We start from the raw sequence: 68,589 nt of genomic DNA on the forward strand, positions 1-68,589 counted from the left end.
CTTTTGATTTTCAGTCACTTTTCTCCAAAACCCACACACTCAAATGGCCAAATGTTCCTGAAAATTATATGCATAAAACTGATTTAGGAGGCACTCAGGAAATCGATCATGCAACAGAATCGTTTAATGTTTAAGGAAGGGCCTTATGATTTGTGGATGTTGAAACAGAGTTCATATTCCACATTTAAAGATTAAAAAGAGGACCTTGTATTTTCATAGTGAGCCCTAACCGCCTCGTACCCCCTTTGCAGTGGTCCCTCCCCGAGAGCTCCATTGCTATTGCAGATGCTTTATGATGGGCAATTTAGCTTCAGCTGCTATCTGAGCCATCTCAGGAATGGACGCGCTTAGAATCAAGTGCAATAAAGCAGGGAGGGAAGTGGGAACTAAAGGGGGGGGTGGGAGAAAAACAAAATGCAGAGGCAACAAGCTCGTCTGGACAGCGCCTGCAAACAAAAGGGGTTTTTTTCGGGGGGGTTGGGTTTGCTGTGGATGCACACAAACACAAACATTGATTCTCCAGGCGCTCGGCTAGACAAGAAAGAGCCAAACCTGTTTGTTATCAAGGGAGCCTCCAAACAAGGCCGAGCCTGTCCAAGCAAATGTCACGTTTTCTGCCCGTTTGTGTGCGTGCATGTCTCAGAGAGGGCCAGTCTGAGTTTGAAATAGTGGGAGTGAGGCCTTTGTGTGGATATTTTAGGCCGGTCCTGCCTGTGCGACACACCTTCAAAGTGTTGTCTGAGGCGATAGGATTTAGGATAGAATTACATTTAGGTTAAGGTTAGGGTAAGGGGATACAGAATGCATTTATGTCAACGAGAAAAGATGGAAGTGCGAGCGTTTGTACGTATGTGTGTGTGTGTCTGTGTAACGTTTAGTCCTCCACACTGGCTCGGCTTTGTTGAGTCTGCTGAGCCCCAGGAAATCTCCAGAGACAGGGAGACAGATTTACACCCTTCCCCCTGAGAAGGCTTTAATGCCTGGGACCCAGCAGAGCTATGGAAGGGTCCAAGAGCAGTGAGTGGAGACCAGGGTGATGAAACAGAGGGAGAGAAGGGAAGGGGAGAGAGGAAGGATGAAATACGGCAGAAACCGGGACCGCGATATCGATGGAATGCAACATTGCTGAAATTTTGCTTGCCGCCCTTTGCCTCTGCTCACACAGCCTATCTCTCTAAATCCTACACACAAACACACACACACACAACACACACACACAAGGGGATGCCATAAATCTGCCAGTGAGCACTGCTGGGATAGAGACACCTAAGACAGGCCTATGCTGTGTTTGGAGAGAATGCAGATGTACCTGCCTCCAGCACATCATCCTCTGTCCCTCTTCCTCTCCTTCACTCTGCTCCTCTCCACCCCTTCTTTTTATCCTCTCGATCTCTCTCCACAGTTCTCTGTCTCATGTTCTTAACCCCTTTCAACCTTAACTCAGTTCATCTCCCCTCCACTCGACTTTCTACACTCCCTTCCCCTTTGGTCTCACTTTAAGAAGCGAATCTCTTCCCACTTAGGATGAACAAAACCCTTCAGCCAAGCCCGAACGCCATTGTCGGGCTGAGACGAGACTGATTCAGGAGACAGACAATAGCTCAACCAGAGGCGTACACAAATCTCTCGTTCTGCATTGCCTATGCATCGCCTTTTGGGGGAATAATGGTAATGAATACACTGTCTATACAACCTGTTTTCTGCAGTTCGTCTGTCTGAGAGCCTGTATACATCATCCGGTGACGGGTCTAACTACCTGCTGAGTGATACCTGATGTCCTGAGATGGGCTACATTCACATGGTCTATCCACCTCTACATGATACGTCTGGGATAAAAGCAAACAGGGGACATCACAAAGAAGCATGAAACGTGTTGAATAGGTTTCATATTTGCTCACAATTTAAAAATGGCAACAGCAGGTGTGTGTATTGAGGGGATCTATAAAAGGTATCTTTGTTAGTCTGACAGCCTAATAACTTGAACAATAGCAAGTGCTTCATACCATCTGTACCATAGCCCCGATGGCCTCCAGACAAAACAGACTTAAAAACACACGCGCACACTCTCACGTTCACCACGACACATTAACACCTATGCCTTGACATTATCACAACCGGGCCTCGCGCCGCCTGGTCGTCTAGCTAAAAACAAGGACTCAAACACAGGCGCGCACACGTAAACATACACTGTCCGAAGAGATGTGGCCTGTGTGACCTGATTTACAGCGGAGTAAACGATTTAAGCCGCACATCTCACTCCAACACCTAAACACCTGACAGGCCTCTCATAAATAAAGCTGACTAGAGACTCCCACATAATTTATACCCTGGCTATCTCCTAAGCTAACATGTAACAGGTCTCCACTCCATATCTCACCACCCGGAGCTCGACATTCACTGGAAAAGATGGACATGCAAAAGTGAGTCCAGAAGAAATGGGCAAGAGAACTTCAAAAGCCGAGGAGAAAGGTTTGGATTTGGGGATGCGGTATGGAGACTGAAGCTCTCTTGATCTCTACTAATATATGTGTGTGTGTGTGTGTGTAGGTGTGTGTGTGTGTGTGACCCTGGCCTAGGGCGTAGCCTAAACTAGCCTAGCCACCCCAGCTCAGATCAAGGCCCACAGTCAGGAGTTCCACTTCTGCGTCTCTCATAAATCGTCCTGCCTTTGTCTGATCTCTCTTTCACTGGCTGAAACTTATCCTCTTCCATTAAGGGTGATGGATCAGTAGCTCTCAAGGCGTTCGAGACTCTGAGGTTACAGGTCCTTGTGTAGATTGTGCTCCACACTGCAAATGTGAGAGGCATAGACACAACCTTACACCGAACATGCAACATGAGTAAATTTTCACGGCAGAGATTGACACAGATGGAAGTGTCTGAAATATTTTTATAACACCTGACAGTGATTTAAAGGAGTTACAGTATGCATTTACTTTTCTTGCAGTTTCATGCTCTTATTTGTCAGGTAGCCCCCCCTAAATGTGACAGCATCAGTGCTCCCTCTGGTGGCCGCGACCTGCCATGATCGCATAATAATGTTTACTCTGAAACAACGTCAACTCTGGGGTTTTTTATTAAAAAGTAGCTCTTAAAATTTTTGATTTACACTCGATCAGTTTGTTGTATCAAACAATAAGTGACAATAACAACAAACCAGGTGACAAATGTAACAATTTGTAGTTATTAAAATCTATCTAGTGTTGATTTAAGACCGTTGCTAGAAGTGGAACAACAACAATGTAATTACACCGATAATAACAACAGACGAGACAGAATGCAAATCACGAGCCTCTCCCATCCGAGCGACATGGCTGTGGCTGCTTTCCAGGGCGTGAGAGATAATTGAATAGTTTGGCAGCAGACTTCACAAAGCCTCTCTCCACATGTTTGAACAAGGACCTCACGACCAGCAGCTGCTGTGCGGCGCGTCTGTGTGCGGGCGTGTTTACTTTAAAAAGCTGGGAAGCAATAACACGTGAAAAGTGTTTTGTTGTGTTTTACAATGGTGGCCGATGAAAATGTTAACAGCTTCAAAAAATCACTGCAGAGTTTTGAAACGTCGAAATTTCCTTCATATAAACGGAGCTGCTTAAATGAGGCTTTGTTTGCATTTTTTGCAGTGGCGCTTAAATCTACACCAACGGAAAGCACAGAGGCTCTGAATCACAGACACATTTATTCTTATTATATTTTAATGCGTAGTATTGTTTGACGGAGGGGTGCTGTTACTTCACGTTGAAGCTGTTGAGTGACATTGCCCCCAGCTGGTGAGAGTAGGACACAGCAGCGGTGAATGTGAAGCTGCAAATGATTCACATAGTGAGGCACACGTGTGAGGTACAAATGGACTGTTTTATTTATTTATTATTTTTATTGTGTGTGTGTGTGTGTGTGTGTTCCATGGCGAAGAGAATGCGCATGCGCGTATATCGGGTGAGAGGTGGCCTTTTGTCTCGGAATGTCGGTCGCCTGCGCTTGCGCGTTGCTTCTCCGGCCATCGTAGGCGCATAAAGCCTGGTAAATTGCACCAGGGCAATAAAATGGCAATAAAATGACAACAACAGTGCATTAATCCATCACCAGGGAGCGCTGAAGGTACTGTAAAGAGCTCTGGCTGGAGTCGGAAATGATTTCTAGGTTTATCAGTTCAGTGGCTGCAGCGTCCATTCAGCTTGCCAGGGGGCAGTGAGGAGCTGGGAAGTGCTGCGATTCTCCTCCCACTGGACTAGGCTTATATTAATAATCGGGCAGGTTTTTAAATAAATAAATAAAAAATTACAAAATGTAGCAACTTTGTATTGAATGGTCTCCCTTCTTTTAATTAGAAGCCAGCTTTAATGAAATGGAGCTTTTAACTTGCAGGAGACCGATAAAAAAAATTCCCAGCTCCCTACTTCTCTCTGCCTGGCCTTATTTGGAGCAGTATTTTCCATGCCATGTTCTCACAGGGAGGCAGGGCTTCATTGTTTCAGTGGTACAGCCCCTCCAGCCTTCAGCCTCCTCTCTGGCTCCCCGTGGCTCCTGGAGAAAGAGAGCTTTATTTAGGAGCACCTGGATTTATGTGGAGGAACCAAAAGCAGCAGGTGATGGAAACCACTGGCCCAGTAGGCTGGCTGTGGCCAGGGGGTTCTGGCAAGGTAGTAAGTGGGCCCTGTGGGTCACACTGTCATTTCCTGTTTCTCTACCCCTTTGCTCTCTTTTTACTGTCTTTCTATCCCAGCCTGCCTTCATCTACTGCCTCTACCTTCCTGCCAGGATCACTTCCTCCAATAGGAAACAGATGAGTTGCTCAGAGTCTGAGGTGGCCGTGATTTGCCCTTCCCATAATCAAAGCAACACATCTGACATAGATTTTCACATAGTTGGGGCTAAAACATGCTGTTAAAGATGATGTTTTTAAGTAATGCAGCCTTATTAACAAATATGATCAAAAGTTATTTTTCATGGCCTGTTAAAATCCAAACAAAAGCATTTTTAAAAGAAGATTACTTAAGGTGAAGCCATTCTTTTCAGAGTTCAGCTTTGACGCTTAACCACTGGTTTCGCGGCGTTGCACCGACACACCTTTGATTTTGCACCTACACCTCAGGTCGTGTCAGACATGACAACTGAACATTTCACAAAATAACCTCTGAGCAAGCGTATTGTAGACTTTTAGACCTCCGCTCCCCAGATGAAACCACTAGCCGGCAGCTATTCCACAGAAACAGCAATCTAAACTGAACCAGGTGTGCACATGCTGCAGTGGAGAGGTCAAAAAGTGGGAACACATGATCCACTCTTTCTTCTTTCCTTTTTCCTGCTCTTCTTCCATTAATGATTGCTGCCTGGTTGAAAGAAAGAAAGAAAGAAAGAAAGAAAGAAAGAAAGAAAGAAAGAAAGAAAGAAAGAAAGAAAGAAAAACATCTGCACTAAAATAGACCATTAAACCTTCCAATAACACTTATGTAATGTGTAGCTCAGTGTATGGCAAACAGATTTCAAACCAGGCAACACAAGCACAGTGAATTTGTGTGTGTGTAAAGTGGTGGACAGACAGTACAAAGTAGGGAGACAGAACAAACAGCCTACGCTGTGGAGAGACATCTGTTTGGTCTGCTCTGCGCTCTAGAATCTCTCACATCGACTGGACCCCCGTCACGCTGCTCCGCCTCGGTTTATTTCTGGCCAGCAGTTGAGATGAAGGACTCAATGTTTAGACACGAGCTGTTAGGATAAATTGTCCCGTGCGCGTTACAGATCCCGCAAGTAAAGCCCTGTATCACTGCGCCCTCAGAAGTGCGACATCCGGGACACATTATATTTCACTAAGATTCTGCAATGAATCAGCGCGCAGTCCGTCCACCTCTATTTCACTTAGTTTTATTACAAATGTGTTTACTGCTAATCAGTGTAATGGACTGGACCGAGAGCACTTGAATGTGTGTTTAACTTATATATTCTGTGAGCCTTGGGAGATGACAGGGTCCTTACAAGGATGGTGGTTGTAATGTTGAATTATAAAACCTATTCAAGAACCTGTCAAGAGCCCCTTTATCCTGTGTGGAGCAACATCTATGCCTTCTTTTATATGTTAGATTTGTTATGGAACGCGGCTTTATAAAGTATTTATCAAGGCTTTATAAGCCACTAAAATTACAATGGGTTCAGGAGCCACCTCCAGCAGCAGGGCAGTGTTGTTGAAAGCTCTCAATCCTAAGGCCCGGCTGAGCCTCGCAGCATTTTAAGTTCTGCCAGAACTGTTCCTTGTGGATCAGTTAATATGAACCTCCACATCTCCTGCTGAAATAAATACTACTGTGGAAACTGTGGGGATTTCATGGCCTCTCTGAACTCTAATCCTTGATGGAAATAGAAAGGACTGAAACTTCACGATCATTTGGCTCACTGTAATATGTGTAAATTTCTGCGGTGGACAAATGTGATTTTTTTCCCTTAGTCTAAGAAAATGAGCCTATTGCAGCTGGGCCCTTTTCACTTGGTTATAAGCCTCGCATACTATTACCTCAGGCATATAATGCTTCACATTCATATACATGGTAACATTAGATAGTTTATGGCTCTGTATTATGTCACGACTGGCTAAGGCTGGGAGAATGTTGTGGTCAGCGGCGGGTCAAAGACTGTCAGGGCTCTGAGCTGGCAGAAAGCCAGCCTCAGTACGTGTTTGCCCTGAATGTTAATGGATTAACGTTCACCACACATACAGCCAGACTGGGAAACTCAAGATGACTTTTTACGTGAAAGGCCGCCAATAAGTCGCCATCATAAATTCAGGGACACATGCTGTCTGTGCGACCACGGCAGTCAGGCATGTTCCCTCCGGGAGGCCAGGGCTGAGGGACTCTGTGATGGAGAACGGGGGAGCAGGTGGGCTCTGTGTTGGCTGACCTTGCCTCTCGAGCCCCGCAAGATATGATCGGAGCACGCCGGCAGCTGTGGCCTTGTTTTAAAGCACCCAAGGTATCATGTAGAGCAGGTACAGCAATGCAGCATTCTGCAGCCTACTGTCACGTTACCCTTAACCGCTTAAGATTATGTCTTCATACAGTGTTTTAAACTCAGACCCTGCTGATTCAGCACTTTCCGCCCCTAGTGAAGCCCATTGTGTTACGCAATTTTTCTCTTAATTGCTGCAAGCGAGTAACTTAGGCTTGTCTAATGGGAATTTCTGCACGGCAAAGAGAGCTGCTGTTGCACTGCTCAAACGCTCTGCAGCGACAGCCACAATCTCTATGTGTAATTTAGCAGCAGGGGACAATGAGATAATCTTGCAGGAGAGCCGATACTCCCAATTTAAAATCAGTAAAAATGCACAATTTTTCTTTTTTTTTTAGGAGCTCCACTTAAGCTGTGCTGTAAATAAGAACTCAGTTCGAAGCACGTAACTGTTGCCCGCCTTCACAGGGGGTCGTTTTCAATCCACTGATGGGTTCACAGCAGATTTCACTTCAAAGTTTCACATCCACTTTGACAGTAATGCACTCCATTTTTCCTTATTATTTTGCTATTGCACTGCGAGCAATTAGGCATAATTATGTCAGTGGGTGATTTCTAGCAGTTTGCTGAAGGAGTGACTTACAAGCAATCGTTAGCAGCAGAAGGGTTTTTAAAAAGCTGAGAAAAAAAAGTGACACATGCCTGAACCCCCCCCTAAAAAAAAAAAAAATCTTACTCTATAGTGGATAAAACACTGTGCTGTGGTTTCCTATGATTTTCTGTCTCCAACAACCCAGGCCTCGCTGAACGCCTTCAATCTTTTGTGCTCTCTCTTTCTCTTCTCTGCAAATTAATTTATGGTCTAATTACAGGACAAGCCTCCAGATATGAAGGAACACAAATCACTGGTCCTTACCAGATGGCAGAAAAACGGCACAGGATAATTGAAAATCTAGAAGTGGATCAATATTTAGAAGCCCAAGGTTACACGAAGTATGACACTACTATTAACATGGAAATATGATGCATTACATCCACAGGCAAATTGGCTCCTCTTTCTATTTGACGGTGAGTGAGTACTGACTGATAAGCTTCTAAATAACAAAGATGCAACACTAGCTTTGAACTATTAGAAGCTCAGCTGCTGCTGCTGCTTAGACGCGTGCATGTGGCCTCTCGATGCACTGCACCACACCGCTGCAGTCTTACAGTGGTACCTGTGGCCACATGTGCAGCATACTTGCTGGTCGGAGGTATGCGGAGCAGGTCTCCTTTATAACGAGCCGTGTACCCTGAAAGCTCAAAGCCCTGCCATGTCACCGACTACCTCTGGCTTACCCCACCCTTCTCCTGCATTTACCTCTGGCCTGTTAAAAATGATATCAGCTCATGGAGGGCAAGCATTAGCATTTGCATTTTATTGGAGGAACAGAGATTTAGAGCAGAGGATATATCAGCTCTGAGCAGACAGAATTAGTTAACAATGCATTACCTGCCTTTTATGGCAGCTATAACTCTTTCCCCCTGGTGGGGAGAGGAGATGAAGGGAGGAGTGTTGGGGAGGGGATGTGAAGGGGTGGTGGTGGCGGTGAAGGGGAAACACAGCCAGCAGTAGGTTGGTGGTGAGAGCTGTGGAGCAGCACACGGGTGGGGGGGCATTTAGAAGGAAGAAGCTTTGTCTGTGGTGCTTTACTGCGCATTAAGTGTGATGGGCGCCCAAATTAGAGCATCACGCCGCAATCACCTTCACACAGATCAGTGCGCTTCGAGACGCCGCCGACGCAGTCGTCGCTGCAGACATTTTTATCTGATTGGATCAAGGAGGCGCAGCTGTGTCTACATGATCACAGCACAAGTAAAGGCCTCATCAAATTACACCGGCCTGTGTGATACTTGTGACTCGCGACGCTTTGTCTTGTTTTTTTTTCCCCACAATTTTTTGTAGTTTTGTTGAAACCGACAGAAGAAGGTGAATCTCTCCTCTTTTTGTGCTCACGTTATCTCCACGAGCGCACGTTTATTTGTTTGTGGCATCCCCGAGCAAGCTGTAACTCTGATGAGGCCCCACTGCTGCAGTCCCTTTCCTCACCACAGCTGCACAGTAGCTCCCCCGACGCTCATTTAGTGCAGTGTGCAGCGAGACGGCCCACCTCTGCTGTGGACAGTACCCTGTGGAACTCATTTGCACCAGAAGTTACTAGCGGGGGGAAGTATGTTTGAAGTGCAGAGAGGCTGTTGCGAATAAATAAATACATTTACACCAGAATATGATTCCCATGGCAAAAAACAGCGTTAAGGGTTTTATAAATTTTATATATTACAAATGTCAAGTTGTACTTCTTTGCAACGTCAAAAATCTGTCCTGAAAAGCCAACACTTTTTAAGCATTTCAAGCTTTGATGGAGCTTTACACTTACATCCTTCTGATCAAATACCTTCTACGCTTTACTTTGTACTGTATTTGCCACACATAGTCACCGGAGCCTCTTGTTAATGCACAGTGTCTTTCCCAACCAAACCCATACTGGCCTGGGTTTGTGAGCAGACAGCTCCAGGCTCCATAAAACAGCCTGCTGCTCCCTCTCTTTGCCCAGCTTAATGGTCCCAGGGGCTGGATATTTACTAGTGACCTTTGCATTCCATTTGGAGTGTAAAAGCCTTTTTGCAAGGAAAATTCCATCACTTTAGACGTAGCCAAGCAGCACAGTGTGTGTGTGTGTGTGTGTGTGTGTGTGTGTGTGTGCATGTAAAAAAGAGTTGCTATAAAGGGCAGCAAGAAAGAAAAAGATGGTGGTGCGAGAAGAACAAGACTACACCTTCACTGCGGTTTATGACTAATCTTGCAGCTGGTTCATAGGAGCGACATTATTCTTACCTTATATTATATACCATATATATTTTTTAATAAAAATTAACAACTCGTATTGTAATGCACTTAGTTATTTCATAATTTGTTATGGTTGCGAGACAAAGGGAATTATAATTTGTTCTCACATGCTTAGAGTCTGGTTTTAGCGCAGCTTCAACTCCCTGCTTGTGTTTTTCTTTGAGTTTCAAGTAGAAGAAAAAAAAACCCACATATTGCAGCGATGCATATTTGTTTTTATGGCTGCATCATGAAATTGAAGTGGATTGCTTCAGTGGCCTAAGGGTTTAAGGCACCAACCATGAATGAGCCATAATAACTGAAGTTTCTATCTAACCTTTATTGTGTGCTATTCCTTCATCTGTCTTTCTTGAACATTAATATGAGCACCAAAACAAAAATGAATTTGATTTTTGTTTTATGTGTTGTGAGCCACTTTAGATATAGATAAAGTATCTTAATTTAATTTAACAGATGTTTTAATCAGCTGTATGAGTTGGGGAGATATGGATGGCTTCAGCAGAAATGGTAAACACACTGTGAATCCCTGGACCTCAAAAAGCTGCATAAAAATCCATAAACACCTATTTATGACTTGTTCTTGTGAGCGACTTTAAGAGTTTGAACTGTGAATGACTTGCATAAAAATACCTTTACTTTTGGATTGCTATTGATTAACAGCACCATCTGCTGGGGAAGAGCAGCCATTGCTCTTTAAACCTTTAACGGATTATATGTCGTTTCACTTTGAAAAGAAACAAGCCCCTGTAATGATACCCATCATGTGTTATCCGGCCAAGATGGTGATTTTCCCTCAGGTAGGAAACTTCCTGATATTAAGTTACAGTTTTCCTCCATAACAGTTCTTACGAATTATGTTCAAGAAATTTCTCGTATTATTTTCTGACTTAAATGCTTTGTGAATGGAACATTCAGTCTAAAATAAAACCGACAGCAACTTTAACACTGAAAATGTTTATTAAAGGGTGCTACTGTACACATACTCACAACATTTCATTCACACAAGAAATAGTCTACATTTTAAAAATTCTGCACTTGCAAAAAAAATTTAAAAAATAAAATTCAGAAACCGAATACTTGTCATTAAAGGAATCGACACCAGAAGGATCATCTAAGTTAATATCAAGGGACATAATTTGTGTATGGTACATATGAAAAGGGGAGAGGTGCACAGCCTTCATTCACAATGCCAATTAAAGCTAAAAACATTGATTAAAAAAAATAAAAAAATTAATTAAAACAGATTTTATTCGGTAGACACGAAACATTTGGTCCCAAGAGTCCACGCTGGAGCACAACAGATCAAACTGCAAAGCTGACATCCATCTAGTGTATAAAAGCCTGGAGGTGCTTTTCAGGTCCCAGAAAAGAAAGAAGAAAAAAAAGTAAGTAAAATAAAAGAAATCTTAAGCTAAGAACAAATAGAGTCAACACAAGAGAACCCAGGATGTGACCAATTCAGTTCAAAGCTTGCTTTAATGTTTGAAATTATGGCAATGTCAATAACCATTTAACATAAAAATCAAAAGATGACTAACAACAACTATTAAAACCACAGGGTTGTCATAGGGATTGGTCACACATTCAAGGTTTACATCTTTTGGCCACAAGGTGGCAGACCCTAATGACAGGCACGAACCCTGGCTTCATTTCACTTGGATACATAGAAGATTGTCAGACTTGAACACACAAAAAACCCCAAAACAAACAAACAAACAAAAAAAAAAACAAAAAAACCCCCACACACTTATATAAAAAGGGAAAGAAAAATGTGCATAATTGGTTTTACTGTCCTTTGGGTTAGCTGTTGATGTGGTAATGTATATTTGTATAGACCGGTATATTTGAACGTGAAAAAAAAAACTTTGTTATTAAAAAAAAAAACCCACACGCAAGACAAAAAACAACCCACCACTACATTATGAATTACATTATGAAAAAACTGAGTAAATCCATCCCGGCAGGCTTTACAGCAAGACAAATGAAACCTATGATATCGAAGTTTTTCCTTTTAAAAGGAAGCGATTATGCAGTCAGGAAAGTGCGGCGGCGGCGGCTTCCTGACTTTAAAAAATAAAAAATAAAAAATGTTTCCATCCTTGTGGTGTCAGCTGGGTTCTTAAAAAGAAGAGGTACACCGTTTATAGCTAATTAAAAGTTGTGAACCCACAAAGGTTAACACAGCCTGTACCAACTCTGATTTTCAACACTAACATAATCGTATCCTGTAAGCACTAAAACAATGTGTTAAAAAAAAAAGGTTTTTTTTGAAGAAAGTAAAGAATACAAAGACAGAATCGTATAAACTCTCCCCAGTAGCATATCACCCATGTCAACTACAGCTTCTCCTCCTGAATGATGGATCCTTTTTAGTAGTCTGGGCCCATGTGCTCCAATGAGGCTTGGATGGAGATAACACAGTGTCCAAAATTTGTGTGTGTCATTGCTGGACATGGTAAAAATTGAAGGTTGGGAGTTTAGGATGTGAAAAATGTCTGACTCAAGGTTGTCCCTGCAGTGAAGAGGTCCCGTTTCCTCCTGAGGCGATACACTCACGCACTGACTGCATCCTTCTCCTTCTTGTCACTGTCTTCGTGCCAGGTGAGACGTTCCTCATAGAAGGCTATGACAATCTGTGGGCACTTATGATTGGCCTCCTTGGCGAGCACGAGATCGGCCTCGTCGGAGTCTTTCCTGGAAAGAGAAAGTTTCAAATTACCGCTTGGGTTTGTGTCTTTGCACAACCAAGATTTTCAAAACACTTGCAACATGCAAATTTTGTCCAACTAGTTAAAATGTAGCATAAGATTTCACACATTACATTAATTACATGGAGTGCATTTAAATTCCATCTGCTGCAAGTGATTATTAAAATGATAACTTACAAGAAATTAAAAGAAAAAGAAATTTGAACTGTACAGCTTTCTGTGATCAATTAAACTACTATTAAACTACTACAACTATTATCTGATGTTAACCCTTAAACGGGGCTTGACCAAGGATGAGCAACAATGTACTACCCTTATCCCTTAAGATAATATGCAATTACATACCATAGGCCAGCTAAGCTATAAATGCTGCTAAAGGCAATTTACAAATAGAAGTATCAGAGTGTAAGAAGAATGATGTCAGTACAGCCTGCATACAGCAGAAGAACTGCCTGCATCTGAATGGTTGTGCATGTAAGAAGATTTCTAACATTAGGTGCATTTATTGATCGATTTCACACAAAAACTAAAGGCAAAATTAAATCAAGACTTTCAGAACCTACCACTTCATAAGAAACATGAGGTCTCCACACGAGTCTGTTGCTCCAATGATCTTCTCCGGCTCAAGTCCTCTCTCAAAGCCGCGTGCGACTAGAATGTCATCCTGAAAGACCCCGAACAAAATTACTTTAGAAATCTGGATTTTGTATTAAACTCTTGAATTTACACCAGCTGTCTTTAAATGTAAACAGTCTCAGTTTCCACACACCTTAGATAAATGTGTTGTGCTACCTTAATGTCAAGTGAAAAAGGAAGCAGCACATTTCAAGTTCTAGACATCCTGCTCCTGCAGCCAAAAATAGTTCTTACCTCTTTTTTCTTCTTGGGCTTACTTCCACCTTCCTCGTCATCATCCGAGCTCCTCTTCTTTGAGCTGCTGGAATCTTTGGAGCGTCCAGAGGCGGCCGTGTTTGATTTGCTGGCCCCACTGCTGGGTGTGGAGGTCCCGCCACTGCTTTTCTTGTAGGTCTTCATGAATTCTGAAATAAGCTCAGGGCAGTCCAAATTTTTCTCTGGTTCCCATGTGTTGTGCTTGCTGAGAAAGAGCACAGAGCAGAAAAATCAGTGCAGCCTTAATGCACCAGTTTGGATTGGAAACTACAAGATATGCTAAAAATTTTGAGATCTTGCAATGTTTAAAAACACTATAATCTAATGTTCCTTTCATGGTCATTACTGTGCTTTAGATGACAGCATCTGTGTCTAAGAGAGCTGTTCTGTTGTGCACTGGGTGCATCTTGGACCCGAGTGTTAATAGCAATCTCCAATAACCTACCTACTCCAAAATGTGACCAACTGTTTACAACATTTAATTTTAATAGAGATTCAAAAGATTTTTGACTATGGAGGCTAGGACCGTTGTTAGTACATTTAATTACTTACTCCGAGTATCCCTTCCACTTTAGGAAGAACTCAACCCTTCCTTTCACCACCCTCCTGTCCAGCACTTTTTCCACAACATATTCTTCCTCATCAGAGGATGAAGACTCTTCTCCGCGAGACTTTTTGCCCATGGTAAAGTTTGGTGCTTAACACAACGCGGTTGCAGGTGACACTTCCCTGTTTAGAAAGAACGGAAAAGCTCGCGTTAAAAATATTTGAGTTTTGATCGCTCTCTTACTAGCTCTAGTTAATAAAAAACGCACCCATTTTTTTTAAAAAAAAATAATGGCTACACAGCCACATCACTCCAATCGCAAAGCAGCTACAAATTACAGATCGGTAGCACTTTAACATTAGCTAATTAGCCGCGGCTAGCAAGATTGTTATCATATTTCAACGAGAGGCTTAATATCGTCATCGTTTGTTTAATTGCAACATGCAACGTTAAAAAAGGCCAACTAAACAGTGCAGCTAAATATCCAGATCGCAATCTACTCGCTAAATCGGTGAAAAGTCGGTCACTGTTACTACAAAAACGTACAAATAGCAAGGACGACGGCTACTAGCTGAATGGCGCTAGCAGCAAAGCAAATGAAAACTTGCTACAGCAGGTAGCCTGCAAGCAACCGCTAAATCGAGCTAAACAACTATGCTATCGAACCATGCGCCCATATCTACAGCGGCGTGAAACTCGATATTGCAAAAATAATGTCTTACTCTTCTGGAGGTCCCAACCGTCGATCTGTACCCGTCAAACCCTGTCTTTGTGGAGGAGCGGCGAGGCCAACCTTTCAGCTACTTTAGCAGCTAGCACAACACACACACACATACACACAAAGGTGCCGTGCGCAAAAAAGCGCGCGTTAAAAACGCACAATAACTGACCCGCCCCTCAGTCAGCTGATGATCTTCATATAAAGTGGTTGAATGTGCCTCTATCGTGTTTTTAAGTTTATTCTGTAACAATTTGGAATATTTTTTTATCTTAATACGTGTGCACTCTGTATAGAAAATATTTTTATTTGATAAGAAGGTGTGTATGTTAATGTGGGAGGTAGGGCTATTGCTGTACAAGGCTGCTGTACTTCCGCCCACAAATCAAAAAAGGAATCATTTACGGTTCGTATGATGTTTAATCTAAAAAAACTGACCATCTTCCTTGTGTTTTCCAGGAACATAACTTAGCGAGCTGTGCCCACTGTGTACTTACTGACTTAAAGGCGTTATACACGACAGACTCGATACCTTCTTGAAAATTTCCTTTTCACATACAACAACCGTAATCCCTTTTTTCATTGTCGTCATTGCGCGCCAGGTGATTGGATGTCGGTAATGATTGATTCTATGTGGCCCAATCAAAATTGAAGCACTGCGGACGACAAACTGCAGCGGGAATAGCTGCCCAATTGCCGTGCGACAGGGGCGTTACCGTTGCTATTTATTGTACTGTTGAATAGCAGGCTACGCTCGTCTGACGCAGATCTCGGCTCTTCGCTAGTTACACAACACGTCTTCAAGGCTAAATCTGCAACATGTCGAGAGAGAGTGTGAGTACTGGGTTCGGGACTACTGCTCTGTTATTGCATGCGTTGTTTTATGTTAGGGGAGGTAGGAAATATGAAGTTGCTGCATGCTTTTGATTCGTAGTACAGTCTCCGGTTTGGGTCGTAGCTGTATTGAAACGCCGCCATTTTATAGCAGCCAGGCCTCGTGGCCTTTTGTTCCTGCGGATGAGCTGCAGTGGAAATTTAGGACTTTGAATCAACATTTACGATGGAAAATCACGCTTAAATGCAACACGCATGTAAGTCACGGCCTAATATGACATATAAGTACTTCTAATATTTGCCCTATTCGCTGGTCTTTCAGCGGTTTTGCTAACGTTAATGGCGGCGGTGTGTCCCTCCTCCACACGCCCTGAATTTAAATAAGGGGAGAGGGAAGGATGTATGTAGACGGGGAACTGCATTAATTACTACTACTATCACATTAGAGTTATGGTGGTATTACATTAAAGCCGACATTGGAGAAGCTAATCAGATGTTATTGCATTGCTTTGTCTATTGTATAGGTCCCACGTGAGCCGGAGCAGCTCCGCAAGCTGTTCATCGGAGGCTTGAGCTTCGAGACGACAGACGAAAGCCTGCGTGCTCATTTTGAGCAATGGGGGACTCTTACAGACTGCGTGGTAAGTCGGGTTTCATTAAAGATGTAGTCTTGTTTCAGTGGTCATGATTCTGCAAGAATGTAGAGCATGTTGGTTACTCTATGTATGCGCTAATCCAAAAGCATTTTTCTTTCAGGTCATGAGGGACCCCAACAGCAAGAGATCCAGGGGTTTTGGCTTTGTAACATATTCATCAGTGCAGGAAGTTGATGCTGCCATGTCAGCCCGTCCCCATAAGGTCGATGGAAGAGTGGTAGAACCGAAACGAGCTGTTTCCAGGGAGGTGTGTAACAACTGGATGAGGTGCAGTTGTTCTTGCATTCAAAAGGCGCATAGTGATTACAATAACAAATGTCTTTGATTCCAGGACTCAAACCGACCAGGAGCCCACATAACTGTGAAAAAGATCTTTGTTGGAGGCATCAAAGAAGACACAGAGGAGTCACACCTGAGGGATTATTTCCAGCAGTTTGGCAAAATAGAGGTCATTGATATCATGACTGACCGCAACACTGGGAAGAAGAGGGGCTTTGCCTTCGTTACGTTTGACGACCACGATTCAGTTGATCGGATTGTCAGTAAGTGCAGACGTTGACTTTTTCCCCAGCTTGTCAGACTTTTGATTGTTGGCTAGCTTGTTTACAAAAAAATTCTTTCCACAGTCCAGAAATACCACACTATCAACTCTCACAACTGTGAGGTGAGGAAGGCCCTCACAAAGCAGGAAATGCAGAGTGCGGGAATGGGTATGGGAATGAGAGGAGGTCGCAACACTGGTGGCAGACCCTACGATTACGACCGGGGCTTCAATCAAGGTACGGCTTATTTTGTTGATAGTTGTTGATAGTGGAGTGATTGTGATATTGTGTGATAGCTAACCGTATTATCTTATTTAGGTGGCAGGGGGCGATATGGAGATGGTCCTTACAATTGCAACGGGGGTGATGGTGGTGAGCATGGTTTTGTTGTCTTATTTTCTTTGCTTTTTTAAATTCCACAGTATATTTTAAGGCTGTCTTATATTTTTAGGCTATGGAGGCGGACCTGGTGGTCCTGGTGGCTATAATGGAGGTAACCGTGGTTACAATCAGGGCTACAACCAGGGTGGTGGATATGGAGGAAACGGTTATGACAGCAATGGTTATGGTAAGATGATGCCATTACACTGCCTTTTACTAGAATTGTAACTTGCTTGAGGTTGACCAATCCTACAAACTCTGTAATCACAGGCAATTGTGGTGGTGGAGGCGGCGGTGGCGGCAATAGCTACAACAACATGGGCCACTACGACCCCCAGGCCTCTAACTTTGGCCCCATGAAGGGCAACTTTGGTGGTGGTGGTGGCGGCGGCGGCAGGAACTTTGGTATGAGTTCTCAGACTTCACAAGTAGATGCTTTTATGTATGTTGAGTTCTTGTTTTGACTTTGTTTTTTGCTTCCAGGTGGATACGGAGGCTCTAACAACAGCGGCTATGGTGGACGTCCGGGACGATTTTAAAATGACAAAGTGGTAAGAGCTTGAGAGCATGCCTTAAGAGTCTCTTTTTAATGTAAAACAACAGCTTGTGGTGAGCAGGGAATCATTGAGTGCAGATAACCTTTAAACAAATTCACTCTGGATGTCAGGTCACAAAGTCAGTGCACAGTTAACGATGTTGTTCCGTATTGTTCAACAGGACTGAGTACTTAGGAGAGGAGAGCAAGGAGAGGAGAGCAAGCGAAGTGACAGGGCAACTGCAGGTTTACCTCCTAAATCTGCTCAGCCTATGAGTTGTGGCAGGTTACAGCTGCTGCAAGAAGAGATGTACAGTAGATAAATCATGGAGGGCCTTCATTTAAACATTTTGTCTTATGTTTTTCTTTTTTCGTCAATTGTGTTAATGGAAAGCAAGCATTCCAATGAGGTTTTGTGTAGATCTTTAAGTCTGGTTTTTATTTGTAACTGCATCAAATCAAGCTGAAATAAACACCTTTCAGTTTTTTTAACAGTCTCGTTAGCCTTTTCAGTGGTTTTGGGAAAGGGAGGGTTTACTATTAGGTGAAAATGGGTTGAGCCATATACATCACAAGGTGGCCGGGGAAAGCATATATCCGTGTCTCCTACATGCTGGCTCAGGTCGGTGCATATGCAATACTGGTTAAAGGGCGGGCAAAGAAATGGTGCGCAAATGCCATCATCAGAAAGAGCCCATCGCTTTGGTACAAGCTCTGCCCTGATTTCTGCAAAGATCACCTGGAGAATGCTAGCTTACATGCAAAGTCTATGAGGCTAGCCATGGAAGCAAGCTGAGGGAGAGAAGTAGCAAAACCATCGCCAGGATCATTGAAGCAGGGGAGAGTGAGAACAGAGGCCTGAGTCTAGCAGGCAGCAGCTACCAAAAGGCTTAAGTGCTGTTTGTAGGTAAGACCAGACTTCTCAACTACTGATGGTATATCTTGCATTTTGTCATGTAGCTGGTAGTGAGATATGTAGCCCAGTAATAATTTAATCAAGTTTTATGACCATTCTACTATTTGACTTAATTGGTCTCCAATTGTGCATTGAGGCCCAAACATATTGCATGCTATGAAATAAGCAAATATTTTGTATTTTTGGGGTATTGTTTTACTTACAGTATTTCTATTTTGTAGGTAGGTAGGGTAACGAGACATGGACCCCAAAACCTGGCCTCATTTCTGTGACAATGGTTTTTGCCAGGTACTAACCATTACTACTTCTAGACACATTTATTTTTTATTTAATAATACATTTGAATTAATGTGGTTTTCTCTTCTCCTCACAGGTTGGCTGAAAATTGATGCTGGTGCTCAAAATATTTTAAGAAGGCTGCTGTGCAGTTTTTATTTTTTTACTTTTTTTTAATAAAGTGTTTGTATAAAAACAAATCTGGTTTCATTCATTAAAAGAACATGAACAGTGTCCATTAATACATTTATGTGAAGCTTAACCTCATTCTTATGACAACTTCCTGTCTGACTCGGTCAAAGCCGGTACAATCGGGTAGAACGTTCTCCAGAGTGAGGAAACTCCCCAATTCTTCAGCATGGCTCTCTCTTCTGCATTGTGTGAGGTACCAGATAAATTTTACCATCCGGTGTCTGCTGTAAAGAATATTCATCTATCGAGTACGGTTGTCCATCTTCATCTCGTAAATGAGAAAATACTTGGGTGTAAAGATCTGTGAGACGACATTTAACGAATGCCAAGCTGCGCTGGAACTCGAGCCTTTCTTGTGCCAGGTGTTCCCTTTGGGCCTGGAGCTGATTCAGTTCTCTTTCAAGGTGAATTATGCTTTCGAGCTTCCTCTTCCTGCAGTTCTGAGCCGCGACCTTGTTCTTCCCCCTTCGTCTAATGTCCCTGACCAGTGCTAGTTGAGCATCTGTCAGAGTATACTGTGTCAGGAGCTCATTGAAGTCATCGACAGGTAGATTGATAATCTTATCCATGGGGAAGGGGATCTTCAAAGCTAAGGCCCGCCGCTCGTCTCTGCTCAGGGGAGGGGTGGAGATGCTTCCTTGGGGTTTTATGTACATGTTAAGGTGTGAGCTTCCTCTGCTGGACATTGCAGAATCGTTGTATAGGTCACTAAAGGCTGCAGCCGAACCCTGGTGTTTCATTGATCGAGGAGTACTCTGCTGTGGCTGAGATAAAATGGGTTGGGCTGAAAAATAAGACGGATGTGCACCTGAGTGTAAATATGAGTGAGTATGATTCTGATAATCCGCTGAGTAATGGAGGTGGGATCTTCTCGTGTGCTCAGTCATGCTGTCTGGTTCGCCATCACTATATGCCATTCCTATGTCTACGCTTTGGTAACCTGGAGCGCCACCAACAGGATTATCTGGAGAGGCCAAAGGTGGACTGGAACCCAGTGACAGACCAGAGTCGGACTCCAGGTCATCGCCGGAGCGAGCGTGTGCATTTTGTCCATGTACAGTCCACTGCATGTGCCCACGTAGTCCCTGAGTGAGACACGCATTGGTTCTCCTGTGCCCTTGATTGACACCTGACATGTTTGTTTGCTCCCTAAGGGGCACAAAAGATTGCTGTGGGTGAGAGGAGATGGGGAGTATTCTCTGATTGAGCTGAGGTTCAGAGTTCCCATACATTGGTTCTGTGGAGGTGCCTAGACGGTGACAGGTAGGCACCTCTTCGGAATAAAATCCATTGTAAGCGTCAGCAGTTCTCAGCTCACAAGCAGCAGGGGGCTCCGAGTGGGGCTGAGCCATCCCATACTCTCCCACAGAAGCCATGGGCTCCATGGTTTGGTACTGTGTTGTCTCATAGGAGTTTTCAGTAGGGACTTCGAACTCCTGTAAGAGAAACACCCACTCATGACTGACAGGTTCAAAGATATGTCACACTCACAACAGTGAAATGACTAAAACCAATTAAATTTAAATAAGACCCCATGAGATAATCATTGTGTTCTTTTAAAGTTTATCTGGTTTGCTATACAAGAAAGTTTGCCCCCACTTCAACCCACCACCCATAGAATATGAAGCGCTCTTAAAGATGCGATCAGGTTCCACCTGGAAACAGAACGGCTATTGTGCAGTACAGGCGGCCACTAGCAATACACAGCATGCCCCCTTTCACAATCCTCCTATCCTGCCATCACTCAAATAGACCATTGTTGCCCATCTCACCTGGATGTATATTAGTTTTTCAACAAGTGTCACATGAAATCTGTTCAAACAAAGATATTCTGTCATCTATGAATCACATTAGTCCTACTTTCAACTAGACAGAGAATAACGTCCGTGTGTTACATTGAGAAAAGATGCACACTTGTTCCTGTAGCGAGAGGGTTTTTATTTATTCTCTTAACCCACTGAGTTGCAGTGGGATCCTTATATTGCTTGCTATGCCACTGACTACAACACAACCTCAACAAAATATATTTCCCTTCCTCGGAGCTAAACAGCTGGCAGAGGACTTTTTTCATTGAAGCAGCACTTTCTCCAAATATACCTTTGGTGACTGTGGCCAAAGAGCTCCATTTGAATTCATCTTTCCACAGCACTTTAAGAACAACTGGCTTTTCCAGATGTTGCTCTGTACATTATAGACACTGAGTTGAGACATTGTGATGAGGTTGCAGGTAATGCTTCCTTCCTGATGACTCTGCAAAGGCCCTGTTTCAAACACTGTATAGTGTAATGCTGCACCACCACTCCTGCAACAGCTAAGCTTGCACCCTCTTCAGAGTCATACGGGAATTTTGTCCTCAATAGAAGAGGCGTTCTAGTTTTCACTTTCTTTTTTATTGCTCTACCTTTCACAGCTACTGTAAATCCCTAAACACAGCTGTGGGCTCGACTTCCTCTGACATCTTTGTAGCTATCTGCTTGTAGACACTTAATAGCCCATACTGTTATAAGTAAAAGCATAAGTGTTAAGACTGTTCAGCTATTTTGGTCTTTTCTTGAGTTCAGATATCTCATCAGGTTCTTTTTACTTTAAAAAAACAATTAATAAGAGAAGAAAATCAAAGCAAAATAATGTGAGAGTTTCTGTTATATCATGTTCTCATTTTGTTCTCATTTATTTATTTATTTAATGACTGATTTATTCAAATTAAACCCAAAACTCCATGATAATGTAGCATAAAAAGTTGTGATGATGAAATCTACATCTGCAATGGGTAAAGTAAAGTTTAGCATTGTTTTTTGCAGTGCTGCCAGTGTATTTGGTGCTATAGTTACCTGCAGCTCTGTGATGGCCATCAACTCCTGCCAAGCCACATCCATCTCTGTGTCTTGAGGAGCTCCATGAGATCTCACTCCAGGGAAATTAGTTGGCATGGGCACTCCCCCACACAACTTGCCTGAAGTGGCTGCTACCTTTTAGAAAAAGAAGAATTTCTGATTTGTTATGTGGATTAAAAAAAAATTATATTTATATGGAGGTATCTATTTTACATGTTGAGGTTTGTGTTTTCATGCCTTGTAGACGGACCTACCTCACAGGTTCTCCTCAGAGGGAGAACATAGTTGGCTGTGGAACACATTCAGGAGATGCTTTTGTTGCAAAAATTCAACCTGGCAGACAAAGACAAGAGCATGTCATGAAAAAATATTACACTGAAAAAGAAGGAAATTCAGACAAAATCACCAACAACGCATTTACTCCATTGACTCGTGCGTATAGGCGAACCGTTCAGTCACACCACTCCTTCAAACACAAATTCCTGATGAGTCTTTAGCACATTATCATCTGTTTATGTGCTAAACAGATGACTGTTGGGGTGTTGTAAAGGTTCTGTTGGGCTACATAAAAGGTTCAGTTCAGTTGAGATGACTCCTCCCATCAGCTGTCTCAGAGTGCAGCTATGCCTACTGCTGATAAGACAATCTGCGGGAAAACAGCGTGCTCTATAAGAGTAACGGAGGCCTGGTGGCAGCTTTGGAAATGTTGGTGCAGGGCTAACATGTTTCCAGTAATGGTTCTCTCAACTCTTTTAATTAGGATAGACAGCATTGGTCATTTTTTATGTTTCATAGCTGTTTGCTCAGTCATTCAAAACCCAGTTAGGGTTCTGAATGGGACATCACTTCTGTTAGACCACTATAGTCTCTATCTGTTGACTGAGACTCTTTATATAACAATCTTTATCTGTGCTGACCCTGTTAAAAACACAAATACTGAAATTATAGTGGGAATATTCCTTGACATTGTGGTTGATGACTTAAGGCTTTTTTTGTGGGCGAAAATTATGATCATCATCTTATTTCATCCATGCAGTTGTAAGGTCGTTTTTATGAATAAAAATAAGTATTTTTGAGCAAGCAGCAGTTTTTTCATCAATTAATTTTCATCCCTGACCACTTTTCCTTATAGAAAGTGGTCAGGGAATTTATACTACTAATTCAAATTAAATAATTTAAAAGAAAAAAGTTAGGCTGTGTCTGAGGTACCGCAGATCACAGTTTATTTCTTTTAGCCTTCGAAGGATCTGCAATTCCCTGCATTAAATAATTTTACTTAGATAGTCCAAATGTGATATAATCTCATCGTTTTTTTTTCTTCATCTGCTGGACTTTTCTTCATTTTCCATTTTTTATTTGAATGAAACATGTAATACAATGTTTCTGACCTTCAAAATCAAACCACATGCATTTAACATGCAAAAAAAAAAGTCTGAGTAAGTCTGTTTGCAATTGCGTAAATGTCCTGCAACATGGAATTAAAAGTATCGTATTCTGCTTTATCCAGTCCTCTGTTGGTGGTGAGTTGCTTAAGGCTCCTTCATGTACAGAAGGAGTTTAAATTCAAGATTAAGAACTAAATGAAAAGCAAAAATATTATCTAAAATGTCAAAAACATAAAATCTAATAAAAAAAAACTTTATTTTACTGTAAATGTATTCTTTATCGCTTCAGTGAATGTTAGTTTCACCATTAATTTAATACTCTCATAGCATTGTTTTATGTTAGGCTTTTTATAAATCGCAAAAACTATAAGTAGGAAAATTACAGCCTCCAAACATCGCTATTAAAAGCTGTAAAAAAGCAAATTCAAAAAAACCAACAAAAGGAAGATATGGATGAACTTACCTGAGCAACATTCTCTGCGTCTTCAGCTGGTGGTGAGTTTAAAAAAATCAGATGTGAAGAACAATCCTGGAATTACAGGCAAGAAAAGTTCTGAGTGCTGCTGTCGCGCTGTTACTCACTTTTAACAGATCACAAGAAGTAAAACACATGAGGCCTCCCGCTCTATCTCTTATTCAACTGTGAGTCTCTCTTTCTGTTCAGCTACACATACAGCCGCCGGCATAAATGGGATGGCTCAGTGCAGACAAACGCAATCTTCCTGTAAAGCACCCACACCACAATTTTTTGCACTCTTGTATCCTTAATAGCACACTTGCACCCCAACCTCCAAATTTCCCTTTTGCCCACATGACAAACCACAAACCAACAGTCTGGCACATAACACGGCAATCATTCTGTCAGTCCACAGTGAAGTAGGTAGATGTTTACAAATATATAGCTAAACAATGTAAGCAATTCTGATTCTAATTGTGTAATGACAATACACATAAAAGGATCCGATTAAACAACTAAATGTGAGAGAAAAACTAGCCGTATGATTATCTCTGTCCCGGCCAAACCGTACAAGAACAATGTCCTTTCAAATCCTCCCAAAGGAAAGGTATGAGGAGTGTGATGTGGAGCACCTGGAGTCAGAGCCGGCATTGCAGTGAGGGCCCTGTTAAAGCAGGGGTGGGCTTGAAGGCAGGATTGAGACTTAGTTTAGCAGAGAAGGAATGCACACCCTCCAACAGGTAAGAAAGACTACATTGTTCCTCTATCTGGCAGAGCAACCGCCAAGGGAGAGAGAGGAGCAGGGGGAGAATGGAGGGGAGCGTGTCTTACATAGCAAGTGACCATTACAATCCTTAACAAAAAATCCCCTCATTGCCCTGATCTGCAGCGCTGTGAACAGTGAATTCACAAAGGCTGTGTGTTATAGAGAAACTGCCCCATTGTGCAAAACTTTTCACACAATTCCCGATGATAGAGATGCATATTTATCGTGTTGTAGAGTAATTCATATTTATTGTGTTGTAGTGTGTGTACAGCACCGGCAGCCTCACAGTGACAATGATGATTTTGGAAGCAATCTGGGCCATGTTAAATATTTGGCATCTTTCTTCCTCTGTTGCAGACCCCTTGCCGCGCACATTGTGTACAACACAATGGTTAGATTTATTCGTTCATCGATGGCAGCGAATCACTTGAAGCTGTTATTTCAGCTTCTGTGTCAGACGCATATGTTAATACTTTGTATAGGATTCAAGTATTTGTTAAAGCAAGCAGAAGTAAACACATGCTTGGAGAACTGCTCGCAGAATTTCTCAGAAATGTGAATCTGAAAACCGATGTCACAGTCATTTCTTTCCTCGAACTGTATTGAATTAACTTGTTAAACAGAAAGCGGGAAAACACACACAGACACGCGTGTCTATCTATCATCGTGCTAAACATTTTACACATCTGTACAAACATTCAGAGAAAAGTTGTAAATGTGACAATAACTAAGTTTGAGTTAATTCATGTAACATTAAATATACACTGATGGGCTACAGTTACACATTTTATTCAGCTGTACATTCACAAGCTTTGGGAACGTGGATGGTTTTGTATGGCCCAGTATAATATCACATCCCACTGAGACATAAATCACAGTGTTTTCTCATTGTTCTAAGATGGAAAAACTAGGTGGCTGACTAAGTCAAGAAAGGTGAATGTCTACCAGGAATCAAAGAAGGGACTTCCCAACCCAAGTTCCTAGCACCCAGCCCCTGACTCAACCACTGCCACAGCATGCCAAAGAGCACCCTGTTATTACTGCAACCACAGTGGTTTTGAATCTGGACACAGTTCCCAGGTCAACGCCCACATTCCCTGTTTGTGTTTGTTTGCTTCAATTAGTCTTTGACATCTCTGCTTTCCAGCTTGCCTGAACCTTTCATGGCTGTCAGAGTTTACTTATTGTGTAGCTCAGTTCTCCAAACAACTGTGCTTAAAAAACAGGCCAGAGGTGCTGGCTGGGAACTGCCCACAGTCGAGTCGCTCAGGCTTCATTTGCTTCATGTGCGTTACCTTTTGTATTGACGCTAATCTGAAATGATTTGTCTGCTGTTCTTTCCGTGGTTGTTAAAATGTTCATTAAAATTAAGGAATTGTGGTATTTTTGGTTTTGTTGTAGTATTCAGAAAGCTTTAGCAAACATGAGTGGGAAAAACCGCCTCATGACCGAAAAAAAAAAAAAAAAATGGATGTGTGCAATGGGTTGTGGTATCAAAAGGGGAATATTTTTGGAGTCAGCTTCTGGGAAGGGAAAAAAATAGAGAGGGCAGTTTAAGTTTTTTCTTTTTTTATATTGATTATGGAAAAAAAAACTAAAAAGCTAAAAAGTACAAAAGGGGTGACATGTATCAGGTGATGTGTGCAGCCGTTAGTGGAGATATGCAGATCGGTATCTGACTGAAATCCATCTCATAGCACGTCGTTACACAGGTATCGCTGATACCGACGTGGCAGACAGAATGAAAAAACGAGCGTGAAAGTTGAAAGATCAATAATCGTTTTGGAAATTAACTGGAAGCGCAATGGTCTGTCGCTCGCACAGCATCAGTAGCTCTGTTTGTCACGATGGTCACACATTACCAGACATAAGAAAGAGAAAATGAGGAACCTGAACATGCAGCATCATTCTTCTGAATGTCTCAATAGTGCCTGTGCTTATCTCAAGATGTGCAGATAAAGATAATGTTTTGCAACAACAGTATTGCGTTTCTTGATTATTTATTGAGAGCCCCTTTTATTTTTGTGCAAGCGTGTTTCTCAAAAAAAAGCAGACATGCCCTGTGCAGTGTGAACTAACAGCGAATGCAATGAGTTGCAATTTTTGTACACATCTATATTTGACTGAAAACGTTACAAAAACGACATCGTTTCAAGTACTAAACCCGAGAAATGTAACTGCTGAAGAATACAAAGCAACGCTTTTCCAAAAATATCTCGACGGGGCCATGTATACAATGGTGTTGCATCACCGGTTCTCTTCAAGAGATTCTTCAAGCCCTTGGGAACGGAGGGGATGAATCGCTTTTCTATTCTTACTTCATATATGATTCCATTTGCTCAATCGCTTGGAGCCTCCTTTGTGTTATTCTTTGTTTAATAACACAGTAAGTATTTTATGTGCCATGTATGGACAAGCAGGCCCGTTTAGCAACTGTACTCTTTCACTATGGAGCCATGCTTTTGTAATAGTTGCTGAATGTGATTTGGCATCGTCTTGCTGAAATAAACAAGACGTACCTGAAAAACGGAGCTGCGCTGGCAGTATATGTTTCTCCAAAACCTGCATATATTTGAACTGTGTGCTGATAACAAGCAGAAAGAACATGGTGCACATTGTTGTTTCTGGATTATTATTATTATTTTTTGAATGGTAGTATGTTAACTTCCATTTTTGGATGCACAACAAGCTGACTTTACTGGAAATGTTTTTTCAAAAGTCTCCCCAGGCCCATCCAGTGATATCCACTGCAGAATGTCATTTTTAATGTTGGCCTTTCTCTGAGTTTTCTGATTCTTTTATATGATCTCTACCATGGTAGAAGAGGAGATATACAAATGCTTAAACAAAAGAAATTCTCAAACTGTTGAAGCAAATGCCTACTGAGCCTCCACACAGTGTTGAATCCATCTCCAGTTTTCATCTTAAACACTCAGACTCTCTGGGAGCATCTTCTATGCTAGCATCTTCTTGCTTACTTATTACCAGTCTGTGTGAGCTGTGAGATATTCCACCTGTTTTTAAAAAATAAGCATAAGAGCATTTTTCATTTTTAACTTCCAATATTTGATTCATTATAATGTTTAAATTGGTTGCAATTTTCTTGTTATTTAGGCATCACATTCCTTTGGAAACAGGTTATGTATTATTTTGGCCAATGTGCTCTTGAGAATGAAAGTCAAGTCTGGTTGATAATGCACACATATTGAGGGGGGGGGGGAGCAGGGAAAGGAGGATGTTGGTTGGCGGAAGCTCTGTTTTACATCGATAAAAGGAGCACTTGATTCATAGGAAGGGAACTGCTAACTGCTGTGGTTGCTGGCATGTTGTGGCGAGAGGGAAACAGCCCATACTATTAAAATACTTCACTTTTATATAATGCAATGTTATTATTTTCTAGTTTTAATCTTTTAAGTAAAAAAACACTGCTGATAATTTAAAAAAATAAGGTAAATACTTGATGAAACTCGAAAAAAGCTCCTGAAGAGAGATTATTGGCGATCAGTTTCCTCACATCGTGCTTTTCCGGTGCAGACTTTATTATTTAGGATGTTTTCCTGACAGAGTAGTGGTGCATATGTTTAATACCACTTACTTTTTGTAATAATCAATCCAGTTCTTTTTTAGGTAAACTGAATCAGTACCATATGCCATCCAGAAAACTTACAGTCATTATATACAGTCGGTATTTTGTTTCTGTTTATTCATTGTATGTGTTGATTCATCATTCAACTTTCAGACATCAGTCAGCTTTGCCAGTCATCATCACCACTGTGATGCTTTTCAAACACAAAAGAATAAAAATAAGTTAAACTTTGAGGATGAGATGGCATGACAATATCAGGCGATATTTAACCTTTTAGTATGAGCTAGTTCAAGGCAGTATACAGTTTCCTCTCTGGTCAAGGCAATTTTGAAATCGTAGTGGCTAAATTTGTGCAAGCATACTGCAGTGTTGCAACATTTCATAGTTTCCCACAGTCCTCTTGTGAGCACGCATAAGAATAGTTGGTATCTCCTCACAATACACGTTCTGCAGTCAAATAATGGCTGGACATTATTTGCTTTTCAGTGATATTTGAAGCCCAAAAATATCCTACAGTAAGGCCAAACAATGATGTAATTTATGGAGTTAGATAGAGGGAAATCCCCATCAGCCTGTGTTTCCAAATGCTTCCCAGAAGTGGGAACTAAGATAATTGGAGTTGGTTAAATGTAGGAGGATACTGAAAAAAGATGTTGATGAGTACGAGCAAGCTAAAATGGCTTGTAAAACGAGAGATTTACCACTAAGTCCTACAAAAACAGCAACCACCTTTAGTCATTAGGTTTAATTACAGTAAGCTCTGCAGGGATGTGAACTCTAAAATAAACATCCTGACTTACACGTGTTTTTTTAAGGAGCTCATACGAGCTACTAAAGGCATTTACATGTTTGGATTTATGGTTTCAACCACAAATGAATTTTTAAGTTCTATTGTAAGTCTAATGGGGTTAGTAATCTTCAGAGTTTTACACAGTAACAGGAGACAGTCCGAAATTACAGTAATAAAGTTAGTTAATATATTGTTTAGCTTTATGTTTGGGCCATTAAACGGTTCAGACTTTTCCGTCTTAAAGGGCAAATGTGTTATAACTACAGGCGAGTCTGAAAGTACTTCTTTATTAACCACATCGCTTTTCAGCTCCTTTGTGGCTGCTTGCTCTGCAGTGAACTGATCTTTGCCCTGCACGCACAACATACGGCACTGCGTCAGCCAATAGGAAAGAGACTCATTTACTGCACGTATTACGTAGCCTAATGCTGCTAGCCCGGTAGCTGGTTTGCTAACAGGAAAGAAGATGGATTCTCCCATACTGGTAATGTTAGCCCATTTATTCATTTCTGACGATGTAAAAGCCACCAGCGTTATCTCATTAGTACTTCACATAAGTATTTACTAGCAAAATGTTTCTCGCGGTTTTGTTTTGTAGAGTCAGGCGAGTAATCTCAGTGCTAACTACAGTAAACGGCTTGGCCCTTTTAGCTAAAGAGCTAGCATCTTTAAAGTTAGCTCGTATATGCGTTTGTTGATGATGTGGAACTGTCATGTCTCCTTCACGAGTTGGTGATTAAGAAGTCTTCTAAATAACATTTAGACTGATTTTGTGACGCCAGTCGACACCCAATTTATTCAATTTACTTGCACGTCCACCGTCGCCTTTTTTGATAGTTCATGTTTATTATTTAACATACGAGTTGCCACATGTTTAAAGAATTAAGGCGAATTCGTTCCCGTGTAGGATAAACAATGCCTAACGTGTGCTGTCTTCACAGGAACCGTCCTTATACACGGTCAAAGCTGTTCTCATTCTGGACAACGATGGAGACCGGCTTTACGCCAAGGTATGAATTTCAGACATCTGTGCCATCATGATACTTCGTTATTATTAACGCCGGTGACATGCCAAAAAGTGATCTTCTGCGAAACAGTGAATACTGGACAAAAACCACTGCTGATATTTAAACGCATGTAAATTAATTATTGGCCTTTAATCTGTCAAACTCTTGTGAATGGTATCAAGTCATTTTGAGACTGAAAGAAAATCGTCGTCACAAGGTAATTGTAATGTAAGCAGTGATATTAAACATTAAAAACACTGGAAGTCACTGTTCGACACAACAGGTCTCTGGAGCCAGAGCATATGATTGCTCCCCCACCAGTGATATTGGACTACAGTACTGTTAATCTTGCAGTGCCCAATGCCGTGGAAGCATGTATAGAAGCAGTAGTAATGTAACATTTACTTGAGTACTTTAGTTTAGGGTTTAAAGTATTTGTACTTAATTTAAGCATTTCTCTATCATGCTACTGCTCTTAATCTAATATATTTCCGATGCTATTATTAGAATTTATACCCTTTATTTTTTAAGCTTTAGTTTGTAATAGTTTTGCAGGTTAATTGCATTATTATAGATCAAGCAGGACTGCAATATATAGGTAATTAAAATCAATCGCTGGAACATTAAAGAGATACATATGAATGTCAATGGATCCATAATTATGATCAAGTGGTACATGTATAGTACTGTTAATGATTCTGAAAAGTGCTATTCAACATAATAAGTATGCTTACTTTATGTTTTATAAATATATTTTGATTATACAGTTCATGCAGTATAATCTACTTAATTATGATTATAAGTTTTACTTAATAAGAAGTCTAAATAACTTTTTTCACATTGCAAAAGGATTATCCAACACTAAGGTATAATTAAAGTCTTGCATAGCACTACTTTATCCATAATAATTATGTTACAGGACACAGGGGTGCACATTAGCCTGAAAGTCACCCAATGTTTTTTTTTTTTGTTTGCCAATTTTCTGCACTAATTTTAATTCTGATTAAATATTCTGCGTTTGTGCGGAGGGGCCCACAGGAACTCGAAGAAAAATCATGGAAACACTCTTGCTCTGAAGTTAATTTGCAGTTAATAACCTCTTTAATTGCCACCTAAAAAAAAACCCGCCAAAAAAAACAAAAACACTGCCTGATTCTGTAAATTGTCACATAGCTACATTAAACACAAAATTCAGTCCATAACAAATGCTGTATTTTTTTTCCTGATTAAAAATTATTTGCTAAAACATCTCCCAGTTACTTTAGAAAAGTGTAAACCTTTAAAACATGTATGACTCACTATTGCCTCGTTTTCTCATTTTGGGTTGATTGTTTGCAAGAAAATGACATCCTCTACCATCGTCTAATAATAAAAATGAAAACTAGTGAAAATGATGTAACTTTTAGACTAATATCTAAATATGATTTAATTTCTAATTTCTGCAGTATTATGATGACACATACCCGACAGTGAAGGAGCAGAAGGCATTTGAGAAGAACATATTCAACAAAACACACAGAACAGACAGTAAGTCGTCTTTACACTGTTAAACAGTTACTTTGCCTCAACACATACCTAATATCGAGCATGGTTGTTTTTTTATGCCTCTTTAGGTGAGATAGCACTACTTGAAGGCCTCACTGTTGTCTACAAGAGCAATATAGACCTTTTCTTTTACGTGATTGGAAGCTCACATGAAAATGAGGTAAGTTTAATTTTAGGTTTTGTAATGAATCCTTTTTAAGTAGGAGTTGAAACTTGCTTATGTTGTGCTGAGGAAAGTGACAGCACATGCCGAATATGGATCCTGCCTCATCATCCAGTCTGTGATAGCCTGAGTAATGGTGTGAATCACGGTACATGTTTTGACTATTATTGTTTTGCACTTGGAACATTATAATTGCACTAAACCACATAAGAAGTTTTCACAAGTAAAGTCCAGAAAATGCCACACGTGGCCGACAACTGGAAATAAACAGAGTCATTTGGTTCCTCATTATTGAAACATTTCTAAAACTACGCATGGAGAAAATGTTTTAGTTAACTTAAAAGAAAAAAGGGAGGGGGGCTTTTGAAAAACACAGAAACTAACTGAAAAAATTGAGTTTAAATTAAACTTAAAAAAGTCAGCTTTACTCTTAAGGGTAGTCACATTTTATTTGTTAACTTATTAATATTACAATATTAATAAGTTAACAACTTGTTAATGTTACAATACAATAGTACTCTTTAAATCTTACCCAAAATAATAAATCTTACCCCTGAATAATAACATTATTATTGTTATTATTTAATCTTTTAATTGTATTTATTTTTTATTATTAACCTCCTAAGACCTGAACTCTTCCACTGCATGGATTTTTAATTTCTCTTTGATATTTGGACATATTGGGGACCAATGAATGTAAAAACAAAGATTTACCAGATTTTTGTTTTTTGCCTTATTTTTGTTTTTAAGAAAAATGAGAGCCACATATGAGCATGTTCGTTTAAAATTTTGATAGAACAGTAGCAGTATAACGTCCTCGTAAGTAGATATCAGGACCTTGTAGAGCAAAATTCAGTATTTTGGTCTAAATAACCCAAAATGTGACGTCCACATATGTGGACGCAGGTCCTAGGAGGTTAAACTGATAAACAAACCTGAAGATTTACAAACCAAAAGAAGTACATACAATAGATAGACTGGAAACTAACTTAAACTAAATTGAATTGAAAATAAAAATTAAATAAAAAATTAAAACTAATGAAAAGTATAAAAGTTTAATAACTGACACAGACTTCAGTGTGTAACCTGGTGGGTAAAGATCGTCTGATGACGTGATATTTGCGTTCACTTGTGCGCGTCGCAGGGTAGAAAAGTTGAGGGCTACAGCACATGTGTGAGGCTGAGCCTTAATTTCCATCTTCACTCTGTAGTTCAGCTTTTGTTATATAGTAAACTATTGAATGTTAAGTTTTTCACTCCCTCCAACTTGATGTCAGGATAACACCAAGGATAACACCCCCCTATTTAACTTTGTATTTGTCTTACCGAATAGAATTTTAAAGCAAATTGTAGAAGCATATAATTTGCTATCATGATTTGGCTATAAGCTGCTTTTCAAATGTATTAAAATAGTATTTTGTGTCCCTGTTTTTTCTCACACGATATATGCGCCTCTAGCAAATATGTCCTAAGTAAACCAATATAAATAAAAAAACAGTTGAACCGTTCTTTAGTAACAAATCAAGTGTTTTATCCTCAATAAAAAGTGTCTTTTATTTGTACACTGTTGTAATTTAAGACCTGCTTACACAGCGCACCGATTCTAATGTGTTCTCTTGTTTTCAACAGCTCATGCTTATGGCTGTTCTAAATTGCCTTTTTGATTCGCTCAGTCAGATGTTGAGGTACGTTTTTGCAGCAGTTATTTACAAACATACAAACTTTTTTAAGGCACATTTTTTTCACTAAAATTAACGTGTATATTTTTAACTGCAGAAAAAATGTTGAGAGGAGAGCTTTGTTGGAGAATATGGAGGGACTCTTCTTGGCTGTGGATGAAATTGTAGATGGAGGGTGAGTAAAACTAACCTGATAATTCTGATTCTCGTCAGTCATCTTTTAGAGTTTTACATCACTTTGTCTGCTGTGCATTTCCTGCAGGGTGATCTTAGAGAGCGACCCACAGCAGGTTGTGCATCGTGTGGCTCTTAGAGTAAGTTGTCTCCTCTGAAACGTTCGGCCAAGTTTGACATCGGTTGTTTCTGCTGCTAAAGTAATGTAATTGTTCTTGTAGGGTGATGATGTGCCTTTGACAGAGCAGACAGTCACCCAGGTGAGAAAAACATTCAAACTCTGATCTTCTCTCTCCCATAAAGTTTTAAGGCTCCATTAGTTTATTGACTGTTAAAACAAATTTCTTCAAAACCTGCAAATGCAAGGTCGTTGCACTCATTCTCATCCATGCTCGCATTTTGCATTGTGTCATATGCACGTCAGGGTACACGACTGCTCATTTGTTCAGTGGTGAGGTGGTAGGTAGCCAGCGGTGGTTCCTGTCTTTCAGCTCTTACACAAGTGTCTGTGTGTGTGAGCTCTTCTTGATTAATGCTGTCATTTAAGAGGCCTGAGACTGGCTACTACCACCCCTCCTTTGGCCATGATTAATAGCTGCGCCCAGTCCCCATGCTTTATGGTTATGATTCGGCTTTCCTTCAGTGGATTAAGATGATTAATGAGGTCTTGCATATTTTCCTTCATTTATATCACTTGCTCATCATTTTTTTCTCTCGGGATTTGAACTTTATTTTAATTGTGGTTACTTTATCTTCCTTGGTCGTGCCACTTGTGTTTTTCTTTTACTTTTATTTGTTTCTCCTAAGGGTAGCTGTTCTTTTCTGGGCCCGTAGAGTCAATGTGATCTCTTTGGTTAAGCTTGTGTTTTTTTCCACAGGTACTTCAGTCTGCCAAAGAACAGATCAAGTGGTCCCTTCTGCGATAAGAGTCATGGCTGCACCAGAACACCATCGAGCCACTATACAGCCAAGATTTCACAGCGCTGATCTACATATTCCTTTTCCTCTGATTTCCACTCCTTCAGTTAACGCTGTGACAGTACTGACAGCTGGTTCAGTCACACTCCCAGGACTACTTGACAAAGTTTCATTTTCTGTTTTTTTCTTGCACAGGTGTGCATTGTTTAACATACTCAATGTGGGGATAAGATGTGCTGTACATTCCAGTAATGGTTGTTCTGTTTTTATTTCTGTTATGGTTTTTGTTTTCTTTTGTCTTCATCAAAGAAGCTGGTTGTTTATTAAAACAGTATACAGATGTAAAATGTTAATAAACATCATAGCTTGTGACAACATTCCACGTGTCTCCTTACAATAACAGTTGTGTCGTTCAGGACTGCATCCTTCCACCTCCTCCACATTACTGTAAAAACAATCCAGTCAGTTTGTCCCTTTCATTTACATGGGTGTTGTGATTAAAGTGTTATTGTAGTCATTAAGTTCTGTATGGGATCTTCCATCAGCAGATGCAGTTAATAAATATCTGACACTGGCATGGGGAAAGCCATGATGTGTCCAAACACTACCTGTTTGTATGGTGTGGCTTTAATATTAGTTAGTACTCTGTTGTTGCACATAGACTAACATTCATAATTCTGTTATTTAAAAATATTCAGATCTTCAAGTTAAGCTTGCTTTTAACAGCTTCTGCATTTCAGAGTCGAACATTTTAAGTGTTCTTTGTTCTTCAACGCCGAAATACATAACAGAAGCTCCAGGGCGCCATCTCCTGGTGTTGGCAACAAAGTGCAGAAATACTGTGAACGGGAGGAGACTCATCCATGCAGGTCTGTTGTGGAAGTACTCGGTACTGTGACATGAGAAGTTTTATGGAGAAACCCTTGATTCATTTCTTTACTACTGAGAGCTGCTATGTCCACCGTGAATTGTGTGCTCCCATGTATGTACCCCCCCACCACCACCACCTTCATATGCTGAGCTTGTGCTCATTTGAATGCAAATGAAGGAAACCCCCCAGAGAGGAATGGGTATGAGTATAGGCACTAGATCATATTGGTACTTGATGCATATTACAAGAAAATGATATATCTGCATTCTTCCAGCGAGGTATTCCCATATGTTCCAATTCTGATCTTTTCAAAGTACTCTTTGTGAGCAGAGATTTGTGTTGGCTGTGCTGAAAACCATGTGCTTATATCCATGTCTAATCCAAAGCAGGCCTTATTAGAGTCTCTTCTCTCCTCATCCTTTAGATGACATAAATTATCCTGAAGCTCTTTGCGTGCTGTGACAGGTCTCAGGTCATCGAGCTACTGTTTGTAGGCTTTTTCACAAGCTGTCATATGTAAGAAGTTTCACAATGTTTCTGTTCTGGATATCTAAGTCATTTTGCTCAGACATCAAAGTAAGAAACCGACAGAGCAAATGCTCTTGATGTCGAGGTGTCTGTGGCCTGGAGGAGTTTGCTGAAAGGATCACACACATTTGTGGTAATGTTGGAATCCAGAAGGTAAATTAGAGTTCCACCTTTGATTTGCCCCGTGGAAAATTTTATACTTCCTGTGGAAAAAAAAATCTCGTGATATTTGGATTAATTCAATGTTAGAAATAAAAAATATTTATGTTTCCTTAGCTCAAAAAACAAAAGGAAAAAACACGTGAAACATATCAAAAATACTGTATTTTAGGCTTCGTGACAGCGGTTGTTAAAAAAACAACAGTGTGCATGTGTTTTTGCCTGGATGCATGCATGTGTGTTGTCTTTACAAAACAGAGTAGTGCAGTCGATGAAAACGGTTATTGTGTGTGAACTGTGGTCCCAGTGTCTTGACTTTGCCCCAGTTTGTTTCAGTCCTTGAATCTGTGGCTCTTTATAGCTGCACAGATCGACTGAATGGAGACCATGATGATGCTACTTGTGATTATTAAGCGTTTTACTGGATAAAAAGCAGTAAGAAATGGAAAGGTAATCATTATAAATGGACTCCATTATTGCACCAGTTTACTGTTATCGCAGCGGTTTGGTGGTATAATGAGGACAGCTGATGTCTCTGTGTGTGGTTTCACTGAAGGAGGAGGAGGGGGTGGGGAGATGAAGGTTAAAGAGGATGAGGTTAGCTGAAATAGACAGCAGTAAATGTAATTAGATAAAATCCCAGCGAGGGCACAATGCGGAAAAGAGAGGGTTAAACCAGATCCCCACCCAAGGTGCCCGTCCAGACCCTCACTTTTCATCTAGATAGCCCCGCAACACCATCGGCAGCTCGGTGACGCGATTTCATCCACTAATTACAGTTGCACCATCATAAAAACCAGCAAGGTAATTTATATTAATTATATAGGAATGAGTATAACAGTTTGAAACGCCATGGCTTGACATGCTGTACATAACATGCAGTAAAATTGTCAGAGACGTGTGGGCTCAGAGCCTTGTAATTGATCAATGCATACAGTGAAAGAGTGGCTCAGCGTGTGTGTGTGTGTGAGTGACTTTCTGAATTAGAGTCTATAAATTATCATCATCTGTAAGCTTACAGACTCTTTATGTCATAGTCAATAGGTCCAAGCACCCATCCAATGGCTTGTCCTGCTAACCAGAAACAACACAGGGGAAAACAATGACAGCATGTTGGATGCAGTACAGTGAATGTATTAAAGGAAGTGCCATTACACTGTCTGAGCGGAGCAAAGGGCAAGACCAAACGATGTTGGATGACCCACTGTATTAAAATTAACAAGGCCATTTTACCTCTACTGCTTTCACATTTCCACCCAGTATATAAAATTACTAACATAATGATGCTGCTTTAGTGTTTTGAAATAAAATAATATGAAAGGAAATCACTCCCTCGCTGGCTCGTTTTTCACACGCCTTCATTTTCAGTGTTTAAAATAATAACAAGAGACCATCAGAAATCTATAGCATCACAGCAAAGGCAGCGTTTAGAAATAGGTCATCGAAGGCTGCTCGAAGCACGTGTGGCTGCATGTGTGAATGCGTGCATGCAGGGAAGAGGAGGTATGGGCCCGGGCCTGCTCCCTTTGCCTCAGCAGCGTTGTGGCAGCCTGGTGTGGTTTATGACCGCAGTTGCCCTCTCCCGGTCTGTTTATGGATTCCCATAGAACAGAGAATCATAGCCACTTCAAGGAAAGCCAGCCAAAAACAACACCTCCACCACTGCACTCTTGCCTGCTTTAGCCATAAGTCAGCCCACTATTTATGTTTGCCAAGGAAAAAAGAAAAAGAGTTTTCACAGTAATGACATAAGATGACTGTAAATTCTGATGCTAATGTTTAATTTTTTTTTTTGTTGATGTAAAATAAAACTGTCACCACAAATGTGTCTGCTTTATTGGATGCTGTTACAACTGGGTGAAAAAAATGCGAGGTTTGTTAAGGGAAAGCTTTTTTTCTTGGGGATGGAATGGCATTGGCTTTGCAGGACCGGTTACTTTATGATACCTGGAAGATTTATTACATGAAAATGTTCAACTTTGATAGGATAATGAAAGTGCACCACCAAGGGCATTGTTAATCGAGGAAATATTCCACCTGATGTGTTTTCCCTCTGTTGTTTTTCCCACAGTTCTCTTGTGCCAGAGCAGTGCATTACTCTTCTACTGAAAGCATGCTTCAGAAGAGTGATGGTGAAAATTCTCCGAAAACGCTGCCAGTGGCTGGATGCAGCAGCGATCGCATTGTTTCTTTGTTGCTGCACGACAAAAACTCAAAATCCTCAAGCACGGCTGTTCAAGTTTGTCGAGCGGCTGGGTCAACTCCGCCATCCTGTAAAGGTGCACAGCTGGCTCACATCTGGTAAGAGGATGTGCTCAACTGCCTCCTCCAGACCCTTGCAGGCAGGGTGCACTCTGGAGGACGTGCTTCTGGTGATGCTGTGTCACACCAGTCAGAGGTTACTGGGTTACTGCGGCTATCAAACACTCAGCACTACATTTAGGTCCAAAAATGATGCAAAATTGTGCTAAAGAAGGAACATCAGTCATTTTCACTTGTCAACATCGGACTCCGGCATGCTGGCCGTAACGGTTTATGAGCGTTTCTGCTGTTATTCAGCCCCCACCGCATCCGTCAAAGACTAAACATGCTTACAGTTCATGTTTAGTCTTGTTTTGCATGGAAAAAAGAGGATCCTCTGGATAATCCACTCTCCTGTACTACAGTGTAAGTGTGTGAGTGTGCAGGAGCTGAAGAATGTAAAGAAAAAGCATTTTCTGTGGCATACCTCTAAACCCCCAGCTTGTTCCCTCCTCCCTCTGTCATCTACCCTTTCTCCCCTCCCTTCCCCGTGGATTCCCCAACCACACCACAACACCGTTAACAGAGCGGCCCTGACAGATTTACTGCCATCGTCTTTCCATTGGCCGCCAGCGTGACAGCTGAGATTTAATGCTGCCTTCTTATTGGCCAAGACCTGACAGGTTAATTTATAGGTGCACTGTGATTTGATGCCTCCTGCCTTTGAAGTGAGTTACAGCTCTGTCGCTTATAGGACACAGAAACGGTGTCAGGTTGCAATCGTAAAATCTTATCCCTGAAGGGAGGTGGCACTGGAGTATAATAGTCCTTACATCATAAGAGCAGAGGAGACTTTCTTGTGAGCACAGAAGGAAGAACGGAGAAATGTGTGGTATGGTTAAAAAAAAGACCACTAAATTTCTATTGAAAATGATTTACATAGACCACAAAGCAATATACTTAAAGGGATAGTTCACTCCAAAATGAAACTACATATTTTCCCTTTGCCGTGTGCTGTTTTGTTGTGTCGGCTGGTTCTGGGTGTAGATTTCTCTGCTTTCTCTGGAATATGAATGCATGAACTAAATACCTCTGTGTTCAAAGTCCAGTAAAATACATTTGAAAAAAAAAAACCACTCAGCGGTGACCCAAGAGTCCTGGCAGGGAATAGAAAGAGACAGCATATCTCTCCCATAATGGCATCTCTTCATTGTTAAATTCAGAATCAAATTTACAATCCTTCTCCTCATAAACAAGGTCTTGAATAATCAGCCCCCATCTTATCTTAAGACCTCATAATACCACATCAACCCCAGTAGAGCCATTCACTCAGACTCCTGGCTTACTTGTGGTTCCTGGATATTTAAAAGCAGAATGGGAGGGTTGTCTGTTATTGTAGCATCTTCACCCTACAGCATAATGCACCTTGAGGCCCCTTTTATTATGATTTATACTTTATTAGTATTATTAAATTGAATTGAATGTAATGGAACTGAATTACACTGCGTCTCTTTCTCTGCTTAGGCTGCTGCCCTCGTGAACTGGCCAAAGATAAGCGCAACAAAATAGATGGATGGATGAACTGTGTCTCTTTCTAGAAATATAGATCTAGTTAGTCAAAAAAACCCATCTTGCTGTGAGCATTTACTTTTCTACCAAAATACACCCATCAACCGTATCACTCTGCTGACAGAAGGGTGCGTCGACTCGTGGTTAGAGGCTGTGACACCATGACAGGATGTAAACATTAATGGGTGTCCCCTTCAGCTTAGCTATAATGTTAGAAAGCTGCATGGTTTGCTATTATTTAGGGTTTCTATTGAGTACCTGGATCAGGATTTCTATTTAGACAGTGCTTTGAGCAAGGCGAGTGCCCTCTGGTTGTGTTATATTAAAAACAAAGGCAGCCATCTCTATAACTGGTATGTCCCAAACTGGGCTGCTAACAGGTAAACTGTTCGTTTAGTCTTCCTGCCTCTGATTTGATGTTTTCCTACCTGAATATGCATAAAAAAACCAAATATGGAATAAATAAACTTATTTCTCACCTCATTTGTTTAAGCTGTTTTCTTTCTACTCTCATTAGACATCTCTCACATCAAACAATGAGCAAATTTTCAGGTGACTCAGGGGTCAGAAGATCATAACTGATGGAATAAATCACTATATCGCTAAGCTGATCACCAGCAGCAAACTGCCAAAGTCACTTTGGAGTCTGACTACTATATCTGCTCGCTGCAGCCCCAGTGTTCGTGCAACACCATCATCTATCTGCAGCCTATCTCTTCATCAGCCTGACAGTCAATCCTGACAAGATCAAGAAGACTGAGAATGTGGCCCTGTAACAGCCTTGACCCACGGAAATCTCTTAAGGGTAAATAGCATGGCCGCCCCTGCTCCGTCTATCAACCTCTAGTGAATTCATGCACCGTTTCCCTTGGAAATCAAATCCCTCTCTTTACTCTCTCACTTCACACTTGAGGATGTCTGCTCAAGTGGAAAATTGTTGGAAAATAAAGAGACTGAGGAAAGCCCTGGTTTTGCCTTGTCAAGTGGGATTGCATAATTTCATAAAAGACCTTCCGTTGAACTCGATAACTTGGGGTTACACAGCATGCCCTCTGACATCGTGCCATGTCAGAGAAAGAAAACAGGCTTTACATCTTTAAAGAGACGTGATCCCTCTGAACTCAGAGTGATGGATTGTTTGAGTGTGTGTTGGAAGGGGTTGAGACAAATATACCTGTATAGAGTTAACAACAAGGCCTTTTCTGTAGGATCATGTTATTTGTGTCTGTTCTGTAATATATACACATGTAAAAGGCTTCTTTTATCAAGTCTACAGTTTGGAGTTCATGGAAAAGGTTCGGTTGAAGCTTAGCATCTTGATAACCTCACACTACAGAATCTTCCATGTGTTTCTGGTCTTTGGAACATAAAGTTAATGGCTTATCAATATCTTTCCTCAGGGCAGTGATCGTCAAGGATCTGTGAAACTGAAATATGTTTTTACAGCAAAGAAAACCGTGATCTTGAGTGAGTGAGACAACAACGTCTGAGGCTATACCAAAGCACAGCAGTGGATTGAGTTGCCAGTGTTCACAATGTCAAAATATGTCAAAAGATGTCAAAAGATCACCAGAATTGTCATTAGTCATTGTGAGGGAGACATGGACATTTGTACCAATTTTCATGGCAATCTATCAAAGCAGTTGTTCAGACCTTTCAATCAAATCTGTAAACGTCTCGAGCAAGTTTTAGAAAACAATTCCAGGTGATAACCGTAGTGGTGTTAGAAAGAGCATAGTTTCAGATACTTTCAGATTCATTTTTATTTATCTTTCTGATTCTTGTTAAAGCATTTGGCCATTTTACATTGTTTCATTTCATGTTATGACCTATATTGCTGCCATATCTGCTCCTCGGCAGAGCTAAACCATTTTAACTGCTTAGAGAGGAATAAGAAAAGGATGCTGTTGTTACTCTGGGAAGGATGAAGCTTTGACTTGAATGATAGACAAAGCTAGTAGTGTTTTTCTCTACGGTCAACAATGACTAGCAACCAATAGCTTTCACATAATGTAATAGTTACATACCACAGACTCTCTGGTGTGAGAAGATTGAAGGCCTCTCGAGTTAGGCAGGCCACCTGCTGGACCTGCTGCAAGAAGTAAAGGAGAGATGGTAAATCATGAAATCGGAGGTTTTTTTTGCCTTTGGAGAAACGAGGCAGGCAAAAAAGGGGGAAAACCCAACTGTAAAAAGACTGAAAGGCATTTCTTCATTTCTTGGCATTGAGCAGCATGCAGGGCGCCCTATATGCTGCTCAGTGTATGAGATCATGTATAAGTTGCTATGAGTCACGTTTCGCCCCAGTTCAATACATCTTTATTGTTGTTGAAATATCAAGTTATTAGTCATGCTATTAGCCAATGCTAGCAAGCTTCTTTAGCAAGATGCATCCATAAAATCTATATAATGCAAAGACACGCATTTTTGCTAATAAAACACTAGTTTCCCTCAGCAAACCGTGAGCACAAACTTTTTAAGCAGTTTACGCTCCACACGAGCCGCACTCATTTTCAGATAAACAATATTAAAGGAAAAGGGTTGTTTTCCTTTAGATTTCCACTCGACTGGAAGTCTTTTTGCAAACAAAGATATCCTGACAGAACAACATTTGACTTTTTCTTTGAAAGCACTGTAGCAGATGACCAACATCAGCAGAACATACTGTAGGACAGCGGTCCCCAACCCCCAGGCCTCGGACCGGTACCGGTCCGTGAGTCGTTTGGTACCGGGCCGCGAGAGTTGAGGCTCAGGTGTGAAATGTATAGTTTTCAAGGTTTTTATCGGTTTTCAGTGTTATTTTGTTATCGTTTTTATCATTAACTCGGTTTTCCTGGGTCTTTTCACGTGTGTTATGAATAAATCTTTTTTCGGTACCGGTACTAGTTTTATTTTGTTGTATTTATCCGCGACACCTTAAAGGCCGGTCCATGAAAATATTGTCGGGCATAAACCGGTCCGTGGCGCAAAAAACGTTGGAGACCGCTGCTGTAGGATATTTGAATTGATATAATTCATTTATTCCTGTTATATTCTTGTTGAAACCAGCACTCTCACGTTCATCTTTCATTTGATGGTCCACACGACTGGAAGTCTTTTTGCAAACAAAGATATCCTGACAGAACAACATTTGACTTTTTCTTTGAAAGCACTGTAGCAGATGACCAACATCAGCAGAACATACTGTAGTTGAATTGATACAATTAATTTATTCCTGTTATATTCTTGTTGAAACCAGCAGACGCTTTGCTCTCTTCATCTTTCATTTGATGGTCCTGGCAGTACTGGACGAGCCTGCCAAGTAGGAACTCAGACAAAGTTGTGACGTAAGTGGACATTTTTGACTTGACAGACACAAGTTTTGATTAGAAGCCTTAAAAACACGTTTCATGTGTCCCAGTAAGACACAAGGACCACTAAGACGAGGCTGCTAAATGAAACTCATAACTGCCAGGCAGTCGAACTGTTTTCATTAACCCCACATCCACTTTCTCTTATTTAATTAATTGCATATTGCAATGAGGGAATTTAGAAAATTCAGCTCTCGACTTCTGACCGTTCCCGGGGTTCATTTTCACGTATGAATATTCATGATTCGGATCTATGATCGCACACATGGGCTGAATACAAACTTTTCCCTCGTTACCCGTCAGACGGGTGAAAGCTTTCGCTCCTCTTCTCCTCTGTGTTGTATTTTGAGTACTGGGAATGATGTGCCGAGGCTAATTAATCTTGTTGAGTTGCACTAATTAAAAAAGAGTTGGCAGCCATCTAAATATGGGACAATATGAAGCATGACATGACTGAACGTTCCCATTAGAGAGATCGTTTTGAGGTGGGCAGACAACCCCTTTTTTAACTTTCACAAGTTACTAGACTTTGTTAACGGTGAGACTCATACACTGGCCCCCTGTGGACGCCGCTACACCAACTTTGCGTACGTTTTGGAAGCCATTTTGTCCACCTCGGATTGGCATAAGATGGCTGCCTTTGACTAAAAATGTTCGTTTAATTCAGCAATTCTTTATTTCTGCCCCCGCTGAAGTTCTCATTTTGGTGCAGGATGCCTTTTGGTTATAACATAAACCAAGAATCGGCTGCATAAATAATTGATTCTTGAATAATAGCTCCTGGTATTAGAGAATATTACAATATTTGGTAATCATTAATAAGTAATGCATTCACACTTTCTTTGCTCGTTGTTTGACAAGAACTTTAGATTGATGTCAGACTCCTTCATGTAATATCAAATAATAACTGAGCGAGTGTGATAAGTCAAATTGATGTTTTTACTCTCAAATGCACGAGAAAGGCCGGGTGCACCAACAGAGTCGTGAATTATTGTAATTTAAAGGTCTTTTTTAGTCGTTCTTTACATTTCTGCCGTGGCCCCGTGCTTCTGCGGGAACGTTTTAGGACGTGTTCACCGAGGCGTCACGGAAAATGGGAGTAACCTGGGCAAAGGGATTGAAATTTTAATGATGAGCAGCAGCGCCGCACGCTGACGGTCATGGTACGCCTCAGACAGCTTAAATATCAGTGCTAATTAACGCAGAGAGGTGGGCTGTCACACGCATGATGGATGTTCGTAGGGGGCAGATCGTTGCTTTCAACCAACCAGCGATTCCTTTATTAATCAAAGCCTGAGATGAAAAGGCTCTCCCACACCTCGGGGAGAAGGAGATAGCAGGAGCTATTGTTAGGAGGCTTTGAGTCATTTGCAGCAAGCCTGTGATGTGTTTGATCAGAGGGCAACCAAACATTTGTAGGAGACGGAGGCGTTCTGCAGCTGAGCGCTTGTTTTTCTAAACCTCTGAACCACCTACGTGATGACACGAGCCCCGGCGTACACAGTTAGCTGAGATTTACCGGTTGTTTGAGAGATTTCAGTTTGTCAAGCCTATGTTTTTTTTCTGCATCCCTCTGAGGGGAGAGGTGAGCATGTGGAGAACTGGCCATCAGTCTTCAGGAGAGCTCTCCTCCCTGATAGAGTGAGCCAGACTGAGGACGAGGCAGCACTCCCACACTTTACCTCTGGACTGACTCCATGATCAGTCTGTCGTGCAGAGATGATTTCAAACCTAGATGATTTCAGCACTTTGTGCATGAAGATGGAGTGTTATCTCCCCCTCTCTGATCTCCTCCCCATCTACCTCACTTAAGGAGGTCCATTGTTAAGTGCCGGGGGCCTGTGGGTGCTGTAAATCAGTCTGCAGAGGGAGGGGATGTCTCCCATGGGGGAAAGCGCACACTCCCAGCAGCCTTCAGGCTGATCTCATCCTGCCTATCCTAATGCTGTGTAATTAAAGAACTGGTCAATAGCAAAGAAGGTGCTAAAGGCTATGATCTGTACTTCCTATGGTACAACTGATGTAGCAATACCCATGCAGCTCGAATTACAGCAGGATGGAAGGAATTCTTTCCCATTCTCTGAAATCTGGCGAAAGCCACAGAGGCGTTTATGTCCATTTGATTGGGTTCTGTTAAACAAATCATCTGTATGAACGACTGTTGTATATTTCACATTTCTTCACTGCAAACTGCAGGTTTTCAAATTTGATTTGCCAACGCTGCTCTGACCAAAAGTGTATTTATGGGAAATTTTACCTCATTTTTACAAGAAGCAGATGATTTACAGAGTTTAACCCCAGATGAGGTTTATGCCACAGCTGCCCTAAACTGAACCAACAATATCGGTAATTACCGAAATCATGCAAAGAAAAACATTTCTGTGATGGTTAATCCACGAGCTCTTTAACTGAAATAATGCTGAAACATGTTTATTGTTATCCATGAATTTTCTATTTTTTTTGTTTTACAAAAAAGCTAAAAAAAACAAAACAAAGTACATTATAAACAAAAGAAAAATGTGTTCAAGTGTTTGAATGTAATCTTTGATTTATTTATGACTTCTGAGAGAAGTCCAGTGTGCTAATATTTGGGTATAAAAACATGAATTCAGTTTGTTATTCGCTTAGCAAAGAAAAATAACATTTTTAGCTTAGAAATAGCTTACCTTTGAAATTTTCTATGAAATTTGGTAAAATAATTTAACCGAGGTTTTGTTTTTTTCTGACGGATGGCCTGATAAATGTGTTAAACACAGATATGTTTGTATGATATTCACCAGATAAGCTTCACTGAACACGTCCTCTATTGAACGTTTACTAAAATACATCCCATAAACTAAAAAACCCAAAAAACCAAACACTTACAAAGTGCAGGTACCATCAGTGTCTTTGCATTAAGGAGTTCTGTAACGACGCACAGGTTTCACATGCTTATGTGTAAGAAAACGTTTGCTTGTTGATTAAATCGTATGTTTGAGATTCGGTGTTTGACAGCTGGCTTCTTGTTTTTCACCAGCTTCACACTGAAGTCAGAAGAAGCGACGTTTTTGGTGTAAAGGAGGCAGCATTCTTTGAAACAGCACACCGAGCACTGTGCTGAGGTTTGTTTCCAAGTCCATGAACAGGCTGGGAGGAAACTCTCATATGGTCATGGCTGCCACCTGCTGGCATAACTGCTGCATTACTCACACAAATGAACGTAGCAGACTTTACAGACTATCCTTCAAAACTGTTATTAAAAAATCGCCCACGAACCTTTGCTGTAAATATATGACCAATACCACCCGTTTAAAAAGAAACAACTTTATTTTTACTTTGGGCCCAAAACTCCATTCACTACAGTGTGAAACTGACTCCATGTCACTCCTGGCGTAACAAAATATAGGGGATGATAAAATAAAAACAGATAAACAAAAAAATATTATTTTCCAAACAAATGAACAAAAGATCCTCCAACAAATACATGCAAATTAAAACAAAATATCCTAACTAATCACAGCTGCTGCACTAAAAGGGCAAGTGTGACATTTTCAAATGTTCGTCCTAAAAGCAAGCAAGAGTCACCGTGGCCTACTGAACTATAATAAAGAATAACAATGATCAGACTAAAGGTTAAACTTTGATTTGCCTTTGGAGTTTAGGTCCCATACATGCTATTTTCTAGCCCTAAAACAATTTATAGATATATATATATTAACTTCATAAACAGTAGACAGTCAGCAATGGGCCCAAACTCTTCTCACATATCTAAAAGTCTGACAGAAACAGATCTACCTGTCTATTATTAAAAAAAACCTTTCGTCTAAATAATAGTCATCTACAACTGAACTAACATCTGCAGTCCAGTGACTTCACAATATACAGGCCTGAAGTTTTATATCGCCAGTAATCAACATACAAACGACCCTCAAAGTTCCACAACAAAGTACGACTTGTCATCTTCACTGAAGATGCTCAGTGTTAAATGACATGGAACTGTATTTAGATCACACTCAGCCAGGCAAACACACAATTCAGCAGTGAGCCGATTATATGATAACCTGGTCGATCTGGGCCATTCGCACAAGTGCTGAAGAAAAAGCTCCCCAGTGCACTCGTGTGAAAAGCCTCGAGCGTTGATCCAGCTGCATTTAAAAAATATTACGAGCATGATTCTGACAATATTTCATAGATATTTAAGTAAGAGTAAACCTAAGGATTTACCAAAATACAATGAAGGAGATAAAAGTCTTAAAGTGAGAACAATCTCTGATCACTGAACAGGAAAAGGCAAGACAGCGGTTTCTAGGAAGGGTAACCACGATGGATTCATACGGCAGGTCATTTTACAGAAGCACGTCAAGAAAAACCTCATTCTTTGCCACACATGGGTCATCCCTACATCCAGTAAACATCAGCTTCAAAAAAACCGGAGCTCCTCGGAAATCTGTCAGCTGTTAGCCAGTGTAGGTCTTACAATTAGGGCCATATGCCTTTAAAACAAGGTAGAACTCTAAATGTGTTTGCCATGGTACAGATACCATCTATCCAATTCAGCTTTAGTGTTTGTTTTGGTTACCAGTAGGGACCTGTAGTTATTTCTGCAGATGTACAGCAGCATGAACAGCAGATTAAAATATTTGGATTAATTTAAGACTTGTGCACAGAAAGAATACGGCACATAAAGTGAAAATGTTTGACTAATTTGACGTTTTTTTTTCCCTCTCCAACAATCTTTAACATTTAGATCAGCGGCATCAAAAAGGTCATTAAATTTACCTTCACATGTGTTAGCGACCTACAGTATTTCATTGACTAATCACTTCCTCGAGGCAGCACACAGAAAGCCTGCTGTGACCTTTTGCTTATAAGCTGTAGCCGCTACATAATTAGTAACAAACGAAACACAAAACAAATAGGACGTTTTAATGCTTCGTGGTTTTCTGTCTGCGTCTGCATTAGCGAACCGTTCGTGTGAATTAACAGGCAGAGTTGGGGTTGACTGCAGGCTGAAAGCACGAAAGGTGCCGACTGTCCGTGCAGTCACAAATTTTGTGTAATCTCCATTTATTGCCGCAATACGATGTCCGTGACTGCAAATGAGTCCCTTCCCCAATCGCCTTCTTCCTGGATTCTTAAGTGACAGTAGGTTAAAAAACCATAAAAATCCACTATGAGCTGGTGAGAGCAAGCTAAAGGTTGGCTGTGGAAAAGTTGGGCTGTTTTCAGGTCACCACTCCAAGGTGTGATGTTACTGAGCTGCAGACTGATGTTGGGTCTCTATGTGGAAGTTGAGGGTCAGACAGTCAGACGGTTGCTCGAAGGATGTAGTGGGCTCCATGAGGCCGGATGGGTAGATGAGTCCTGGGAGTACTGGCTTTCCTCTTTGCTCATCCCAACTGTACACAGCCGTCGGTGTCTCAGAAGCCGGTCTGTCCGTGAGAAGTTCTGAAGCAATGCAAACAAACATGTGGGCTTCAGCCAAAGTAGTAATTGAATTAGGGTTGGGTAGTGGGGTAGTACATTTCCAGAACTTTTATTTGGGTGACATCTGTCTGGTGTACCTCTATAAGAATTCCACTTGGTAAATACTTCACTTGTAAAACAGTTGCTAAAGTGGTTCAAGCAGAGATTTGCACACAGAAACTGATTTAGAATCTAATGCCTTGAAAATCTTACACTGTATGGTCGATGCCAAGTGCTGCAGAAAATCTCAATTTACATTAGGGCTGGGCCATATCATACCGTTCACAATAATACTGGTATAATGTTGGGCAACGATAAGAAAATGAAATATCGCGATAGATTATGGGTAAAACGCACATGCGCTGTGCCTTTGTTTTCATACGCATATGGCGGCGACGGAGAATGAGAAGGGCGAAAGCGGATCGTTGAATGAAACAGATGAATCAGAACTGGTTTGTAAAAATGCTGCAGCTTCAGTGGTGGAACTGGTTTAGCTTTCGTCCGATACACAACAAAGCGCTATTTTTGGTAGCTAGCATGCTAGCGGGCCGTCGTTATTACCGTGTTGTTTGGAAAATACGGCGCACTTAAAATCAATCCTTTGATTTTTCTGAAAGTCGACAGAGCCCCTTATAATCCCGTGTGCCTTATGTTTGAATCCTGGTTGTGTTTACTGACCTCGAAACGATTTTATGTGCACGGCGCTCGAAAATGTTTCAGTACGACTTTGCTAAGCTACGAAGCCGCACCGCTTGATGGATTGTCGGAGCATTACGGCTATCGTAGGCGGAGCCTCGCGGAGTGATACGTACTGTGCTTCAACATAATATTACCGTATTGTGTGTGTATAACCTCTTTTTAAGTTTTATGGATATTATACACGGTTATGCTGAGGATATGTCAGCCAGTCTCCACTGGAAATGCCTTTTGGTTAAACTGTCAGCGAGGAATTTGCATTTGCACTTTTACATTTTTACATAAAAAACAGCTGCTTGTTTAAGTGAAAATACATTGATTTTTTTTTTTTGCACGAATAAAGTTGTGGAGTTGTAAAGTATTTTGTCTCGTGTCAATGATATCGTCAGTTATATCATTATCACAAATTTTCAAATGTATATCGTGATAAATATTTTTGGTCATATCGCCCTGCTCTAATTTCCATGCACAACTGATTTTAAATATAAAGAGGAGTCAATGATAGATAAATTAGCAGCATATGGCTAGTTTTTCACTTGCACTGCCCACATTACAGATTAAGCACCCTAAACATTGTTTGATTGCTTCCTTTAGGCCTCTCCCTTGGTAATTATTGTTTTTCCGGCTTAAAACTAAAATATTTCTAAATTGTTTTTCTGTATTCGTTTTTGTTTCAACACAGCGGGCACGTGCAGTGCCACGTTCACCAATACATCTGCAATCCACTGTTGCTGGAGTGATTGTGACAAGCTGAAAATCTCTTAATGCAGATCTGTTCAAGTACACGTAAAGTGGAAGAAAAAAAAGTATGAATAACCTGATGGCAGCGATCGCACTGATAAGGCTTTTCTCCGCTGTGCACCCTCTTGTGCCTGTCCAGGTGGTAACGCTGAATGAACCGCATATCACAAGCATCACACGCAAATGGCTTTTCCCCTGGAAAACAAAACAAAGCCCACACACGGGGAAAATGAATTTAATCATCACTGATTTCACACGCATTTCACAAAAGACATCTAAATGTAAATTGTCTGGAGACACCTCTTTGATGAGAAAAGGGGTGCAAACAAAAACATAAAAGGCAAAAACAGACTTTAGGCAATTTTAATGAGCTTAATAATTGTCATGTCTTTATGCAGTCTTCAGGAATCCAGGATTCTTGAAGGACACACAAAGCTCTTCTTTGGATGTTTCTGCTTTTTGTTCCGTTCTCTGTCAACATGATCCACGCTGCGTCAGTAACGTCGAGGCCAATCCGAGACTGACAGTGTTGCATTGTGCGTTTTTCTATCCAGGTATGCTTTTACTGCATTGGCTGTCAGTTTGGGATTATTGAAGCCACTACCAATGAGATCATTTTAAGATGGTACTGTAATCGGATGTTACTTCTCTGCTTTCAAAATTCCATCAATTTTAAGAAGATCTGCAACAGCAGTGATGGAAACGCAGCCCCAAACCATGACAGAGCCTCCACTGTGTGTTAAAGATCGCTTCAGACACTCTGTTGACCTCTGTTTTGACCTACTCTGTGTACATACTGATGACAATTTGAAACAACTATGGATTAACTTACTCCATAAGTCCTGTTGCCTCTGATTTTCAGTGTAGTTCTTGTTTGATTTGTCACACCACAGCATTTTCTCTCCATTTGCCCTCCTAAAGAATCTAATCTCGACACCCAGCCTTCCACCAATTTCACTTCTTGTTCAGCAAACAGTTCAGAGAAGGTTCAGATGCATCTGTCGGGTCCTGTGTCAGGTCTTTGCTGGATTTGTCTTCCATTTTCTTCATGAAATGACTTTCAAACACTGTTCATATGCTACAGATAGATTTTTAGGACTACCATCTTTTATTTTCCACTTTTTCAGTTTCCTCATTTTTTTCAGTAAATAGACTTTTTGGGAAAGACCTGTTTGGTCTAAATACTGTTTTATGCTTGTCAAGCTGTGTTATTACTGCCCTTTTTTAATAGATTCAACTGAAGAAATGGGAACAAATGACATGATTTTAAAGACACTATTTAAATTGGTTCTTTCCTAAGCTGTCTGTTATGTGTAGACATGACAGGAGTTTATTCTGGAGCTAGATGCCCTTTTCATGCTTTAATGATTCATACTCAGTGTTATGTGGCTTCTCTGAAAATCAACTATGAGGACTATACTGAAAATGAGTGAAAAGGCATCGATGTCCAAAGAAAGACTTGGAAAGACTGGAGAACTACTGCTCCGCCTCCTATAGCCCATTGTAAAAGACTATAACAAAATGTGGCTCCTCAGAAGCAAATTATAAAGAAAATGATGGCAAGATTTGTATAGTATGAGTCTTATAATTGAGTTACAAATTAGGACCAATGCAGAACTCAGATCAACACACAAACTGAGAAGAAGAAACGTGGAAAAGACACATTTTACAAACTTGTCAACCAACCTCTGAAAATGCATCAAAACAGGTTAAGGGAGCAAATACTAAAAATAAAGGTAGCTGGTGGGTATTTTTAAGCTTATTCTGAGCAGACGGGCTATGAGGAAACATCCTCACAAAGACTTACCTAGTTGACATACAGAAAAACATAAAATAAATTTTAAAAATAGTCCAATTGAAGTAAAGAGCTGAGGGTAAGTTCTCACCTGTGTGTGTAAGAATATGCCTCTTAAGGTGGTAGCTGCTCCGGAAAGCACCGTAGCAATGATCACAGATGAAGTTCTTCTGGACTTTCAATGAGCTGTCGTCATCCATATCAACTGATGGAACTAAATGCTGTAAACGTGAAGACAATTAGATTAAATTAACTTAAGAAAAACAGTCTTTTCACTTTATAATCTCAGTATAATTTGAACCTTTCTTTACCTCCACTTTTACTTTGTTGGCTAAACCGGATTTTTTGTGTTTCTTCTTGGGCTGCATATTCTGGTTTGCCTGCATGCCCTTTCCCTCAATTATCCTTGATGTATGATAATCTCCATCTTTCCGGATGAGCTTTTGAAAGATAAAAAAGGCTTCTGTTAAATGCTGGTTTGCAACCTGTGTACATTTGTCAACCAACGACTTAAATTGGCTTATAAAAGCAAAACTGTGGAATAACTTTAGCAGACTTAAAGTGAGTTATTTCTCCATGCAAAATAAAGAAGCATGTCACACCAGGGGTGGGCAGCTCCCAGTTGATGGATGGCCCATGTGGCTGTGATGTGGCTGTCCATGGTGCACCTGGTGGCTGTGGTGGTTCTGGCTATGCTGCGAGTGGGTTTGGTGGCTTTCAGGACTGGTCCTTTGCCCCTGACCCAAGGGTGACATCATCTTCTTTTGGCCTGGGATGTTGTTGGCTTGCATTAGGGCCATGCTGGACAGCACTGCCTCGCAGCCCAGCAACCCAGCCTGACAATACAAGCAAAATGTCGTTTTGAAAAAGAGGAGATTGCAGGACTCCTCACGCAGCGAGGCATCAGAAGGAAGGAGAGGGGGACTGAACAATGGGAGTAACATGCATACGATAAAATCATGATCGTGATCTTGAGATGAAGAGACTTCCACTGACCCATTTCATATGGTCTCGAACAGAATTGCTGGAATGGTGTGTCATCGCCGTGCTTTGAATGCGTGTGTGTTTGTGGGGACAGAGGGGCTTCACTCGGGATGAGGGGTGACAGATGAGACTACACCCTCCAAAATCATCAGGGGCAAAAGTCTGAAAATAAAGGCATATGCATATATGACTAAAAATGTTTGTGCAGCTTTAATATGTGCTGTCGATCAGACAGGAAAGCACCAGTTGCTTGGTACATAACAGAAAACACAACAATAAAAGGTAAAATGAGAAAAATGATGGAGATGAGGAAAAACTTGTTATGCACAATGCATCTGTGTAAATAATACATTAACCAAACAAACCCTTAATAGCCGGTAGTTGAATATAGAAGGGATGCTTCTTTTTAAATGGTTTGCAATGCACTTTGGTCCAAGTGTAATGAAACACACACACCTGTATCTACCTCATACAGCTGCAGTAATAAAAAAACATCCTAAATGAAGCTTGGTTCCCAGCAGGAATTTGTTTGAAAGTCTTTTTCATGCACATAACAGCAAAAATAAATCTGCACTCTTATCAAAGCATGTTCTGTAGCACGAGCCAGAGAAAATTAGAAATCACATTACAAACACGTTAAATCAGTGTGGATTTTTAAATAATTACATTTATCAAAATGTTTAAATCTGTTTGTGAGAAATAATATCAGCTGATGTTTTAAAATGAATTTTAAAATAACAAAATATAAGTATTAGTCTTGAAAACCCTACACACAAATGTGGCTATTAAATCAAATCAAAATCAAATCAAATCACTTTTATTGTCACGTCACATGTGCAGGTACACTGGTACAGTACATGTGAGTGAAATTCTTGTGTGCGAGCTTCACAAGCAACAGAGTTGTGCAAAAATACAATAACGTAAAACAAGCAAAATATAAGAATGGCTAAATCTGAGACTAATAAATATGTACAATATATAATAGTATATGCATTACAAAGGATATGAATGACGCTGCTTCTGTCATACATGTAAAGGCCATAAATACTGTAAAAACCAAGCTACTAGGAGGTCGGTATAGCTCATTGGGTTGAGGGGGGGTATATGTATATGCAGTGGCTTAGGTTCCAGTCTGCTGTCCTGCTCTCTTACCCTCCTTTCTTGTCTGTTCAACCTGCATCTAATACTCATGTATTAGATAATAACATACATACAGCAGTTTCGCAGTCAGGTCAAAAGCTGGTGCTAGAAGTACTTAAATGATGAATGCATACAAACATGCACGATTACTGCATGATCTATTATGTTAATGTAAAGGGGGCTCTTTCGACGACCCAAACCCACCCATACTGAAAACTCCTTAATGCGGACAGAGATTTTTATTTTAATTGATCCAACCACATCTATTATTGGAAAACGCTTTGTTTTGCGATTCATTTGTAAGCTGGTGGGTTTATTCTCTGATCGATCTTACAAAGATCAAACAGTTAGCTGCAGTTAGCTAGCAATGTATCCCAGCTTTTTTTTGGGGGGGGGGAGAGAAAGTAAGAGAGGTTTATTTTTCCGCTGGGGTCACGGGACAGACAGCTTTGTGTATTTCCGCGGGGGTCTGTATGAAAGTGTGCCGCACGCTGAGTCCCCGCTGAATGAAACGAAAGCAGAAAGCAGCTAGCCAGCCCCGAGTTGGATTTTGGGACAACTCTTGTGTGAGTGAGCGCCCACCCCACCCCCCGCCCCGGACAGCACAACAACAGGCAGGGCGTGCAGGCTCCGCGCCGACCTCAAAATAACGCCGCCCTCCGAGCTACAACTGCTCCAAACACACGGGCACCAGGAATAAAACGTGTACAGAGCCGCGAGTGACGCGCCGCATACTCGACCGCTTACCTTTCGCTTTTCACAGTGCTGAAGATTAATATTTCTTGTCGCACTTCCAATTTTTTCTCAGTTTACAAACACTGACAGGAAACACCACCGGAAGTGCTCCCCGGGGAGAGTCCTGATTGGTCGTACGCCAAGACACGTGACCGAAGCGGATGACCCAGATTTGCGGCCATAACTGTAAGGTGTGCTGCAGAAGTTTTGTTTAAAGGCTTTGTGTCTGGCAGACTTTATAAATATTACATTTTCACTGAGAATACTATTTCTACACAAAGAAAGTATTTTTTTTCTTAAACCTAACCAAATAATTAAATAATTAATCCACTACAAGACCAAACGCAGGTTCTCAGAGGTGACGATTTGTTTTATTGTTTGTTTTACATTACACTTACAGAAAGACATTGTGACCGTGAACTGCTTTTCTGAGTAAAAACAAAAAAACCCCAAAAAACCCCAATCACTTTTCTTGGAATCAATTAAAAAAAATAAATCAGTAATTAGTTAGGTATAAGATGTAAAGGGTAGGCATTCTCCAAAAATGTTTTAAACTCCTTTACAATAAAGAACATGGTCATATAAAGTTTGTAATACCAAGTAACCTTTATTTATTTATTTATTTATTTATTTAACAGCTGTTGGAATCTAGGAAATCAGATATTGAAATTAACACAATTTGACTTGTTTGTTGTTATTTGTAAAATTACAATAACCAGCATTAAACGCACAATCAAATTTTCTGTGTTCACTTATGGGCTTTGTCACAGGTCCTTTCCTAATCTTTCAATTTCATCAAGGAAGAAGTCCATGTCTTTCTGGGACAGTAGGGGAGAGAATACAGTCACACGGAAAAAGTTGACCTTGTTTCCCAAAGGCTGGTAGCCGACCATCATAGTGCCTTGCTTCATCATACGTTCCTTGACGACAGGAGCTACCTTTTAGCAAGAAAACAATACACAGAATTAACTGTAAGTTTCAGATAATGGGGGTTTCTTTGTTTTTTCAAAAGCACACTAAAAAAATGAAGATGCCACATCTAAGTACATGTCAACATGTGTGTAACGGAAGGAATAAAATATCTCAAATGTGGCGGCTTATTCTTATTCAGCAACAGACAAACTTACTTTTGCCAGTTTCTCCTGGTAATCTTCAGTTCCTTCCTTCCCTCTCAAACTCGGTGGTATGAACCAGAAGCAGACATTCACAAACTCTGGCTGTCCGCAGAGACAAATGCAAGCATGGTAATGAAATTTTGCAGGTAAAAAACTCAAGTATACTTTATGAAAAATGCATGAAATTACCATGCTCACAAGCTGGAACCCCTCTCTTTTCTTCATCTGTTCCACCAGATATCTGCAAGAGAATTTAGCAAAAACCCCAAAAAGTAACCATATTTTTTTTTAAAAAAATCAAATTTCTTATATATTAGACATAATTTATTAGTTAGTGAAAACCAAGAGAAAGACAACTGGTTTCAAGGGGTCTTAACTGGATGTGTAAGGCTGATCTTCTGTTAGAATGAGACAAATCTGACTTTACTTGAAGCTGTGCCACATGCTTTATTTACCTTGCATGAATAAAAGCCTTGTCTACACGCTCTTCTAAGCCCACGGAGCCAACAGCTTTCCACATCAACCACAGCTTTAGACAGTCCACCTTGCGGCTGCACTGCACAGACTTATCGCCAATGTCCAGGTTCACATCGTAGAACTTATCTTGCTGGAAGAGGTATGTGGCATTGGCACTGTGGCACTGCTTCAACAAATTCTGGAACAAAGTCAATGATTGTCAAAAAACGTACAAACCCAAACTTTATGATTATTAATTCTGCAGCCTTTAAATTGTGAAGCCAAACCGTGGTGTCCTTCAGGAGTAAAGCAGAACACTGCAGGCCAGCCACCAGCATCTTGTGGGGATTCCATGCTACTGAATTTGCTCTTGTTATACACAGAAACAAACTCTAATCAACACCACAGCCTTACACTGTATCTCCACTCATGTACATTTTAATACCTGTCAACTCCTTTCATCAGATGTCTGTGTTTCTTAGAAAAAAGCACGCTCCCTCCCCAGCAAGCCTGACAAAAAAAGGATAAAAGATTCTCACAAGGTTCACAAAACCAAGTCTCGTCAACACACATCAGTCTTCCACAAGTGCACTCACATCTACATGCATCCACAGCTTGTGTTTATCACAAATATCAGCTATGTGATCCAGCGGGTCAAACACACCCTGCACTGTGGTCCCTGATATGCAGCTTACGAGAAATGGCACTGCACCCTAATAGAAAACACACAAAAATACAATTAAAGTCAGGAGATGATGACTAAAAGCTACATGTTAAATTTGATGAAAACTAGCCAAACATCAGCAAATCTACCTGAGATTTGGACAGCTCTATTTTTTCATCCAGATCCTCTGGAATCAGACGACCTCTGCAGCACAGAGACAGCATTTAATTAGATGAAAGGTATTATTTTTACTTGGCACAACTCCAGGTTACAATAGATCAAAATGTAACAATTATTTCAATACAGAACATTAATCTATGATTTACAGCCCCAATCAAAAGTTTAAGATCACTTGAAAAATGGCAACTCTGGTGTGCCTGAAAACGGCCTGTTTCATTCTGAAATTGCTTTGTCTCACTCCCATTTCTTCTTGTTGCATTTTGAAGCTCTACTTGGAACCTTGTTAAAATCCGACCATGCAAAATATGATTTTTTTTTTGCCATTTTTCTAGTGTTCTTAAACTTTTTATATATTGAATAATTATTGAGTCTATATAAAAGGTCATATAACATCTGCAAGTTGATTTTTTTGAGCATTCGTTTTGCAATTGTATAAATTAGGGACAGAAGAAAATTAAATTTCTTTTATGCTCAATAACTTCTTCCAGCAGGCAACTGATAACTAACAAGTCATCCAAGTCATCCAAGATGGCGGCGCACACGGACGCAGCGGCTTCAGCCTCTCCAATTACGCGTTTTTCTTTCTGCAAAGCAAAACTTACCTACAGTCATCTGGAATTATGCAACATCGGCTATAACAGCCGGGTCCCCGTTACCAGTGACTATCAGAGGATCAACAACATCCCCCCGGAGATAGCGAGAACACCGGGCGCTCCGTGGATTGTTATCGGCTCTGCCAAGCAACCCAGGCGGCGGACGGGACGCAAAAGAAGGCGGGGCTGCCGGTCAGGCGTGCTGGCCAGGCTAAAGAAGCAGCCTTTCAAACCACCGCTTCCAAGCATCTTCCTGACCAACGGCCGCTCGGTCGTCGATAAAACAGACGAGCTGAACCTACGTCTCCCCGCACAGCCACTCGTCCGCGACTGTTGTGCCTTGGTCGTCACAGAAACGTGGCCACAAGAGGAAAATCCCGACGCCTCGATGCAACTAGCGGGCCGCACAATGCACCGCAGCGACGGAAAGGCTGCAGCAGGTAAAAGCAGAGGTGGAGGTTTGTGCATCTACACACATAACAACTGGTGCACAAACACCAAGATAATCTCCACAGCCTGCTCCCCGGATATAGAGACAATGTCTGTCGTGTGCAGACCCTTTTACTTGCCCAGAGAGCTGCCTGTCGTGCTAATCACAGCAGTCTACATACCGACACACGCTGATGTTGGCTCAGCTCTTGCCCACCTGCACAACTCGATCTCTGAACAGCAACGGAGATATCCAGAGGGAGTACACATCATCGCAGGGGATTTCAACAAAGTGTGCTTAACCACCGTGCTGCCTGGATTTGTTCAACATGTGACATGCCCTATGAGAGGCAATAACACACATGTTTACTCAAATATCAACCAGGCCTACAGATCTGTTGCCCTCCCACACCTGAGCGTGTCCGACCACCTCCCTCTGCTTGTTGTCCCCTCATACACACCACTCAGTAAAAGGACAAAGCCCACAATCAGAACCATTAACACCATTTCTGGGGACGCTCTGGCTCAGCTGCAGGACTGTTTTGCCCTCACAGAGTGGAGTGTCTTTGAACACGACGACCTAGAGACTCACACAGCTGCAGTGCTGGGTTACATCATGTATTGCATTGACACTGTCGCCACGGAAAAGCGGGTGCGCGTCTACCCCAACCAAAAACCCTGGATGTCGAGTAAGGTTCGGGCATTGTTAAAGGCACGCAACTCTGCATACAAATCTGGGGACCAGGACATGTACAGAAGAGCAAAAGCAGACCTTAAAAAAGGCATCAGAGCAGCAAAACTGGACTATTCGAGTAAACTGTCGGATCAGCTCTCAGATAACGACCCCAGAAAGGCATGGGAGGGCCTGAAACACTTCACCAATTACAAAGGCAGTGGGACAAATGCAGATAACATGGACATCTCATTAGCAGAAGAACTAAATAACTTATTTGGCCACTTCCAGAGGACTGTAGACACCCCTACCATGCACGCCGCCCTGCCCATAGCCTCTGATCACAGCCCACACACATTCACCCTCCAAGAACTCCAGGTTCACAGTTTGTTCAGAGCAGGAAATCAGGGGAGAGCTGCTGGTCCTGACAGAATACCTGGGAGAGTGCTCAAAGTCTGCGCTGACCAGCTGGCTCCTGTGTTCACCAGACTACTCAACCTCTCCCTGTTACACTGCCAATAGTCCCAGTCTCCAAGTCCACCGTGCTCAGTGGCCTCAATGATTACAGACCCATTGCACTGACACCTGAGTTTGCAAAGTGTTTAGAGAAGCTGGTCCTATAGCTCATTAAAGACTGCCTCCCACCCAGCTTTTTCTGTCAGTGAGGATGCTCTTCATTGATTTCGCTCAGCTTTCAATACCATCACCCTCCTCCATTTCTTGAGGGTTCTGAGATGGAACGGGCTGCAGACTTGTGTCCTTCTACCGAGCCACAATTGAGAATGTGCTGGTTCACACTGAAGAGACTCCAGAGGGTCATCAGAACTGCAGAGAAGGTGATCAGCTGTCCACTCCCCTCCCTGGACTCCATTGCCACCTCTAGATGTCTCTCTAGAGGCACTAGACCACCACCAATTCAACATCCTGTCCTCTGGAAAGTGGTTCAGATCCATCAGGTGCAAAACATACAGACTAAAGAGAAGCTTTACAGGGTTCTTATTATGATGCCCATGTAAACACCCCCAACAGTGAATAATGTGACTTATACATTGTGTATATAGTGTTTTTATATTGTTCTTCTTTTTTTTATATATATATATTTTTCTTTACTTTTGCACCTTTGTGGTCTTGCTACCTAATTTCTCTGTGCAAGCAACTGTACAATGCCAATAAAAAAGTTCAATTACCTGTCGTCCACTTTCACAAAGATGACGTTGTCCAAACCAATCCCCAGAAATGCAGCGCCTTTCTTTACAGAGTAATGGCTCTGAATAAAAACACCAGTATGTCTGTTTCAACAGTGTCGTGAAGTTAGAAATAAACCTGATGAAGCTTCCATTGCATCAACAAGACAAACAGGCGAACAGTCGCCCTCACCTCTGGAGATGTAAAGATGCTTAGCCGTGGGAGAGCCCACACCCCCTGGCTTTTGACCTCTGGGAAGCGTTGATAGCGTGCGAGGTTCATGGCATACATGTTGGAGGTTGAGCCCCCCGGACAGAAAATCCCGTCGCCCTCTGTCCAACCAACCAGCTGACGTAGGCCCCTGAGGACCTCGTTCTCCATCAGCACAAAGACCGGGGCTGCCTCATAGGTGAAGCTGCAGTTGTCACAGAAAACGTCCGATCCTGTTATTTGCTGGATTAGCCTCGTCTTCGTTTTATCTTTCAGTTTGTAAATCTCTGCAGCGCTGCTCTATGAGTCAGGAAACTTTCCTTGCTTACGAACCAATATATAAAAAAACCCACAACATTGTGAAACGTGTCATCAGCGTTGGTGCCAAGAAGCACCACTCAAACAGTGCACATAAACATCCCTTTGAAACACTTTGACGTTATATTTTTGCACATGCTTTCTAATAAATTCAGTTTATTAAACACCGATACACTAAAAATATGCAAAATACCTAAAATAACCTGAATGTTGGAGGTTATTCTTTCTGCTTATTCCTATTTCTAGAGTATTTCTACAGTTTGCTACCAAAGCAGAAACTCTGATCTCCTTTGATCAGTGCCTAACACACAGGTTTAACCTTCCATCCCCTCAATATTTCTCTTATTTCTTCCTTCTTACAGATTAGTGTTGAGAGCCTCAGTGAGGAATCTTCCAGCCAAGGAATGATAGTCCACCCCACCGTACTGTTGGTTAAAAAAATGTGGGTGACCTGAAATTAACAAAAGAAATAGTCCCTTCAAGATCGGACAAGTGCCTGTGTGTTTAGCTCATTTTTCTACTTACTTGTTTTGATGCTGTACTTGGCAACATCTCTTACTCTCTGGAGGAGCTTGTCCCGTGGCTCTCCTGTCTCTCTCACCCCCAAATCCAGGAGCAGAGCCAGGTCCTCGGGCTCTTTCCACTCACAAACCTGCACGAGGAAAGTGTGGATCGTGAAGTTTGTTAGCTACCGCAGACAGGGAAGCTATTTTGTGCTTCACAAGATACCTTCTGTTTGACATCTGTGCCATTGGAGAGCACTTCCTCCGTAATAATTTTGAAGGCTTCACTTAAGAAGAACTGGCCTTCAGCATGGTCAATGAGAGGCTCGTTCAGGTCACGGAGACTAGCTTGTTCCATTATCTCTTATGTGCTGTTTAAAAAACACAAATACTTTTAAATTCAAAAGGTGTGATAAGAAACAGACACATGCAAACTTCATACTACTAACCTGAGAGTGGAGACAGGTTTGTGCTGCTCTGAAACCAGACTGCAGAAAATGGCTACAAAGCAAAGGTAAGGTGGTGAGAGAGGGAGGGAGGCAACCTTTGTCCCACACTTCTAGTTAATGTTATCTGAGTTGAGAAAAGACAATGGGGCACACACACACATACACACAACTGATTTATGGGATCTCAAAAGTTCATTTTTAGAAGGTCAATATGCTTTAGTGAGTCATAAGTCACGTATAGCACTTTAATGGATAAAACTTTTGTGGATTCATGAAATGATTCTCATCAGTTCACAACAAAGAGCATCAGATTAGCTTGTGGGTGAACATTTTTAAAGGCAGTCATTTTACTGTGATGAGTTATGGAGTGTTATCTGCTCTGATATGCATGAGAAGGTGAATGAATCTTAAAAGACACAAGTCAGCCTCTACAGAAACTCTATGAAACATCAATGCAGGAGCAAAGCGATTCCCAGATTGCGCCGACAGAAAACCTTCATAGTTTTGCAGAAAAGAACTCCTGGTGTAAGAGCCAATTAAAGGTTAATTTTATTGGTACTGGTAAAATGATTAGAGGAGAAATATACATGTTTGATGTTAAGAATATAATTTCTAGTTAATTTCAAAATACTGTTTTGTTAAAGGTATAGAATATACAAGTGCGACATTCTAATGCGCTTTTTAGTATTTTGGGCTTCCGGCACACTCTAATTATGTAGTTGGGGAGTCGGATAAGCTGGAAGCAACACAGTTTTTTGACCGAGTCTTGCCATGTAAATTAAAAGTTTCAATAAACATCTTTTTTGCAAGAAAAGTACCTGGACTTGCTCGCGTTTCAAATGCACGTTGCCGGACTGACTCCTAAAGGTGGTACAGAAGAGTGAAATAGAGACGGAGTGCCGCCACTACACCTGGGATTGCTTTGTTCCCAGTTATGGCTTCTTTTCTTCTTCCAGCTGTGATTTTTATTTATTTACCTTTTTAATGAGCAGCAAAGCTAACGTTTAGGAGAAGTTTGCAGCTAGTCAAGGACGAATGTACGGTCATCAGCCACCTCAATAGGTACACCCGTTCAACTGTCAATGCAAATGTCTAATCAGCCAATCAAAAGGCAGCAACTCAATGCATTTATGCACAAAGACATGTTCGAGGTGAACTGTTAAAGTTCAAATTGAACAACAGGAGGACGAAAGATGACTTTGAGCATGACATGGATGTTGGTGCTAGACGGGCCGGTCAGAGTATTTCAGAAGCTGCTGCTGTCCTGGGAGTTTCCACCACGACCAGGGTTTACAGAGATTGGTGCAAAATGAGAAAATATCTGGTTCTATGGGTGAAACAGCACTGAGAAAAATGTAACTGATGATGGGGTGACAACATTACCCCATCATTGTTTTACGGCTGAGGGGTAAAAAAGCAAAAAAATAAAAGAAAAAAAAAAGGATTTATATAGTCTCTTATGTTTCTGGGACATTCAGTGATGCTTTGGTCTGTGGCTGAACTTGCTGATCTGGTTACTCTGGTGATTAAATTCAAATACCAAAACCCCCCAAAACATTTACACACCAGTTTATCAGCCTTCAACTCGATTTCACACCATTTTCTGTCCAGTCATCTGTGCCCCATTTGCAGTCGCTCAATTCTTAAACACCGGATAAAAGAGTAAAAATAACATATTGTTTATTTTATGGCAGTTGAACAAATAATACAACGAGTTATTTCAAGTGGTACTAAGGTTCTCCTGCTTCTGTCCTTTGCAGATGTTTTCCACGAAAGTTTTGAAAATGTTCTTTTCTCTGCTGCTTCATGTGGATGGCTGAGCTTCATCCCTAAGATCAATAATCCCAACATAAAAAGAAAATACCGTTCAAATGAAGTAAGTACAGCTTTCTTTCCATTATCTTCTCAAATGAAAGGTGAATAAAAATCATACCACAGATACCACAACAGAAAACAGAAATAAAAGCAACTCTTGTAAGAGATTTCATGAGGCAAAACTTGTATGACTTTCCTACGATAATTGTTAATGCATCATTTAAAAGTGTACAGTATAAAACACAGTAGTGCTAAATGCAGAGTAGTAAACAATACAATCTTGTTCTTGTTTAAGCCCTGATATTGATGAAAAACATTTCCTTTATACTCCAAGCAAGTAATCAGTCAGTCTTCAACAGGAAGTCGATGCTTTCAGGTGGCAACATCCACTCTCCCTGACTGAGAAGTGAATGCAGTTGAGTGGGTGTGGCTTTTTCCCTCTGCGAGTTACGCCAGTGATGCAGCATGGCAAAGACGCGCTCCACATGGAGATTATGGTCCTCTTCGATTTGCTCCAGTTTTACAGATGAGATTTCCAGAGCTTCTCTGCCGATCGCCCTCCAAGATTTGCCGATGGTACGGGCCACAGACATCAGCTGTTTCTCACTCACCATGCCAGAGCCTGTGGGATGAGGCCGTTAAAGTATGTGTTACAGAGTTCGACAGTGGAATATATTTCAGTGCCACTCACCATTGTTGCACATCTTTTTGTTTGGAATGACATCTGGTATCTCAGGTGCTTGTTTTCTTTTTTCTGAGGTTTCTTTTCCTCCTTGGAAGTGACAAAAATCTATTTATAGATCAGAAATAGAAATCTAACTGGAATAAAAGATGGCTGAAAATGAGCAAATTTTAACCTACCCGAGGACCGTGTGTTGGCTTTCAGTTTGTTAATAAAGTCAAGCCTTGGGAAGGTTTCTTGCAAGGCGTTATCCTCGAAAAGCTCCAGTAGCTCTTTTGCTGCTTCGGTACCTCTCTGTATGACGTGATCCAAAAGCTCTGTCACTTTTTCACTGGGAACGCGGCAAGATTTCACGTGCTGGTAGGCGTGAAGAGGCAGCAGGCGGCGAGCATCTGCATGCTGGAGTACAAAGTCGGGATCGGCACTCAGGATTTCTATAAGCTTTGGCTTCTGACTTCTGAGTAGCTGGATTTCCTCTCCTGATTCCTCAGCCATGACTGATTCAAATCAACTCCTGGCAAAACAAGTTGATGAAGAACTCTTTTAATAAAAGTATAAATGACATGTCCAAGAAACTCAACCAAAAACCTTTTGACTAAATTAAACTTTCAAAAATGTAAACAGCTCCAATATCATCCATTCTCCAACATTTCTAGTGGTAATAATTGTAGCTGTGACGCTGTTCTGCTCAATGTGCTGCAGACAGCAGGGAGTGTGTTGGGACCAGTCAGGGTCCCTCTGCTGGTCAAATAGGCAATGACAGCATGTCTACATTACCACAAGCTTTCATTGCCTTCTCATTATTTTAAAAACAAAAACAAAGATAACATGTGCATCAATGCTTATATATCTGTTCTAAGCCAATACTAGCCAATTACATTTCTCACTTGATATATATCTATCAGGCTCTAATGTAACACCTAATTGTCCTGCACATGCCTGCATAATTACTGCTAAACACATTCCTGGCTGCCTTTTAATTTACGTGACGATGGAAAAATGTGATATTCTCACATTTATTTTAATGACTCATTCAAGTCTCTCCAATAATCCAGTGGATGAAGAATGTACAATGGGAAATATTCCAGACTGTTTAACATATCTAATGAAGAAATGTTTCAATTTTGCAGCTACTTTTTAGTATATAAAACTGTAACATTTAACATAATTTAACATGTAATATGTAACATAATATGTTACAACGTGTTGAAAACCACAATCTCTGAAAAAATAAACTCACCGGCCACTTCACTGGGTATACTTGTGTGACTGATCCTTAACTCTAATATTTAATTAGCCAATGATATGGTGGAAACTCAATGTATTTAGGTTTGTAGATACAGTCAAGTTCAACCTCAGAATGGGGAAGAAAGTTTGGGATTTTCCCACAAATCCATGTTACATTCCTCTAAAAGTCGAGGGGATGCAGGGAAGTAACAAAAAGTATCTAGGTTGGGGCAAAAAAGAGACAATGAGGCAAAAATATACATGAAATAAAGTTTTTTTTTTTTTTAATTAATAACTATACTAAAGAAGACAGACAAATCACTATAAGCATCAAAAGATTTGATGCATAAGAGCACATCAAAAAGGTTAAATGGTTAAAAAGGCCCTCTGCTCCACAGAGCAGGCATCAGCAGTTAAGCCATACGCAACTCAGCTACAAAGGCTCTCCAGGACTGGAGTTCACCTGGTCCCTGATCTTAAGTACTCAAAGCCTTATTGTTGAATAGAAAGGACAGCAGAGAAAGGGCAGCATCTACGGCTGGAAAGAGAGGAAGTCATGCCCAGCCATGGCCCTAACAAGCCATCTTTAGAATTTACAGAGAAAGATCAGAAACAGAGAAAGTATCAAGTGAGTGGCAGTTCTCAGAGATTAAAAGAGCTGTGAGCAAGGCAATAGTAGCTCAAATAACCACTCATTACAAACACCATTTGCATCGGGTCATTGAAACGAGATAATAGAAGACTATAAAACATTGGCTGATCATCAGATCAGGTTGAGAATTTTGGAAAAAGACAATAAATTATGAATTTAGGCACCTTGTAGTGGTGTAGTGGTGTGCGGGATACTTTTGCGGTACACTTTGGGCCCCAACTGAGCACAATTTAAACAGGAGAGCCTACCTATACAACTCATCTCAAACTGGTTAGTTGATCATGTCAATGAGTTCACGGTACTCAAGCGGCCGCCACAGTCACCAGATCTCAATCAAATAGCTCACCTTTGGCACGTGGCAGAATAGGAGAGATGCATCATGGATACGCGGCAACTGTGTGACGCCATCACGTCATTATGGACCAAAATCTCTGAGGAATGTTTCAGCACCTTGTTGAATCACTGATACGAGGGGATCCCACCCACTGCAAGCAAACTCCTAATGAAGTGACTGGTGAGTGGATTTCACACTGTGATACACGGGAGTTGAATAGTGTTTATCTTATCTGTAGCTTCGGACATGAAGAAAACTAAGTGGCATTAATATTGTTTTTTTCAGTTCAAGTTTAGACCAGTAACTGTAACTTTCAACTTTCAAATAAGCGTTAATACTGATCAGAAATCACAGCATGTGCACAATCACTTTATCAACGAGTTTATTACTTTCAGTGCTTGAAGGACGCAAAGCCTTTGTTCCACATCCAGCACTTCAATCCTAAACCCCTTTAATCTCTGCACTTCCTGGGTTTGTGTGGCATCTGTTGTCGATCACCTCCAGATGCGCTTTACAGACTCGCTTTCAAGCCCCAAACAGGCTACAGGCGGAACGTATTTGTGCGTTTCTCTTACCATTTAATGCAACAGCCCCAATAACAACAATGGTAAACAAACACAGGAGACGCGTCACAAGTTCACCATCGCTTCTTTTCTCCCGCTGCTTTTCCTTCCTTATTTTATCCGGTATTTGCAGTCAAATAATTTCCGGTTATTCCTTTCACTAGCATTTTATTTCTGTTTGCTTCCATCCAGCGGTTGGATGATTTAACTGCAGGAAACCTCCCCAGCTCTGAGCATTTAGCGCCATCTGGTGGAGATGCTTACACATTGCACTGCAGTGACAGAAGTGTTCTATAATCTTAAATTATACTTAATTAAAAAAAAAGTATATAAGACTTTATTATGAAACAGAGACATTTCAATAAATACAAAAAGAAGCGACTAAAATAATTATATGGGAGGCATAAAAGAAAGAAATAGCTCGGGTTATTAAGGAGAATAAGGCAAAATTTGCACAAAAAACTCTGCAGCTTTAAAAGCTCTAGATTTTCTATAATATAAAGAATAATGGCTATAAAAACATGCAGTGTGTGCAACATACACAGCCACTGCATATGCACAATGCAAATATCCAAAGTGGATATAAATAATGCAGCTAATGATAATTTCTTTAGTACAAAAATGAAAAGCAGCAGGGGAGGACAAAATATGTATGTTTAGTTTATTTAGTTTCTTTAAAATTAGCTCAAATTCTGTGGCCAGAAAAACAAAATCCACTCACTGCTGCTGTAATTCATCAACGCAGCTAAACTGTAAATTAAATAGCTTCTCCACCTGGGCGCCTCCTCAGAGCAAGAATCTCGAACTCTCACGTCGACACGGAGAAATGTGTTGCTGGTAATATTGTGAAAATGGAGCGCTGTAAACATGGGAATAAATATTTGATTGTTTTTGGTTGAGCAGAGTCGGCTTGTTGCGTGCATACCAAATAGGACGCGTGCCTGTGTGTGTTTACTGGATGTGTGCACTTGCCAGGTATCATGAATGATGATCTACATTACAGTACATCCAAGTTTAATGTATCAAAAGGCAGCTGACTGTTATAGGACAACAATTATCAGGAGTCTCCAGTCACACATCAGCTCAGCCTGTTTACAAAGCTCCAGCTCTGGGAAATGACAAATCAATATCTTTTTCCTGGACAGATATTTGCTTTGTGTGAGTGGAAAAGCCTCTCGAGCCCATCTCATCCATACACAGTATACACTCTGAGTCACTGTGTGTATTGGTTGTCTGAATAAAACCAGCTTTTGCTTCGCCTACAGTGGGTGGAAGAGTAGATCAGATCACTTATTCCTTATTTATTCTTACCACTCAGGTGCAGCTTCTGTATTAGAGAGAAATTCATCTACCTTTATGTACTACTAATGACTTTATTATGTTATAAATTTGAATTATATTCAATCTTGAGCTTCAGCGTAGCAAAGCTAACAGGCAGCGATCTGCTGATCTAAGAGAACACATACACCGACACTCAGGGAGCTTTCAACTTGAAATGCTGCACAATGTGCCTGCAAAGTGTGCAGTTATTCATTTTGCATCACATTACTGCAGCACAAGTGGAGCATACTCTGTATGAAAATGACAATGAGCTTAGTTTGCCGCTGATCAAGCACGATCCCACTCACACCCTGGTTCTTTTCAGGCCCCATCGCGCTCTCTGTCAAGTGGCAAACTCCACTTGTATGTGCATGCTAGTGGTGGATGGTATAATAGCTCCAACTCTCCACATTGCTGATGGAGAATAATGCAGTTTCTGTATGAGTGGCTCTGGCTCTATTCTACAGACCTCTGCACCTGGAAAATTGGGATTTTTGTAGATGAGTGTGTGTATGCGCGCGTGTGTGTTTATTTATGCATGTATACAATTGAAGAGGGAGCCAGCGCAGCAGCTTATCCTCTCCGTGCCTTAACAGAGAAATTTAAATTTACATGTAAAGTAAGTGACGAGGGAAATC

At 41.1% G+C, this 68,589-nt stretch overlaps 7 protein-coding genes across 14 annotated transcripts in view; 2 read left to right on the plus strand and 5 right to left on the minus strand.

Moving 5' to 3' along the window:
• Positions 1–10,871: 10,871 nt before the first annotated feature.
• Positions 10,872–15,176, minus strand: cbx5 (chromobox homolog 5 (HP1 alpha homolog, Drosophila)). Its single transcript, XM_085146971.1, has 5 exons — positions 14,698–15,176; positions 13,981–14,157; positions 13,408–13,633; positions 13,101–13,201; positions 10,872–12,523 (listed from the first exon to the last, which is right to left on the minus strand). The coding sequence occupies exons 2-5, from the start codon at positions 14,109–14,111 to the stop codon at positions 12,382–12,384; spliced, it is 600 nt and encodes a 199-aa protein (XP_085003097.1). The 5' UTR covers positions 14,112–14,157; positions 14,698–15,176; the 3' UTR covers positions 10,872–12,381.
• Positions 15,177–15,379: 203 nt separating this feature from the next.
• Positions 15,380–19,075, plus strand: hnrnpa1b (heterogeneous nuclear ribonucleoprotein A1b). Of its 2 annotated transcripts, XR_014871672.1 has the most exons (11): positions 15,380–15,527; positions 16,052–16,168; positions 16,284–16,430; positions 16,515–16,725; positions 16,810–16,962; positions 17,044–17,097; positions 17,177–17,293; positions 17,377–17,511; positions 17,590–17,657; positions 18,779–18,845; positions 18,931–19,075. XR_014871672.1 is itself a non-coding variant. In XM_085146965.1 (10 exons), exons 1-9 carry the CDS (start codon positions 15,513–15,515, stop codon positions 17,643–17,645), a joined length of 1,005 nt encoding a protein of 334 aa, XP_085003091.1. In that variant the 5' UTR covers positions 15,380–15,512; the 3' UTR covers positions 17,646–17,657; positions 17,824–18,133. The 2 variants fall into 2 exon arrangements, 1 of the variants encoding a protein (XP_085003091.1); XM_085146965.1 differs by lacking the exons at positions 18,779–18,845; positions 18,931–19,075 and adding an exon at positions 17,824–18,133.
• nfe2 (nuclear factor, erythroid 2) lies at positions 18,986–24,499 on the minus strand. 4 transcript variants are annotated; one of them, XM_085146960.1, is made up of 4 exons: positions 23,708–24,499; positions 22,110–22,192; positions 21,857–21,990; positions 18,986–20,461 (listed from the first exon to the last, which is right to left on the minus strand). In XM_085146960.1, the coding sequence occupies exons 2-4, from the start codon at positions 22,159–22,161 to the stop codon at positions 19,187–19,189; spliced, it is 1,461 nt and encodes a 486-aa protein (XP_085003086.1). In that variant the 5' UTR covers positions 22,162–22,192; positions 23,708–24,499; the 3' UTR covers positions 18,986–19,186. The 4 variants fall into 4 exon arrangements, with proteins under 4 accessions (XP_085003086.1, XP_085003088.1, XP_085003089.1 ...); XM_085146962.1 differs by lacking the exon at positions 23,708–24,499 and adding an exon at positions 22,281–23,666; XM_085146963.1 differs by lacking the exon at positions 23,708–24,499 and having other exon boundaries at positions 22,114–23,666.
• A 4,694-nt stretch (positions 24,500–29,193) lies between these two features.
• Positions 29,194–34,936, plus strand: copz1 (COPI coat complex subunit zeta 1). The gene is made up of 9 exons (XM_085146974.1): positions 29,194–29,327; positions 29,785–29,853; positions 31,296–31,377; positions 31,464–31,555; positions 33,188–33,243; positions 33,335–33,412; positions 33,500–33,551; positions 33,633–33,671; positions 34,290–34,936. Exons 1-9 carry the CDS (start codon positions 29,310–29,312, stop codon positions 34,335–34,337), a joined length of 534 nt encoding a protein of 177 aa, XP_085003100.1. The 5' UTR covers positions 29,194–29,309; the 3' UTR covers positions 34,338–34,936.
• Positions 34,937–46,334: 11,398 nt separating this feature from the next.
• znf740b (zinc finger protein 740b) lies at positions 46,335–54,710 on the minus strand. 2 transcript variants are annotated; one of them, XM_085146966.1, is made up of 7 exons: positions 54,596–54,710; positions 52,721–52,870; positions 52,327–52,560; positions 52,036–52,164; positions 51,816–51,945; positions 50,006–50,124; positions 46,335–48,474 (listed from the first exon to the last, which is right to left on the minus strand). In XM_085146966.1, the coding sequence occupies exons 2-7, from the start codon at positions 52,763–52,765 to the stop codon at positions 48,325–48,327; spliced, it is 807 nt and encodes a 268-aa protein (XP_085003092.1). In that variant the 5' UTR covers positions 52,766–52,870; positions 54,596–54,710; the 3' UTR covers positions 46,335–48,324. The 2 variants fall into 2 exon arrangements, with proteins under 2 accessions (XP_085003092.1, XP_085003093.1); XM_085146967.1 differs by lacking the exon at positions 52,721–52,870 and having other exon boundaries at positions 54,596–54,698.
• Positions 54,711–54,932: 222 nt separating this feature from the next.
• csad (cysteine sulfinic acid decarboxylase) overlaps positions 54,933–68,589 on the minus strand; it is a 294,077-nt gene continuing 280,420 nt past the window's right edge. The window contains exons 2-15 of the mRNA XM_085146976.1: positions 61,359–62,269; positions 61,136–61,280; positions 60,932–61,058; positions 60,767–60,857; positions 60,071–60,293; positions 59,881–59,960; positions 56,968–57,022; positions 56,751–56,867; positions 56,600–56,664; positions 56,442–56,523; positions 56,154–56,353; positions 55,888–55,939; positions 55,711–55,800; positions 54,933–55,521 (exon numbers count right to left, since the gene is read on the minus strand). Of these exons, the coding sequence (XP_085003102.1) occupies positions 55,348–55,521; positions 55,711–55,800; positions 55,888–55,939; positions 56,154–56,353; positions 56,442–56,523; positions 56,600–56,664; positions 56,751–56,867; positions 56,968–57,022; positions 59,881–59,960; positions 60,071–60,293; positions 60,767–60,857; positions 60,932–61,058; positions 61,136–61,267 (1,488 nt within the window). The 5' untranslated portion in view covers positions 61,268–61,280; positions 61,359–62,269 and the 3' untranslated portion in view covers positions 54,933–55,347. The remainder of the gene's footprint in view (positions 55,522–55,710; positions 55,801–55,887; positions 55,940–56,153; positions 56,354–56,441; positions 56,524–56,599; positions 56,665–56,750; positions 56,868–56,967; positions 57,023–59,880; positions 59,961–60,070; positions 60,294–60,766; positions 60,858–60,931; positions 61,059–61,135; positions 61,281–61,358; positions 62,270–68,589) is intronic.
• On the minus strand, positions 63,022–66,767 carry LOC146495444 (uncharacterized). 3 transcript variants are annotated; one of them, XM_085146970.1, is made up of 4 exons: positions 66,644–66,767; positions 64,035–64,369; positions 63,865–63,942; positions 63,022–63,795 (listed from the first exon to the last, which is right to left on the minus strand). In XM_085146970.1, exons 2-4 carry the CDS (start codon positions 64,348–64,350, stop codon positions 63,515–63,517), a joined length of 675 nt encoding a protein of 224 aa, XP_085003096.1. In that variant the 5' UTR covers positions 64,351–64,369; positions 66,644–66,767; the 3' UTR covers positions 63,022–63,514. The 3 variants fall into 3 exon arrangements, with proteins under 3 accessions (XP_085003096.1, XP_085003094.1, XP_085003095.1); XM_085146968.1 differs by having other exon boundaries at positions 63,865–63,945; positions 66,644–66,765; XM_085146969.1 differs by lacking the exon at positions 66,644–66,767 and adding an exon at positions 66,081–66,396 and having other exon boundaries at positions 63,865–63,945.

This window comes from Neolamprologus multifasciatus, chromosome 20 (assembly GCF_963576455.1).
Source record: "Neolamprologus multifasciatus chromosome 20, fNeoMul1.2, whole genome shotgun sequence".
NCBI lineage: Eukaryota > Metazoa > Chordata > Actinopteri > Cichliformes > Cichlidae > Neolamprologus > Neolamprologus multifasciatus.

Coding starts and splice junctions, on each gene's coding strand:
- LOC146495444 (XM_085146968.1), bottom strand. CDS start 64,350: ATGGCTGAGGAATCAGGAGAGGAAATCCAGCTACTCAGAAGTCAGAAG. Junction 63,946..64,034: donor AGCCAACACACGGTCCTCGG/GTAGGTTAAAAT, acceptor GTCACTTCCAAG/GAGGAAAAGAAACCTCAGAA. Junction 63,796..63,864: donor CAAAAAGATGTGCAACAATG/GTGAGTGGCACT, acceptor CTCATCCCACAG/GCTCTGGCATGGTGAGTGAG.
- hnrnpa1b (XM_085146965.1), top strand. Junction 17,294..17,376: donor TTATGACAGCAATGGTTATG/GTAAGATGATGC, acceptor CTGTAATCACAG/GCAATTGTGGTGGTGGAGGC. Junction 17,512..17,589: donor CGGCGGCGGCAGGAACTTTG/GTATGAGTTCTC, acceptor TTTTGCTTCCAG/GTGGATACGGAGGCTCTAAC.
- copz1 (XM_085146974.1), top strand. Junction 33,413..33,499: donor GATGAAATTGTAGATGGAGG/GTGAGTAAAACT, acceptor CATTTCCTGCAG/GGTGATCTTAGAGAGCGACC. Junction 33,672..34,289: donor CAGAGCAGACAGTCACCCAG/GTGAGAAAAACA, acceptor TTTTTTCCACAG/GTACTTCAGTCTGCCAAAGA.
- znf740b (XM_085146966.1), bottom strand. CDS start 52,765: ATGACACACCATTCCAGCAATTCTGTTCGAGACCATATGAAATGG. Junction 52,561..52,720: donor TTCGAGACCATATGAAATGG/GTCAGTGGAAGT, acceptor TTGTATTGTCAG/GCTGGGTTGCTGGGCTGCGA. Junction 51,946..52,035: donor CCAACAAAGTAAAAGTGGAG/GTAAAGAAAGGT, acceptor TCACGTTTACAG/CATTTAGTTCCATCAGTTGA.
- nfe2 (XM_085146960.1), bottom strand. CDS start 22,161: ATGTGTTCCACAGCCAACTATGTTCTCCCTCTGAGGAGAACCTGTGAG. Junction 21,991..22,109: donor GAGGAGAACCTGTGAGGTAG/GTCCGTCTACAA, acceptor TCTAAAAGGTAG/CAGCCACTTCAGGCAAGTTG. Junction 20,462..21,856: donor TGGCCATCACAGAGCTGCAG/GTAACTATAGCA, acceptor TTTCTCTTACAG/GAGTTCGAAGTCCCTACTGA.
- cbx5 (XM_085146971.1), bottom strand. CDS start 14,111: ATGGGCAAAAAGTCTCGCGGAGAAGAGTCTTCATCCTCTGATGAGGAA. Junction 13,634..13,980: donor AAGTGGAAGGGATACTCGGA/GTAAGTAATTAA, acceptor GCTCTTTCTCAG/CAAGCACAACACATGGGAAC. Junction 12,524..13,100: donor CTCATGTTTCTTATGAAGTG/GTAGGTTCTGAA, acceptor TTCTCTTTCCAG/GAAAGACTCCGACGAGGCCG.